This window comes from Diospyros lotus, chromosome 1 (genome assembly GCF_014633365.1).
Source record: "Diospyros lotus cultivar Yz01 chromosome 1, ASM1463336v1, whole genome shotgun sequence".
Taxonomy (NCBI): Eukaryota; Viridiplantae; Streptophyta; class Magnoliopsida; order Ericales; family Ebenaceae; genus Diospyros; species Diospyros lotus.
The window spans coordinates 37744760-37803295 of record NC_068338.1 but is presented as its reverse complement, the minus strand read 5'-3'; the positions used below and the strand labels follow the sequence as shown (position 1 = coordinate 37803295).

Sequence of the window (58536 nt, the reverse complement as noted above, 5' to 3'; positions counted from 1 at the left end):
TAAGGATTGTGCCTACTTTCTTTTGTTATCGATTTTCTATATTGGGATCTTATGGTATAAAACTCCTTGATCCTTGTTCATTAACATCACTAACTAAACTGTCGATTCTAATTATTTTCCTTAGCAACAATAAGTAGAACATATACCTTCCCATATAATATATACCAAAATATGTACTTACATATTCCTTCCCATATAATACATGTATCAAGCATTATCAACCCCATTGTCAGAACAAATGAACAAAAACCACTAATGGCCTTTCTCAATCCCCAACTAGATGACAACACATTCGGAAGGTGTGAGCTTCAATGGGGGAGACGTATGCTTCAGGCAGCATACATAAACTCTCATCCTCCGCCCCAATCCCCTCTCTATGGCCCAAGGGATTTTTCAATCATGCGGCTACTCGCAGTAATAGCCTCTCACTGAAAGTTCTTCTAGACTCACAAGTTGAAGGCCCTTAAAGTAGTGGTACACCATATATACTTACATGTTCTAAAAGTGAGACTGGATATAAACAGAACCTCATCCTTCCAGCAAGTTCTTTCCCATTGCCTTATTTGTTCTATATTAACTTCACCTAAAAATACCCATTATGATAACAAAGAGTTGATAGAGGACATCCAGCCTATGAAAGAAATAACATTCACCAAACTTTCATGCTAAAAAATACAGAAACTGAGTGTCGAAATGACAAAAACTTGCTAGACAGCATAGACAGTTGAACAGGGAAACCTAGTCTCTGAACAAGCCTAGCTTTGTAACCCATGTCAATAGCTGCCTCATGATACCTTTCTTAAAGGGTGTCAAGTTGTTGTTGTGCCTTTGATCACAAAACCATCCAAGGTGATCGATTCATAAAATGACTACAATATAAACAATACAGGAAACAGTATATAGCGATGATATAACTACAGCAATTATAGAGAAATAGTACCATATCAACAGTGGAAAACCATTACGTTCATGGAATAGTCCCATTTCATGTTCCATTGCATGCGATCAGGAAGGAGAAATGAAACAACGCTTGCACTGGCTGAAGGAAAATTGGAGGACATATCATAAAATGATCCTGCAGATGAAAACAGTGACTGAATACACATCTCAGTTCAAATGGATACACCAGAACTTAAGCCAGAAGGAAAGCTCAGAGGGATTAAAGAAGGAAACTATAAATTGTATAGATAGCTTTTCAATTTCAATATAATCTAACATAAAATAAGCCCCTTCCCCCAAAATAAGCATCATTTTCAAGGTTAGGTCACTGTCATATGTACTATCCAGTGTTGAAATGGTAATTGCAATGCAAACAATTAGTCGAGTAATTGCAACGGCGTTCACTCACAATGATACAAGACAGCTTCTCGGACATAAATTTGGTAGGTTTCCTTCTTGACTTGTTAAGGAAATCTCTCCACGCCAGAATAATAGCTTCTGTTCATATTCAATGCGGATCTGCTACACTTTCAAAGAAGCAAGTCGAAACAACACAGGAAGAGAAGGAACAAAATGGAAATAAGATCTGCATCTACCCAAATCTCATGATCTTAAAATGAAAAAGAAACTAATATTAGCACTACTAACGATTGCCATTCTCAGCCAAAAAAACAAAAAAGAAAGAAAGAACAGTAACCACTGCCACCATCAAGGTTCATAACGAGAAATAACGTACACCACCGAAGTTACTTACAGAAGTGGATCAAAACTTTCAGGCCTCCAATATAAGATTTTTATAACACCAAATGTTCAAGCAACAGATTCAAAGGGAGAAATATAACCTAAAAGAGATCAATCTCTCAAACGCAATAACGAAACTTCAGCTGCAAAAGGTTCGGATAAGATAATAACAAACTCACTAAAGATCAACCTCCCAAGCACAATAATGAAACTTGAGCTGGGCAAAAGGTTCAGATGGGAAGAACAGAAGTCACAAAGGTCAATTGCACGATCGAAACGATAATAAGAAATGAGATAGACAAAGACTTCATCAGATGGGGAAATTAATAAAACACCCACACGAAAATGTGAAGCTGATCTGCAGCAAGAGGATTCAGTCGAAAACAAACAGCTTAGAACAAGTTCTCAAGCAAACATTGCATGCGGAAGAATTAAATACAAAAATGAACAAGTAGATGATAACATCAAGAAGCACGAAAGAACAAGAGACAGAAAGAGATGTTTTTCTGTGGAGGACCATCCTATGCTATACATGTAGACTGGTACATCAGGAGCACCACAATAATACAGTTTTTTCCGTTAATTAAGCACAGTAATTAGGGCTACCATCTCGAAGAAAGCCATCAAAAGTCACGCTTGCAGGCTAATAACCCTACCAAATATACTTTTTAAAATACACTACAATCAAATCCAAAGGAATTAGGAGAGAAAAGGAAAGCAAATCCACACTGACTCCTACATGACAGGCACAGCACAAACAAACCCGAAATGAGAGAGAGATGAAAAAAGGAGATATATTTAGAGAGAGAAACTAAGATCACACTTGGGTTTGGATGGATGGACAAAGAAATGGAATTCTGGGCCTGAAAACTGACAGAAAGAGAAGTGAGCACGCAAGAGCAATGGCATAGACTTATACCAATTTGCCCCTGTGTGCTCACTCTCTTCTGTCAATTTTCTCGGCAACCCAGAAAAGGAAAAATGGGAAGAAAATCCAAAGGGCGGTGCTTGTATCTTTTTCCCAGAAACGGAAAAATTAACAAACAAACAAACCCACCAAGAAAAAGTACTACTTACTGCACAGATAGCATCAACAGATCTGAGAACGAACAGTCAGTCACACCCCATTTAAGGAAAACTCACCCACCGGCTTCCAAAAAAGGCCATCGCCGTTTTACCCGTGTCACGAAGATCAGAAAGGAAAACCCAAAGCAACACCAAAATTGATCAAACAGATCAAAAGACCTTTCTTTCCATTCTTTCTTCCATGCAAAGCACAAATAATCTTATATCTAAACAAACAAATCAAACAGTGCCTGCCAGGGCAAGGAGAGAGAGAGAGAGAGAGAGGGGAGAGTGAATGCTATGAGACTTGGGTGATTTGAATGGCTTTTCGGATGCTTATCTGTTGTGGTGGTACTCTTTTTATGTTCGGTGAGAGAGAGAGATGCACGGAACGGCTGTTGTTGCGTGGGGTTAAATCATTGGTGGCGGCAGATTATTGAGGCGACGTGTTGGAACCCTGAGATTGATTCTGGCCGTTGATTTCGACTCTTTTGCATGTTCGTCGGGCCATCTCACTCTTTAATTTGTGTGTTGGACCCTGCTATAAAGTTATGTCAAAAAATAAAAATTAGTATTTAATAATTAAACATCACATCTTAAAATTACTTCTTGAGTGTTAAAACAAATAAATAATTCATATTTTATTAAATAATTATTATCAAAAACAAAAGAAAACAGGGACAGAAAAATCTTTTTTATTTTGTATAAATTTCTTTTTAACAATCAGCAAACAATTGATGATATATAAATATATATATATACACACATATATATGGTGATGGCGATGGTGGGGCTGGGGCACAGTAGGGCTCAAAGCAGCAGATGTATTTGCCTGGGAATTTGCGCTTTAAGATGGTTATATATTTATGAGAGTGTGCGTCAAATGGGGAGACAGGTTTAATGTGCGTTTTGGCTCCTTTCATTGTCATTTGTCAACTAGCGTTAGTGTGTGTGTGTGTGTGTGATTCAATTTCAAACCCTTTTTATTATTCTTCTCAATAAGTGTTTTCTTTTCTTTCTTCCTTTATCAATAATTATAATTATAATTATAATTTCCTGTGAATCTACACTCCACAACCGATGTGGGGAAGCCCTTAAGTCAACTTAAAACCCCACAAAACAAGTAGTTATTTACTTATTATTAGGGAACATTACAAAGGCTTCTAGCTACCTAAGCACCATAAAGGGATTAAATGAGAATAAGAGCATATATGTTAGGGTAGAAACACGCCTTCTTAAGATTTGTGGATGAGCTACGAAAGATTTTTTTAAAAAAAAAAATTATAATTGAGTTCAAGTATATATTATCTACTGAAATTAATTTTTTGTTATGTTTGGGAGAAATGTGAGGTACCGAATGAATGAAATAGTACATAATGAAACAGAAAGCAAGAATAGTAAATAACATAAAGTTTTGTTACCCTTTTATTATTTGGGTAGAATAAAATATAAATTAGTGTAATATAATTTTATTTTATTTGAATGGAAAAGGGACAGGGATAAAATAGTAAAAGAAAAAAGAAATGAAATTACAATTGTACATCTTTAATTTCAAAATAAATAAACAAGTGAAAAAATTATAAGAGTAAGATAGTAAAACAATAATTATATTTATTTATAAAATATAAACAAAATAAAAGGTAAGAAAGGGGACGGGAGGGTACCATGTTCCCTTTGTTTCGTCCTTTTTGATTATAAAATCCTCGTCCAAACAAAGGAAAGGGTCTCCCTTTCTGTCCTATTTCATCACTTCCCCCCTTCATACACCCATCCAAACATATATAGCACAAGGAGACAAGGAAACATATGCAAAACAAATTAAAATAAGATACAAAATTGCTAAGGAATTCAAGTACCTTTTGAAGGCGGGGCAAAAGATCAAGATTGCTAAGATAAAAGTGAGATAGAAACATTAAAATCTCCAAGGGGCTTTGATGAAATCCAGAAAATACACCACATTTGCCTAGATATTGATCCAAAGCGTTGTGGTAGTCAGAATAAATGAAGCTTCTTTTGAACCTACAAAACAAAAGGTTAGGGTTGCCCGAGGCCATCCTTAAAAAAATTAAAAGCTCCAAATCTCAAGTTAATATCAATAAAAGGGTAAACAAGGGGCAACCATGAAAAGAAATAGAAGAAGATGTGTAAAAATGAAGAAATCATGGAAGGCAGAGATGAGGAAAAGAAGGGAATAGAATAGAGAAGTTAGGGTTCAAGCTGTAAGCCTTTGGGGTATTTATAGGCTCAATTTAGGCTCCGCCTAAATGAGCTAGATATAAGTCTTGACTTGGGCGCTCTCGACTAGACCTCACTTGGGTTCTAGCCCTTTATATATTATCACTGTATTATGGAACATTGGGCTCTAACCTTGTGTATATATATTATCAACACATTAGGTACAGTATAATGAAATTTTCAAAAAAATAACATTAGAAGACCTAGAATAGAATGCCCAATGGACCAAATTTTTTCCTATGTCCATGTGTGAATCCTCAAGGGAGAAAATCCATGGGTGTCTTAGGAATGTTGTAGTTTGTTATCGTGATTTTCCAATAAGCTCTAGATCCAATGACTAGAGTTGTTAGGTTTAGGGTTTTATGATGAGAGGGGTTAAAAAATTCAAAATAGGGTAAGCGATCCTAGCTAAAAGAAATATCAATTCTTCACCAAAATGATTGGCAAAAAAAATCAACCCTTAAAGTTGTTAAAATGAGAGTTGATGGAAGAAGAGGGAAGAGATTAATTATTAGGGGAAGGGACAAAGGTGAGATTCCACGTTATGTATGGTTAAAAGGGAAAAAGGCATGGCAATGAAATCCCGGGTGCATCAATATCATCAGTAAAAAGAAATCTTAGAAAGAAAATTATTTTTCTATAAAATGGTTATTTTTCTGTGGTTTGTCAAGCATGAATGTGCCCATAAAAATAGGTTTAGGTTGTATAAACGGCAACTATAACGTTATAACTATAAAAAAAATCAGAATTTAATGACAATTTTAAAAATCGCTGCACTGTTGTTTTCGGCACGCGGGCCTCGCTGCCCTCGCGTCACGTGGCTGCATGTTCGCTCGCCATGTGACAATTAATGCTAGAATTTTATTTCACCTGGTGCCTTCCCCAATTTCGCATGTGCGTGCAAAGCCAGTCAATCTGCAAAGCTCACTTATTATATACTTGGGCATATTAATTATATACTAATCCAACGACTATTTTTTAGAATTATATTTTATATTTTTAAAAGAATAATGGAATAAATTAATTGATTAAAAATAAAAAGAAGATTAACATATTTTTTTTATTTTTTTATAAATTATCAAAATTTTAAATATTTTTAATATGAATATTAGATTATTTTCTAAAATTTTGCTTTATTTTATTTTATTTTTTAATTATTAAATTATTTTCTAAATTTTGCGATAATTTTTCAAAAAAGCCACAAAATTTATTAAATTAATGCATTTTGCGTCGATTCTTCAAAATTGCCTCAAATATTAATTTTATTTTATTTCTTAATTATTAAATTATTTTCTAAATTTAACTGACTTATTTAATTTTAAGATTTAAAATTATTAAATTTTGTCACAATTTTTTAAAATCATCACAAAATGTTGAAGAAACTCCGCAAAAAACGTATTTTACGATGGTTTATAAATTGCCTCAAATACCATATTTTGCCGCGATTTTTAAAATATCACAAAATATTCGATTTTTTTATAGTGTATATGAACCAAAAATAAATTTGTACTGAAATTTTTAGTGAAGTGATTTACTCATTTATAATAATCTATATGTATCATCAACTAGAGAAATTGCTCATCTAATTAGGTTTTTTTTTTTTTTGGCTAAGTAAAAATTTCATTCAACAAGAAGAGATCAAGATAAGCAAGAAGCCCAGGTACAGGGTAGCCAAACAGGATACAATTCAAGAATACAATCTAAGGATAACAAAACGGCTACAATAAGATAGAAAACAAACAAGATTGCCCAAGATTGCCATAAAATACATGAATTGCTACTACATGAGAAGCTTCATTGAAACGCACAACTAGAGTAAGCAATAAAAGGAGAAAAAATCAAGACTCCATGCTTAATTAAGGACTAAATGAATTAGTTTTAGATTCCCTTGAAAGGAAGAAAGAATGATACAATAAGACTGCAATAACCGAAAAGCAAACTAAAACCACCATAACCACTATTAAGAACCCAAAAAAAAAAGGGGTTCAGAGAGAGTTACTTGGATTGGTACCCAATGACTGCGCCATTTTTATCATGTCCGGCTGGTGAATGGCATCCCATTGAGACTGTGGAAAGCAAGCCAACAATTTCATTTATCAAAAAAAAATAAAAATGCCATCAATACCATGAGAGACTTTAAAGAGGGGATATAAGCAGCTGTCACTGACTCGTTCACTTTTGAGATAGGAATTCTGTTAATTACTTAATAGTTTGATCTTTTTCTTCTTGAGATATACAGCACATGACTAAATAATTAATTTGTATCTAAATTGGTTCCATTGGGTTGCTGGCATATATAGATTAGTACTGTAAATTTGAACAAACTGATGATCTCCTATTTGCTTCCTGCATATAAGTTGGTAAGATATGGATGTTGGCTGCAGCTCTTTCCCAACCCTAGTTTGTACCGTATATATATTATTACCTCGTTTGAATGGTAGTTCTGGAGCTTTGATTATTTCACTTGTTTTGTTTCTCCTTATTTTATTCTTTATGGGAGATTGTTTTGATTTGTGATCTCAAAACTCTTTTGATTATAACGTTGATGACTTGGATGCCTTAATTATTTCAAGGGCTTTTACTTAAAAATTAAATAAAATTAAATAAAATCAGTCTTCAATCTCTATAATGTTCATATCGCTTGACTTAATGCCTGCCCCCCACTTCAGCACTTCCCCATCTATAAAACTCTCAGCCACCAAAAGGGATACTGAGCTTGAGCCATGAATTCTACGAACATTTTTTAATTTTCTTCTGTGATAATTAAGTCAGTCCAACTACATTCCAAAATAATTTAATTTCTGTCGAATAATTTGCCTCTTCAAATTTTCTTTCCAATAACTATCGAGCAATTAGTATCTGGATCTGTAAAAATAAAAACTAGCAAGTAAGCAAGCAAAACATTTTTAACATATATATATATATATATAGTGGTAAAGCTCGATCTCACATTCAATCTTAAAAATTACAACAGAATTAATGATTGATAAACTCTTTAAAAGTTTAATCTATTCTCCTTGAACAGTTGGAGAAAAACCCGTTAATTGGAGTAATTAAATTAGCTAGAAGTGGAATGAGTAACCACCCATCCTTCACGACTATCTAGCCAGCAACGAATCTTAGGATAAAAGTCGCTATATATAGCTACTACATTAATCATAGAAATTAGTACGGGACCTCGATGGGCAGATTCATTAATTTAAAATACAAATTAATTATTAATGAAATGCCTATTTATTCGCCCAATCCCAATGCCTATAGAAATTACATAAAAAATATGTGGCAACAGATTGGAAGAGAAGCACAGCCACGCCTGCCTTTAAAGGGGCCTTGAAGTCCCACGTCTAACTTTCCTGTCTTGATTGCTTCAAAATATTATTTTTTTATTGTATATTTATTTATCTATTTATTTATATTGAAGCTTGCAACTTAGGTAGGGTTGTGGAGAGGCAAGCATGCAAGTAGATCGATAGCTATGGGACCATTCTAACATTAATATGGTGAGGCTGTGGACCATTTGGAACACCAAGAGGCATGACTTCACACCATCCTAAGAACAATTTAATTAAAGACATTTTTGGGTCATATATATTAATTAGTTCGTAATTAATAGTTGTTTTAGAATTAAAAAAAAAAAAAAAGAAGAAGGGTTAATTAAGGGAAATCCTTTTTAAGCGAATGATATGATCCATCTGAAAAAGTAGAATGTGGAGATCTTTACAAAGCAAGATCTTCATCATGGCGTGACTCAACTAATTAATGGACTAAAGAAAGGCATGCAGGTAAAAAAGGCATTTATGTATGTAATTTTGTGTTTATGGGTCCCATTTCATTATATTAACATTTATTTATTTTCATTTAAAGTTTACCTAAAAGAAATTAAGACTAGTTTCTTGCAATGGAATATACAAAAAAAAAAAGAGAGATTTGAAGGACATTTTATCATAATTATTAAAATCCGATCGGGTTTGATCATTCAATTAATTATGAGTTTAGTTAATTAAGTTTGAAAAAATATCAGATATATATATATATAAAGCGATCAAAATGAATTAATTTGACTTCAAGTGTTTGCAAAAAAAAAAAAAAGCCTGGTCAGATTAGTTAAATTCATAAATAAATAAATTTCAACAATGTGCATTGAATACATTGATAGGCAACTCAAAGTGGGCAACTAATTAAGATTGGAGCATTTCATAAATAAATTAAACCAATAAGTATTAGACCTAAAATTAAGCCGGTTTTAAACAAGGGATTGGATTTATAGACTTGGAGGTGGAGGAAGTATATTTCGAATTAAAGTCATTTCAGTTAGAGTCCATAAAATTGAATTCAAGACCAAAATTGAACTGAAAACAATACTCTTACCTAAGCAGCATTCATTTCCCCTTCAAGAAGGGGCCAATCCAACAGCATTCATTTCCCCTTCTCCAATTAATATAGATGTCCTCCATCCAGAAGCCTCCAAGAGAGTGATAGTACAAAAGCTGAATATCCTTTGAGCACAATTGGAACCCTATTTAAAGTACATTTTGAAAATGAAGCCTTCTCGTCCAACAGCCCTTAAAACTTTAAGGGGTTGCTGCATTAAGTGTAAAATATTGAAGATAAAAGAAGGCCAGAATAATTCTTCCATAATCTTATTGCTTGCCTTAAGGACGAATATATATGAGTACATACCACAAAATTAAGCTATATATGGCTGGTGAATCTTTGCTAATATTAAGAGAACTCAGGTCGGGTTCTAGAGAAAACAAAACTCCAAGGACAAAACCAAACAAAACTAAACCAAAAATAGATCCTCAAGTGACCAAACAAAACAAGAAAATTCAAAACCCTTTGCTCGATCTTCCTTCGAGAAGCACTGTCATCGTCTCCTTTCAACTATAACTACCATATCCCCCCAAGCCAGTGGTGCCAAGCAATACACCAAATGACCAAATCATAAGTCTATTGCCATCACAAAGTTGGGGTTTATTAAGAAGAAGAAGAAGAAGATCAATTAGCACTTTTTTAGATCCCATGGCTTATTGCAATGTAGAACCCATCAATTGCAACAAGACAAGAGCACGGATGGGCTCTATTTCAAAAAGATACCACCAAGGACCCAAAACAGGGAACAAGGTAAGTAAGATTTCAACCAAAAAAAATAAAAAAAATAAAAAAACAGAAAGAGCAAAGCTAGAGTTTGGGAGTGAATGGAGTTGATGATTGGAAATGGCGAGTGCAAAAGGCTATGAATTCTAGGGCTGCATAAAAGTTGAAGAAGAGAGAAAATATATAGAAGATCTAAAAACGATTAAGGGTCAATGAGAGTCACATTAATAAGCAAATTAATAGGAAAAAGAGAGAAAAAAAAAAAGAGTAGAGGAGTTTAAAATAAACATGGTGGTCGCCAATTGATTTAATAAAAAAAAAAAAACCTTCTAGTTAACCTTAAAGAGATAAAAAAAAAAAAAAAAAAAAAAACTCTAAATACTCACTACGTGACCTATCCCAAGAAAAATAAATATTCAATGCTAGGGTATGGTATGAGAAGTCACTCACTTGTTACCATTTACCCATATATTGAATTACTTGTTTGTAAGTAAAGTTTTTAAATTTTGAAAGTAAAATCGGAGTTGATATTCATCTATATACATGCATGACAACCTATAAATGGCTGGGACACCACATTAACATGGTAAATTTATGTAAGATTAACAACAAATATAATAAAAATTTAATATTATAACAAATCTTAAGTCTATTTATTCGTTTGCAAAAGCTTTAACAGTTCCGTGAACCCAACTAATTTGTATAGCTCAACTATTAACCACTGTTATACATTTAAATTATAAACTGCGACTCCATTCGTCATAAATTCAATAGTTCTAGCAGAGCCTTCACTTGAAGGTTCAGGCATGTTTGAGTCAAATTAATTAAAACCCAACTTACAAAGGTATCAAAAACACTTCCCCAGTTCACTATGATGCCTCATAATTTCACTTCACTCCAGAAAATCAACTATGCAGGATGAACACTTCATAATGAGAGAGAGAGAGAGAGAGAGAGAGAGATTATGGGTGTGGGGCTAGAAGACGTCAGTACTCTTGAAATTGCCAAGCACCAGCCAGCCAGCCAGCCCCTCGTCAGAATTATAACTCAAGCGATTCAAATCCTGATTTAATTTGAGCTCTGCAATAATTAATATTATACACAAATAATAAAAAGTCCAAAGCTTTCTGACTTGAGCCAGAGGCCCCGGGCAACAAAAAGCTGCTATAATATTAATGTCACGCCCATCCAACCATATATTCCATTGTTCTCTCTCTCTTTTTCTTTCCAATATAATACATGTATATATATGTATGTATAGCTAACATTCTGGGAGCTTGTTAATCATGCAAAATTCTGATGATCTCGGCGATTTATAATAATAATGGAAAAGGCAATTAGAACACATCTATACATATATATAGATAGATATATATCATAAGTCTTTGCAATTATCTAGCCTGAGATCAAGAAAATCAAATATACATGAATCAACTACATATGGCATAAAAGATAATCTAAATAACATTCCAGTAGACAAGTTACAATATACAATTGAATGGGAAAAAAAGGGTTCTTGAACCCACATAAATAGAACACAAAGTAGTTGAATGAGTATCAGCTTAATTCTAATAAGGTCTAAAATTTACAGCTAACCCACCCTTTATATATATGAAGAGTAATATATGTATATTGCAAAGGCGGTCATTCCAAAAATATAATATATATATATATATATATAGTATTTGCCCAAAAGGAAAGATCGAAAAAAAATAGCAAAAATTCTTTGTAAGATCAAATTCTTTTGAAGCACTAATTAAATTCTGAATATCTTGCCTGAAATTCAGTGATAAAATAAAGGCTATTATTTCTTAAAATTTTCTTCGAAAATTGACCTAATTAAATGTTGGTCCAACTCCAAGCAAGCAAGCACATCCACCAAGTTACTAATTCAATTTGCAAATTGTTTTCATATATAAAAGTTGTTACAAATTAAACACCAAATCAATAACATTAGAAAAGGCTTTTGCTATTAGTATTCTTAAAAGATAGATATTTTCTAACAAAAATGGAAGTTGTACTAAAAAAACAAGAAGAGAGTTTATTATTATTATTATTATTATTATTCATTCCAAACTAGAAAATCAAATAATAATTAGAAGAAAGTGAAAACACCGAGGCCTTGCCTTTTCCTAGATGGAATTAATTAATGGTTCAACTTAATTTCATCAAATTTCATTAAAATGGATATTTCAGCTTACAATGTATCTAGCAAGCTGCAACGTGAAGGTCACCCCGGATAAGGCCAAAGGTCACAGCATATGCCCATTTTCAAGTTGCTTTGGACATTCGAACAAGTGAAATTTTTTTATTTAAACAAAAAGAAAGAAAGAGAAAGAAAGTGAGATTAAAGTTGTGACTGATAATTTAAAAAAAAATAAAAAGCATCAAAAGTTTGATTAAAAAAAAAAAGCAGCAAGCTGAGCATAGCATTCCACTTGTGCCCCAATTTATGACCACATAACGAAAGTACTCTCCCAAATCTAAAGTACCCTTTCTTTCTTGCCTTTTCTTTCTATATATAAATAAATAAATAAAATCATCTAAAGGAAGTTGGGATGATGCTGAGTTTCAGGTTCAAGTGTCAACAACCATCCCCCACCAACACCCAACCCCAAAAAAAAAAAAACCATCTTCTTTGGAACTCAATTTACTCTCTCTCTCTCTCTAATTATATATATATATATATAGCTAGTCTATGTGTTCGGCCATCAATCACCACCTCCACTAAAAAGATCCCAATAAAAAAAATATTAAAAAGAATTGCCACAGTTAGTTTCGATTCATCTCTTCGAGTAATTATGAACAATCGAGACAGCGATAGATTTTTGTTTTCTTTTTGTTGTAAAGATGAAGAAAAAATATTATATTTCATCTTTTATGTATTATTTAATACCTAATCTCAATATTTAATATGTATTATTTAATAATTTCATTTTTCAATTATTCAACTTACAAGAGATCTTTTCTTAACATCAAGCGTATTGCTCCCCTTTTGCGCGGTATCATAGAGCAATAGGGATATTTTTATTCTTTGTCTACTCTTTCCAATTCTAGTATTTTCCAAAAAAATGTACAAATACTTTATTTATCACCAAGTAAAGATAAATATTATATGATAGCGGCAAGAAATTCTTTGGCATTGAATTAAGGTATTTAGAAAGAACAACTTGTTCCAACTCGATACCGTCAAGAAACAAACGATATCGAGTCAAGTGCACCTCCATTCCTAAGTTTCAGTATGAATAACGATAAAAAATATTTGAGGAAATTAGTTATAGACACATTTTCATACTTTGTATCTAGAGTACTTAATCAGATTTTTCTTTTGCATTTCGTAACCCTGAAATGCCAACTGAACTTGAAGGCACCTCATATATATATATATATATATATATATTGTATTAAGAATAAAAGTTCAACCAAAATTTTATAGAGCCTCTGGGCATCAAAGAATGGTCTCGCAGAAACTTTGGGCCCTTGTGCGGACAGTGAAGCGTCCATGTAAATATAGGTCACTAAAGTAGACATTTTATTGTTCAACAAATACAAATACAAAAACAAAAACAGCATCACATTACTTTTAATTATATTTTTTATATGAAAATTGGCCTATAAAACCATCCTCAGTTTAACCATATTAATATCTTCCTGAAACGAATAGAAGTAGTACAGATTGACCACACATTTCTACTTGCTGACAGTAGAGCATGTGGAGGAAGATAAATTAATTGGACCTTCGGAGATACTTTGGAAGTAATGATACGTGCTTAATATATCAAAAATAAAGCAATAATTCATCATTTATGTTAAAAATAGAACATCCTTAAATACCCTAATGGAGTTGTTATCCATTTTCCTTATCCTCATTTTATAACAATTTATGATTTTTATTTTTTAAAAATTGTAAAGTGCATGATGAAATATTTTAAATACAAAAAGTTCAGTTCCAATTGAACTATTGAAACATAACATATGCTGTGAAGGGAGGTTTTTATCCTTCCATAATATATGCTTTAAACAAGATTTAAAAATGAATTTGAGAGAACACATTTTTCAAATTTCTAAATTTGTAAAAATATTTTAAGAAGCTCCAACAAGACCAGTTTAAATTTTTTTTTTTTTTTTAAAAAAATCTCCATTTTCTATTCAACTCTTTTTTTTTTTTTTGGCATTTGACAAGCTTTCTAATGCTACTTTCCACAAATGAACGCCACCCAAAGGGTAACTGTACATTTAAGGACGGAGTCGGGCGGATGGCATTGTACTGTACCAAGGAGACGAGGCCGGCACAAGGTAGGGCAGAGAGCCAGAGCCACAGACCTAGAACTAGAAGCCAAACCAGAGCATGGTAGCGACCTGACCCGACCCTAGAAGGTAGATAATAATAATAATACCATAGCACAACCAAATTATCCAACACCAACACTCATCACTCCACTTGTTATCGATCCTTACACCCAGAGAGCAGAAGCCGCCTTTGCTTAGGACAAGTTTTAACCAAAACCTATATTCAAGCATTATTACTACCATGCATAAAACTTGAGATCCAAGTTTGCTTAAAGATCCCAATATTTGTATAATGGGGCCGAAGAAAGGAGCGAGGCAGCCAAGCTCAACAAGAACAGGTTGTTTTCTCTGATCAACTGCTCCACCAAGCCCATGAGTCATATAGCAACACAAGCATGGACATGGATGCATGCATCACAAGCAAATATAAACCAGATTACAAGTCATTCTATCGCATTACTATCACACACATATATATAGGAGAACCTTTTTTAGCAAAAGCTAATCTGCAAGACTTTCTACCGTACTCCAAAATTAATGCAAATTCCTACTAATAAGTTTAATTTTAATTTTAACCTACCGCTACCAAATGCTTACTAACCACCAAACCAATTGATCCCAAAATTATGTTAAAAGATTACCGCAATTACTATCTCCATTGGCTGGCTGCAAACCTCAAGGAAGTTGCAATATAACATGTTGAGGGATGTATGCAGCTGCTTATGGAGACAATAAAAGCAGCCCCACAAGGCCAAGTACTTAGCTCTTCGCCTCTCTCCTACGCTTCTTTCCACTCTTCACGCCGCTCTCTTGCCCCTTCCATGCATCTGCTAATTTGCCCTTACCAGTTTCTGGTATCTCCATTTTCTCAGGTGACTTCTCTCTCCCGGTTTCCTTCCTCACTGAACCCCGCTTCATCTTGCCAGAACCATTAGAAGATTTGCTCCCACTTTTGGAGGTTTTACCCTTGGACTTTGAGGCTATCTTTGGAGACTTAGGGGTGGCATTTTCTGAAGATTCTTTAGCGCTAGTTTTTTGGGTACCTTTCATGAATGCTTTTAGAGTATCCTGCCTGGACTTTGTGCCGGTCTTTGGTGTGTCACCTTCAACATTTTCGGATCTACCAGCTACTTTGGAGGCACGACCAGATTTACCACTACTCTTTCGAGAACGGCTTTTTGATTTGCCACCACTATCATCCTCAGATATACCACCAGACTTGGAAGCCCTGTCCTTAGATTTTCCCTCCATCTTATTATCATCCTGAGACTTCCGACCAGATTTCTTATCTGATCCCGTCAGTTTGCCAGACACGGCTTCACCTCTAGCAACCATTAGTAAATTGAATGTAAATATATTATTATTCTCAACAATTGACAGAGATGGTTGAAGAAAAGTTACATACCGTGAATGTTTCCTCATTGCTTGCTGGGCCGATGGTTCAGAAATTGCTTTCGCCTTTTTCTTTTTGTGCCTAGGGACAGAAAATCACACCATAAGTCCAACAAGTCCAAGGGTATATACATGTATATCAACAAAAACTCCGAAAACTAAATTTCGTTGCAACCCAAAAGTATAGTTAAAATAGAAAAAGAAAGACAATTTAAAAATCAGATGGAGATTTGAAGTAATATTAATATCCCAAGGGTACGAAAAACCAGTACCATTGAAAAGAAAAAACACTAACCAGACAGTTGTACAACAAAAAAGCATACATGGAAAAGGAAATATTTCCACTCTAAATAAATTATTTCTTGAAACTCATAATAAATGAAAGCAAAATCAAATCGGAAGCAACAAAATCAAATGCCATCAATACTAAGGTTAATACCCAGACAAACTTAGATGTAACAGATATCTAGCCAGTCAAAAAGCTCTAGGAGATAATGTCCTATACCCCGCACTTATGAGCACAATCAATTTCCCTCATGAAGCTGACAACTGAAATTTACCACGTGCCACACGAAGTTCAATACTGGATGGTACACTAACCACTACATGTCTAATCCAAGAACTTATACCTTCAATGCCATATCTTTTCCACACTAACCACGTAAACTATATCAACTATATCTTTTAGAGAACTTGATTTTCAAGTCTTGCCAGCAAAATTAGTTACGTAGCACGGATGTCAACCAACATCAAGAAGATATCAAGTACATACCTTGACCACAATAACATGCTACTCCAAAAATATATAGATACAAGGAAGAATATATAGATATATAAATAGAAGAAAAGAATAAGCACTTCTTAGCCTTTTTAAATTAAAAATACATACTGCAAAATTCTATTCCACAAAGATCATAACTTATGGGCTACAAAGTTGTTAAAAGTTAAAAAGCCATTAAGGAACTACACAAAATGCTACTCCAAATTGTTACATTTTAAATTGGATTTCAAACATAATCTTCTAAATTACTAACAAAACAATGACATATCCAGCCTTTATCCCACTATGTGGGGTCGGCTACATGAATTCTAGACTTCCATGTATTTATGTCTTTTGTCATATCTTCATTTAGGTCCATACACTTCATATCAAACTTTAATGTGTCTCCCAAAATCTTCTTGGATCTGTCTCTATCTCTTTTTTTGACTAATTATTCAATTTCATCAACTCTCCTTACAGGAGTGAAACACACATTTCCTTATTATGGAGACTAGTGTCCCCAAAGTAACATAAATATCTTCTTGTAGAAAAAATTACAAAGAACAAGACACATTAAAGGAAGCACATAAACATGTCCAAACAAGGCTCAGACATGTATGTGGAGCCTTCCATATGCCAATGTCAGACAGCTTCTTACATGACCAAACACCATCCTAAAAGTGAACATCCTTCGTAATATAGCACAAACAGTCATAGAACTATTGATGCACCTAACATCCAATCAGTCTTACACATCAGTAAACAAATTTAATTTCAATTTCTTCCCATTTCCTTTTTTGTTTATAGGGGGGAAGGTTTAAAACTCACCCATTGTTAAAAGCAGCAAGTGAATAAAAGCTGCTAATGTAATGCATTATATGCTATTGAATAGCCAACCGAATAGCTTCAGACAACAAGGGACAGAATAGCTGCCTCACAATTCAAAAGGCTTACGTAAGAGGTCATCTGAAACACCCTTAAAATTACAGAGATCCACCTACAGATAAGGTCAAAGTTCAAAAACCTGAGGCACGATGTGTTTACATCTAGGACTGATTCCAAGTAATGGAGTCAATAAATGTTAAAATCAAAATTTCCCGCCACAAAAGAAGTGAGAGAGAAAGAGGAGGGAGATTTTAAAAATCAGGTGCAAGTCCTTAGACATAGTTGAAGAGTACACAAGCCAGTCTTCAATAGATATCTGAAGTCCAATGCTGGGTGGATTGGATCACTCCTCCCACAATTAATAGGACAGGAAATGACCTCTAGCATGTAAAATCAACTTTCTATGTCCTAGAGCACCTGATGCTTATCAACTTTCCCCAGCGCCGCGACCCCCCCCCCCCCCCCCCGCCCCAGCCTCATTCAATCTCTAAGACACATCTATCAAGCATTTCCTTCTCCACATTGAAAAGACAAGTCATATCTTCACTCTCATATTGCTCGAGCTCCAAAACAGTTTCAATAAGCTACTACAAGAGAAAAGAAGTCCAATTCTATAGCTTCACTATATCATTATTAGGCACTGTTGATGTAAAGATAATCATCATCGTTTTAAGATTGGTCTCACATCACTATATCACCTCCAATATTTGCTTGAGGAATATATCAACATGAAAGAATTATTAGGCAACTTCTGAGAAGAAGGAAAAAAAAAAGAAAAAACTCCAACAAGCAACACATACATTTCAGATGAACTGTCAGGACTTCGGCATTCAATTGCTTGTTCCTGCCAAACAAAACAAGACAACTTTAATACTAGACTTGGGGAAAAGGGCAGGACAAAAAAGAAATAAGACAACTACTCACCCTATCCGACATGGAGTCACCTTCAAAGGATTCAATAAACTCCCACCTTTCCTTTTTAAGATATAAGATTTCTTCATCACCATCTGTATACGAAACCTGTTAAACAATGCCATTCAAACAAATCAGAAAAATCAGCCTCACAAGCATAATACTAACATATGAGACGTGGTACAATGTAAACCTAACCACAACATTGTACCCAAGCATAAACCAATATGCAAATATACAAACCTTATGTCTCTTTTTTACTGAATCAAAAGAATCAATAATGCCTTCATAAAACCTGCGAATGAAAAATAAACTATAGTTACAAAAAAAGCATGTGTATCTTTAAACTTCAAACTGATACCTTGAATACTGAACCTACAAGAAATTAATAAAACCAATAGCGAAATTACTGTGGTCCAAAACCCAGAATTATTTGTTTCCTATAGTAAAAGCAGGATCAAATTATTCTCAAATATTATCCTCATCAACCCAAAAACAAATATAATAATAACTTGGAAAAAATTAAATATAGAAAGTGCAGTCTAACACTGGAACAGTCATGCATGACAAGCATACAGCATAATGTTCATATCCTGTACTGATGAAGGGGGCCATGTGGACAATGAAAACTTTGAACTAATGCTGGGTTTACAAGACTGTACAAGTGTAAACTAAGAAATAGCATTTTTGTACAGAAGTATGCTTTACGACAATTATAGATGTAAATATATCCATCTTTCTACAGAACTGCATGTTTAAAGGATAATAAAGATAAAGATTATATGAAACACCTCTTACACAAGTCATAAACTGTGCTGGGAAAAATCAACATATCATAAGCTCAATCTGAGTTATCAAACAAAAATATAAAGAATTGCATAAGACATTGTAAGAAGTCCTTAAAAAAGGATTTTCCAAAACGTAGTCAAGTCTACACAATTAGTAAAAAAAGATGGCCACTAACAGCCAAATGATTATTGCAACAGAAAAATGGGTATACTAATAAAGGAAATTAGGAGCATGAAAAAATAAAGGCCAGCCAACATTCATTTATTAAAGTTACAGATAGCTTCCTTCAGCTAATACTTAATTGTGGGGCAACATAAAATAAACTAATCTGATTTGGCTACATGAATCCTCATTGAGACCACTCTTCCAACATCATAGTGCAATGTGATTGCAAAGCAATATATTTCCACATCATCTCAAACCCCATTAATTTTGCGGGAACAATATAATTTGAACAAAACCTATATTTAAGTACTTACGCCCGATCTTTCGGCCACCAAACCTTAACCTTGGAACCAACCAAGTTATCTCCATACTCCATAGTACCAGATGCCTGCCACAAAACAATAATCAATTGTGATTATCATTGGTCCAAAAAGTACACATACTATATAAATTGAGTTAACAAATACGAAGGAAGCGAATGCCATCAGTGAAACAAGAACATAACGTCAAGATAACGCCACAACTAAAACCCAGCTATATTGTTAGCCACTTCATTTTAAATGAACAAACTCACATCCAAACTAGCTAAGCAATTGCTGGATTCAATCTCACTTTACAAATTTGAAATAGGGCTCAGCCCTCCCATGCAATCTGGAGCTTTATCCAGTTCAATCAGTTTCAAGTGTCTCAAACTTCATGTCACATCAATCCTCACCCTGCATCCCCTTTATTATTATATTACTCGTTGCAGGCATCACTGTTACCAATACTCACCATTCATATGAGCTACAAGCAAGTATAGTGCAACATATAGACGCCAACATAAACAAGTAGAAAGCACCAAAGCTATATAACATGCATCAGTCAGCACCTAAAGTGAGTTCCATCCTTTCTCATCTTCTAAAGACTTCCCAGTTTCAGCACAACACTATATGCTACTTCAATGAAAAAACTAATTGCCATCAATGTAAGCGGCACCTCATCTCAAAAGACTACCCTGTCTAGGTCTGCCACCCTCAACACTGAGAACCCTTCCATGAGATATGGGAAGAGCTTAGTGTTCAAACAAGTCCCTCTACTCCATAGGTGAGGGAGCAATACCTATCAAAATCATAAAATGCCCAGACAGGATTTGTGACAAATGATAGTGCCTTGCATTGGCAATGCAATGAGGTAATTGATGCTTTCAAAAATGACAGTTCCACTACTGGCAAGAGGGAAAGGCTGGAGCACAATAAAGTAAACTAGGTAGAGCAAGGGTGTCAGAGGGGTTCCCACACCCATACCCAACCAGATGCCATCTCTAATTATAGAGATCAGTGAAATAAAGAACTGAATCCAAGATATCCTAACAAAAGGAAACAAAAGTTATGAATCCTTACTTTCTCTTGCCCTAGCCTGCGCTTTCTCTTGGAAGTTGCCTTGGAGGTTTCCTCAACGTGCATTTCATCTTCAGCTAATTTGGGGGGAGACTTTGGTGAAGAAACCACTTCTTCCTAGAAATACAAATGATATTGGTTTTAACATAATAGGCCCAAAATAATGACTCAGGCATACCCAAACTGAAAAAAGAACAAGTTTCATCCAAACTGTAAAAACTTACTTTATCATCTTCCACAGTGGACTTTGTCACATCCTTCTTTGAAGTAACTTTTCCACCCTCATGCTTTTTACCATCTTCCTTCTTGGAAGATGACTTGTCCACAATGTTTTTTTTCAGATGTAGCTTCTGGACTAGCTTTTTCAATGGTTTTGTCGCGGAATCACTAGTAGCCCCACCTTCACTTTTGGAAGTTTCTTCCAGAGCAGAAGCCTTCTCCTCAGCAGCAGTTCCAGGAGTAGTCTTTTTCCTCGCCTGCCTCTGTGGCTTCTCTTCCAAATTTCTTGTCTCATCAGATATCTTCTCAGATATAGCATCACTAGTCGGTATGACCGCCTGACTCAATGTATCATTTTTCTTTGGACATTCACCTATTTTAGGAGAACCCTCATCTGAGGCGTTTCCACTTCGAGATGACGAAGAAACATTCGCTGGTTTACTCTCCAATGCTTTTGGCAAGGACTTCATTTCAGCCTCTTTTTCATCTTCTAATGATAAAGCCTCTTCAACCAACTGATCTTCAGAACGTGAACCATGAACTTCTTTGTTATCAGTTTTGAGATGGTCTGCTGCCTCTTCAACTTTCTTATCGATATTAAGTTGGGTGGAGTCAGAAGGTTCTGTTGAAGTGAGAATGGACTTTGGCTTCCTTCCCCTCTTCTTGGATGTTGGCTCCACCTTAGATTCTGATTTTGCTACTCCCCCATCAGGTTCAGCATTGCTTGCTATATTGGCTTCAACTGACCGATCAGCTTGGTGAGCATGCTCTAGCTTCTTGGAGGAGTCTGACTCCAATCTATCTTCATTCCCGGACTCCAAATCGCCATTACTTATGGACTTGGAAGATTCCTCCATAGCAGGATGATTGCCTACAGAACAAGGCACCTCTACAATTTCTTTACTTGCCTCCTCCTAGAAAAATAACCGGGACAATATTAGTTTGGGGAAAGGATGTCCCACAAAACTGCAAAAACCACAAGGCAGAGAAACAAAAAAAGTACACTGAATAATAGAAACCATCACACATGCCTCATTACTACATATAAAAACCTAAAATTCATTCAAAAATATATATAAACAATAGCCACATGCCTGCGCAGTCTCAGCAGGAGATGCCACAGCTAACTTGTTCTCTACAGCCTGATAAAAATAGCCCGAGAAATGACATTCACATATAAAACCAGAAAAGGGGGGGAAGGGGGGGGGGGTGTTGGGGGGGGGGGGGGGGGGGGGGGGGGACTGCAACCAGTAGTTAAACAAATTGTGGTCATAACAACAAATTGCAGAAAAAACGACATGCCTGAGAAACGTTCTCAAACGATCCACCAGCCAATTTGCTCTCCTCACCCTGAGGAAAGTCACAACGTATCCAATAAACACTAAATACAATTACAAATGACAAGAAGAGTTCTTTCATCAAAGCTATTTACTTTACTATTTTGGTTAGCATTATGTCAATTTCAACAAACAAATATAAGCATCAAATAACAACATTTACATAAGACAACATTATTTAGTAGACAATTATCTCAATAAAATAAATCTTTGTTGCAACCAAAGTTAAGCAAAGAGATCAACATGTAACTACTAGCATATGGAGACCAATAAATTTCCTACCAAAGAACAGCCAGCAAAGAATAACAAAAACAACCAAAGTTAACCATGAATTCTCAGCAATCAAATCAAAGCAAACCAGTTAAGCAACTGAAGCAAAGGGAAGTCCTGTTTCACAGGAACGCAAAAACTACATTTCAAAACAGATGTCAGCTGTGGGCTTTGTGGACAACTTAGTTACACAGAAGCAACAATAGAACCCATGTAAAAGTGGCTTTACTGCTCAGGCAAAATAAGAAAAGCAGACTGGCAAGAGTTTGGCAGCAGCCTATTGGAGGCAACAGTACTAACCATAGATAATTTTACTTTCAAAAAGGCAGTCATAAAAAGCATCAAAAAATGGATTTCAAGTTTTAGTGGGAAAAAAGGTTGAAAATTATAGTAGCAATAACCAGTTATCATAAAAATTGAATTCAGAAGAGAAATAGTGAAAATAAGCATTCCCAGCAGGGCATCAGTAGCTTATTACTCTCAAGGACCACATGAAAGGCAGGTTATTCAAAGAACATAGGACTCTCTCTCACTCTCCTATTCCAACCTTCTCACACTGATATCTAGTATCAACCACACATACAAGATCACCATGCACACCTACCATTCGTTCTGCAGAAGCATCAGTGGGTTCTTCACATATAGAAGCAACAACTTCACTGTAATCATCCAATGAGAGCCTCAACGATTTTTTTTCTTCCAAGAGGTATGGCTTGAGTTTTGTTGCACATTTTTCAAAGACTTTCTCCGCCAATTTCCTGGCAATTGGTAAAACTTCCTGATAAAAGAAAGACTACAGTTAATTCATAAAAATAAAAGATATTAAAAGACAGTAATTCATCTCTCAATAATAGTTACCTGTCTGTCTCTTCTTAAGGCAGACAGAAGTGTTGAGATCAGCTCCGGGGAAATATCTTCACTTTCTTCCAATACAAGTGCCATAATTGTTTCCATGGAAGAAAACACATTATCCGAGTGGTGGTTGCTGAAGTTCAACAAAAATATATTACCAGATTTCAAACAGGGAAACATCAGGAATTTGATTGCACTAGAATGTTTCAAATATAATTTTCACTTAGACAAGTAACTTTGTCAACCTAAGAACAAAGAACACCAAAATCAATCAGAAACTTCGTGCATTCATTCTACACATTATTTTCCTTAAATTCCTGCTAGGAGAAATTACACATTGTTTAAAGTATTTATTAAATTATTCATGCAGGTTTTGAACAAGATTTTGAAAGAATTTATTATTTCATGTTCATCATTCCTAGTAGATTTCGGATTTGATTCTTATCATTTGCATGCTTACCTATTCTTTCCCCCATCATTGTCGAATTTCAATTGCTATATTTGCATCCGTGACATAAGTGGCATTACACCATTAACTATTTTTGTATATGGAAAATAGCAAATTCAGAAAGAGTAGCCAAAATAAAAAAGAAAAACACAAAACACTTCTACATTAAATAATCCACCTGTTAACTAACAAAAAAAAATCCAGGATTACAATTAATAAATTAAAGAAAGGATGCTTAAAGAGAAGTTTAGCATGTGGAATAAATAAGAGGTACCCAAGGTCTACTCCACTCTTTGCCAAACATTATATCAGATTCTTTGAAAACACACAGCTTTCTTCTTTTTTAGCAAAGTAAAATATTGAGAAAATGCAGCCTGGCCAACGGCAGTATGAAACAGGGATCCATAGGGACTGCAAACCAAAAGATACAATTAGAGTACACAAAACAAAGACAAGGACAAACCACAAACCATAGAAACACAAGAAACAACAAATAGAGCAAAACTAGCCAGAACACATCTGCCATCAAAACAACCAGCATTACAGAACAATCCTCCCACTACATAATATATGTGACCGAGCATCCAAGAGGAGGGAAAAGCTGTCTCAACAAGAAAAATTCCACTCTTCCATTCACTAGCCCCGGTGGCCATGGACAAAACAGTCCGAACAACTTGAATCTAAATCCATGAGGATGTTATTCCATATAGCATTAAGGGCCGGCCAATGCTATGTAGGTAGCAGTGTAGGTCCTTTTAGCCAAAGGAAAGGCGCAAGAGGAGGGAAAAGCTGTCTCAACAAGAAAAATCCAACTCTTCCATTCACTAGCCCTGGTGGCTACGCACAAAACAGTCCAAACAACTTGAATCCAAGTCCATGAGAAGACGTTATTCCATATAGCTTTAAGAGCTGGCCAATGCCATGTAGGTAGCAGTGTAGGTTCTTTGGCCAAAGGAAAGGCACAAGGGGGAAAGATATGAATGTTACCTGCTAGAGTAGAATACCTGACAGGGACATTTGATTCACCCATTGAAGCACTGGATCAGGTGGATACACATCTGAAACACTGAATAACTGGTCCAAGATGAGAGGAATGCCAGGAATAAAGGCTGATCCCAAGATCCCATGGCTGATTGAGAGCAGCTACACAATGGTGATTGACAACTAAAACCAAACCATCGGAAGCCAAAACTAAAGCCCAAACAGAGATCTGGAAACAAAACCTTAACAGAAAAGAGACATTCGGAAAACAAAACCAAGCAAAAAAAGCAATTGTGATAACTTTCAATGGCGCCATAAATAGCATAGGGGCTGTGATGAGTGCGAGAGACAGGTCACACTAGGTTTAAGGAGCTTGGTGAGGCGAAGGCAATGGCAGAAAACACAAAAGAGGGCACCTCTAAAAAAGGAGAAGGGGGGGGGGGGGAAGAGCGGGATGAGCTACAGTGGAAAATCAAAGGGTTTGGTTGAGGAAGAAAATGGCTAAAAGAGGGTATTCAATGCAATGTGAAAGTTGGGAAAAGGGTTTGGATATTGAATGCACACAAACAGATGAGATTCGTATAAGATCAGGGTTAGAGGATCAGCAATTTGTGGTTTGGATGAGGAAGAAAATGGCTGAAAGAGGATAATAAGATCTGGGTTATGGGCAATGCTATGGTCATCTGGGTGATCTAGAGACAGGTAACCCGACGGTTTTTTGCGTGGGCAAGTCGAAGGTTGGAGGGAAGGTAACAGAGGCAACTCAAACCCTAAGGATACAGAGGGAAGACAGCTCCACAAGGGGGAGCAGGACTGAGGCTCCAGCTGAGTGGCAAGGCAAAAGCTCTAGGGTTTGCAAGGAAGAAGACCATCTCCTCTACTCACTCCAGGGCAGCCCATATATCAGGTTGCCATTAAATATACAGCTTTCATTGTAAGAAAGTTACCTTCATTGTTTCCTTACCCATTTTGCTTCACACCACATGACCAAAAGTTAACAATGGTAAAGACCACCATGCAAAGAATAAATGATTTTTCAGTCCATTGTAAAAATAGCAATGCATCCAATGCCAATAGAATGAAAAGTAAATTAGAAGCTGCAACCTTTGAGGATGATCTTACGAATGGCAAGAAGTATTAACAAATAGAAATCTGTAACCTTTCACAAATTTGGATTAATGACAACCAATTTCGGCTTCATAGGTACAAATATTACCATGATCCAGAGATATTTATTCCAGTGTAAACTGTCAGATAGAAAGCATTCAACAACTTAAAAGCGCACCAAATCAACAGGGAAAACTTTAAGGAGCAGAAAATCATACTACCTACTGCAATGAGAGACTATGACAAGCAGAACAGCAGTTAGATCCACAGTATTTAAGAAAAGTAAAGAACAGCATGAAAGAATTGCATCAACAAAGTTTCAGTACAGACCAAAAAAAATACTAGCAAACATGAATCTTGCACGGTCAAAGAAGAAAAATGGCAAGGACTACAATATACTGAGCCTTTATCCCACTACATCAACAAACAAAAAAAAAAGTGCACATGCTACGGCTGTAAATTATCAACTACAACCAAAAAAAAATTATAACAGATGAAGCTACATGCGATATGAAAGAAAACATGAAGCAAAAGAAAACACTAATTTGGTTAGGCAATAATTCCCCAAAATAAAATAAAAATTAAATTCGACAGAGTAACTTGGATTTCAAGACAGAAAATTCCCTTCAGTCATCTTTTTCCAAACATGGCATAAAGGTAAAACAATATCTCATACCTTATGGCTTTCAGAAAGTGCTGGAACATCTCAACAATCAAGCCATCACATTCCAGATCCAACATGATCACACAAGACCTGACCTTTGCCACAGTTTCGAGAATCAAAGTCCTCTTGTTGTATGTTCTACTCGAGTTGTCAGATAAATCTTCAAATGACGATACAATCAATTGGAAGACATCCTGTAACCCACATCATGAAGACTTATGAGGATAAAGAATGATTGAATAAATTCAAAGACAGAAACTACCAAATCCAGTACCTTCATCTTATCATCATCATACGGAGCATCAGGTGCAGTAATTCTGGTTATCTCGCTGATGCAGGTGGCAACTGCAACTTTGACATCGATGTCTGGATGCCTTAGGAGATCATCTGCCACTAATGCCTTCAAAGATGGAGAAAGTGCAGTTTGCATTGCCTTAGAAGGGGACTGGTCCACCCTCGAGAGAATATCCTCAACTTGCTGAAAAGCAAAATAGAAGAAGAAGAAGGTTAATCAAAACCATTAATAAAGAATTAAGAATATATATCAATCATTCTCATATTTTCAACAGATAATTGAAAAAATAACAAATTTATATACTGAGCATGACACCAAAAATACTGATACCTTGAAGTCTCATAATTCAACATCTAAAACTGATAAATGGTGCTGTTAAGAAAAAGATACATGCACACCCATGTCATTTATATATAAATTACAAATGATGTGGTCCAAAAGAAAGGAACTAGCTTCACATGAAGAGCCAGCAGGCTGCTAACACATGTATATGTCAGTTGTTCTTTTGTGCATGCAATCAGTCTTGGCCAGACTTTTCAATAATTGGTTGATGTATAGAATCTGTAGCTAAAAATGTTTGCTTTTTCTATCTCTTTCTATAGAAGCCAGAGGGTTATTTTGATTAAAGTTCTTGATTTCCAGCCTGCCTCTATAGGATAATAGGTTTAAAAAAAAAAAAAAAATGACTTGGCCTGTTATTTCAGATTGTTGCTGAAAAGCATGTACAACAGAATTTCTTTGTTTTTCATTTCAATTTGCCACACTTCACAAATACAGCGATAGTCTAAACTCTTTTACTCAAACGTTAAAACATATATCAGAGTGAATAGAATATGTTTCCACCGTTTCGTCAAATAATGAATTTCAATTATTCAATGGCAATAAATTCTAAATATATACATGCACCTATCCGGTTACCAATGCAGTAAACGACAAATATATTTATTTGGTAACCGCCAGAATTATTGTTACTAGTAGATGATAAAACATTTGGAGTTTTTGGGTCCATCATAGATAAGATTATTATTTATACTAAGAAGCACAGACACTTTCTAAGGGCTGTCATGCCAGTGTTGCCAGCACGCCAGACACTCTGACATACCACCAGTATGGGTCAAGCACGTGTACACGGCGTGTCCGACACTTTTTAATTTTTTTTAAAAGGACACATATAGGGCAGACATGTCCCCTCAGCAGGAACTACAAAGGCATTAAAAATAAGGGTTTTTTAATGACACTTAATTTTTTCAACGTTTTCATCACATGATTCTTCAGTTTTCATACTCCTCGTGCATGTATTCTCAATCTTTGAACATCTCACTGGATTTTGACACACTTCTATTCTCTTCAGTTTGCATTTATTTTTTTCCTAACTCTAGTCCTTATTTTCGTTGAATCTTAAATACATATTTTGTACCTTTTGGTGTTTGAATTTGAGATGAATAATGACTTGTGGGATGTTGCTAATTAGATTACAGTTATTCATTTTGAATTATGAATTGTAAATGCATATTTAAGAGTTCGAAATATAGTTTTGATACTTTATGACGCCATTAGAAATATAAAATTTAAACTTGGCAAAAAAAAATTAGCAAAAGAAACATAAAATTTTATTTGATTAATTAAAATATCCCAACCATTTCATGTCCTACTTTTTGAAAAATGTTTGTGTCCTTATGTCTTGTATCCTATGTCCGTGTCCGTGATTCATAGATTCATACAAAATTCAGGTAGCACATAACTGCACCATTCTATGTTTTAATATGAAAATGCATAGCCAATCAAAACAAGGGTCCATGGACTAAAGAAAGAAATAGCAACCTTCAAGAAGCCCACGAGACAACCATAATCTTTAGTAGTAAGCAATACAACAATAACAATCACAAGCCTTAATCCCACTAGGTAAGGTTAGCTACATGATTTCTAACTCAACAAACATTTATATTCATAACCATATCTTCTATGAGGCCATTACATCCCATTTCTTGTCTAAAAGTTTCCCAGCAAATTTTATTTGACCTTCCTTTACCTCTTTTTCTGCAAATTTCTTCCATTTTATTCATATGACATGGCTTGAAGTGCAATTATTGGCCATCTTCTCACATGCTAAATCATCTTGACCACACCTCGCACATCTTATCTGCAATAAGTATAATTCCAACCTTATTACGTATAATCCTGTTTCTTATTCTCTTTTCTTGCAAGTGTTAGAAACAAATAGGACTGCCATTTAGGATGGATTTTAAGCCACTCATTTCAAAACTTACTTATTAATACAAATACAAGAGACAGTTAGTTAAGAAAACATTCAATTGAATCGCCAAAACATCATGAAAGTAAAACCAAAATCCTTCCAGGTTTGTCCACAGTTATGATGATCATAAAAATTTGGACCTTGGACCACAAAGCCTATATGAAACACGCACTCCATATTCCCACATTCATAGCAATGTCCAAAAAATAATTTCAACACTTTGATTCTCTAATTTCAAGTTGAAAAAATGAGGCGTGCATTCGATATTTAAGGAAATTTTCAATACTGACATAAATAGGAAATATAGATCTTATTTTTTGGCTAAACATCATTTAATTTAAGTACATTTCTAAACAATAATATCAAATCTTAGAATATTGCATGAACCACCTTGTAATCGACTACTTAACAATATGTCTGCAAACCAATATCCAACTTCTACGTACACAACTTAGTACCCAAATATTACCAATCAAAGGACCACTATGTGGAAACATGCCTTCCCTTAAGTCCCATATCCAAGTCCATAGAAAACAGTTACAGCTCAAGTTGTTGCTAAAAATAGAGGTACACTAGAAAAGAAAATCCAAAGGTGCGGAAAATGCAAACAAATATTTATCTAGCCTAACAGTTCAAAGTTTTCATCATAAAATTTCCAAATATAATCGGATGGCCATAGCAACCAGAGTGGAAACATGACCAAAAAATACAAGCAAAAATCTTTTCCCACGACAATATAAACTAGAAAACCCATCAAAGCTAATATAACTTACCAATACAAGAGTGGTTTTATAATATTAGGGCCTCTCTCTCTCTCTCGAACAACATAGCAAACCTTCATAGGCATGGCAAAGGGAAGGGTATGAGTAGGGAACCCCTCTACCTGTCCCCATGCCCACAATCTCCATTCTCTTACCACCGCACCCGTACCAGTACCCTCAGGGAATTTTGATTAATCACCCCATCCCTACACCCACAGGGTAGTAGGTACACAACAAGTACCCATATAACCAATACATATCATTTTAACATATTCATATTTATAATTTAAATAACGTCACAATAATTTTATAACAAAGGTACCTAACATTACTGCAAAGAAAAAGCAAAAGGCAACAACTGCAATATTTTAAATTGTTCAAATACATTAAGTAATAAAAGAGATACCATCTTAGTTTGCTGATGGCAAGGGTGAGAAGCAAGAGAGATCATAACTAGGTTAGGCTTCAAGTTTGACAGAATATATTTGATTTGGGCCTTTTTTTAATATAATGAATTATAATACATAATTAGATAAAAGTTATTTATATAGAATTATATCACAATAGGGTTTGGGCATGAGACCTTATCCCCGCCACCCTACTCGTACTCAATGGGCACTTTAAATGCCTTACCCATACCCTCCCGATGGGTATTTTTTGATACCCAAACCCTCCCCCGTCAGGATGGGGTTTTGGCAGATACCCACAAGGTAAGGTACCCATTGCCATCCCTAAACCTTTATGCCACTAAGTGTGGGGTCCGCTCAATAAATTATAACTCTCCAATCATTTCCATCTATGGCCATAATTCTAAAAGGCCATTCTCCCTCCCACTCTCTAAGCAAAACACATTGAAAGCTATGATCTCAATAGAGGTTACCGCAATACAATACTGACTAGGAAATATCATAGTATATTAAAAAGAACTTGATATAAAAATAAGCATACTTTTATTGGTATATACTAACTCAATAATCATCTATGCATGTTCAAATCTTTTGAATTGTATAGGCTTGCATTATGCATTTACAATTTTTTTTCCTCGATTTGTTACTTTAAAAATAAGATGTATAGGACAAGAATTCATAAAAGGTGTAGCGCACTCATACAAATTTAGCGCACTCATACCTTTTATTCTTGAAAACATAAAACTTTCACCATTATATGTAAAAATAACTCCAAACATTGTAAAAGAAATTCTTATTCCTTAAGAAAAATTTATTAATAGTAGGTCAACAAATAACAAGAAGGATCTAACAATAAAATAAGAGATTTCATGTCATTTCATAATATTGTTAAATTATCCTAAAATAATTCAAATCAAAACTAAACCTAGTGCACAAGGCTCCCACATTGCAAGCTTTAGGGAAAGTCCTTCAATTATGTGAATGGTTTCCAGGCGGTAGATGACTTTGAAGGGGAAACACCTGGCAATTCTAAGGTGGGGAGATTCTCAGAATCAACAAATATCATTAACTAGGAGCCTGATGCTAATAATCCAACTCCAAATCATACACTAAGCTGCATACCCAAAACTTCATATTGTTCACAATATCTCAATGTATCCAAAGACCATATGGAAATGCATCATCAATTTGTGACATATTATAATAGCACACCAATAATATCCACCCTATGCTGTTTGGCTGCCACTCAAGCAGCTTTAGAAGGTAGAGGCTCATGGCCAACCCCTTAGTTGAAAAAGCCAACTTAGCTTTATCAGCGAGAATCACCTTGGCATTTTAGGTGACATTCGATACCGTGCCCAGACATCAATTTACTGCATTATAGCCACAAGTTCGAGTTCCAATCAATTTGGAATATTTATACCAGCAGGAGCCCTCTACACTGCACCTTCCACGTATCCAGCACTCAAATGACAAATTATGCATTTATTTAAGTATATTGGTTCCACAAAATTTGGCCACATGCTGAAACAAACCTGTCCCATGAAGGCCAGTTTACAGATCCAAAGCCCAATTTCACACCAGAGACAGAAAAGCCAAATATTTGGTGCATCTAGGGAATAACATTCAGTGCCTGGAAGTTATCAAAATATTTAACATAATGGAGAAACCGCCTTGCACGGTCTTAAAAAGTATCCAACCTTCGCATTTCTGTGTGCATGAGAGTATGCTACAATCCAACCAAAAAAAAAATTGAAGCATTACCTTCTTAATTCTACATAGCGCGCTAGTCTGCTATTTTCCAACCCTGATAGTTAGTTATTAAACCGACCATAGTCATCATCCTGGAATTAACTATGATGAATTTGTTGGAAAAAGGCAGTAAGTAACAAACGAAAAAAGTAAAAAGAAAGGCATACATTTTAGGGGAAAGAATTGCAAAAGAAGCACCAAATGTCACAAAGACCGTGAAGTAAATCAAATGCAAGGAAATTCACCAAAGAAGCTCCAAACTATGTAAACGTTGTACAAGTTACATATACAACTCGTTGAATTACGAATAACAAAGAATGCAGTGAAAATAAACCGGAAACCCTAGAAATCAACGGGCACAAGTTACTCAACAGATCAGAACCCAGAGAAATTAGGGCTTACATCAAGCAGGGAAAGGAGTTCATCAACCGAATCCGGGGGTTGAAGAAGCTTATTTCCAGCTTCCACTAGCTGCTCCTCGAGCTCCTTGCCCGCAGACTCCATTCTCTTGTCGCCGTCCGCTGTATCTCCCGAAAAGCCCCCAATTTCAACTCGAAAACTCAGACCATTAAAACCCTAGAAACCTGCAATCAAACCAAAACAGATAAATCAATCGAGCTAGCAAAACCCTAGAAAACCAGAGTAAGGAACAGAGAGTGCAGAAAGATCCAGATAAAGTACTTCTTTGTGCCAGAAGAAATTACAGAAACCTAACCCACAGAGAAGATTTCCGGTGAACCTATTTTCGCTTTCGCCCCCAATATTCCCTTTGTCTATTTTTCGACCGCTATCTCTCTCGCGCACACACAGTCCGCTGTACGCTATTTAGTGCTTGCCTCGGAATCCGCCCAGTTTTGGATTTGAATTCACTTTGGGTTTTGGAGTCCGCCAATGGATACCCAATTGCTGGCCCGTTCGGGCTCCACGTGCCTCGCTCATGACATCCAATTTCTACCTTTACCCTTGCTCTCCACCTGTAATTACCCCTAGCGGCAAGCTCCTCAGTGCTGCCGGGTCAACTTCGGTTTGACCAGCTTCCACGTAAACGAAGACGAAAACGAAAACGAAAACGTTTTCGATGAAAAATGAGAAAATGGTATTTAAAAAATAAATAAAAATATTAAATAAATTATAAATTTATAAAATATATAATTTTTTACAAATATAATTTTTAATATATAAAATTATAAAAAATAGTTCAAACATAATAATACAAATAAATATAAACGATAAATATAAGTTTCCTCGTGTATTTAAACAAATATAAACATAAAGTTTATAATGCAATCAAACAACTATCAACAATATATATAAAGTTTTATCATTTTTATATGATTTAATAATTAAAAATAAATAATAAAATTAAACATAATACAATTTATAAAAATTCATTCAAATACCATTCTATATCTATAAACTAATTTAATATTTTCACCAAATAGTAGAGTCCAACTCTATTTTATGTGGAGAGAGATTAACAAGCTCGAGAACACTCGTATCTTCCATATTCTTAAATCTATCTCCACTTATATCCCATATTTTTGTCTTCTCATCATAATATTGGGAGGTACTCATTGTTAAAAGACGAAAATTATTATGAACAAATACCAAATCCTATGTATGTTTTTTAGTTCATTTATTCATTCTAGGGTAGCGTTTATTAAAATAAGCAAGATAAGGAAGTATCAAGATAAATCCGGAATAATTTTTGGACCAAGATATAGAATGATCAAGATAAAGTTGGGAAGCATTTCAAGATTTTTATCAGACTATTTGTTAAATTCTTGTAATACATTCGATGACACATAAGTTATTTTTTTTCTTATATGTATGGACCAAAATATGCTTATCTTAAGGGGATGAGAGATATGCATATTTTGAAATATCAAGATAAGAGGTCATTAATGATTTTTCCAATAATGCTAAGATAAACTTAACAAACATGTTGGAAATGATAGAAATTTGAGATGTATCACATATCTTGACTTTTCCAACTCATATTTTGATTAACAAACGCCCTCTAAGTGAATAAATGAAAGAATAAGTACTTCGATCACAACAAGAGGAATAAGTAGGTTCTCAAAAGACTTTAAAAGCTAACTTTTGAAGCAAAAAACATATGAACCATAGTATGCCCACCACTTCCTAGATTATGCGTCATACTTGCTTTGGATATAATTTGAATCTCCAAATAGCCCACTTTTGAGAGAAAAATCAGCAAACTCATATTGATATTGTGCCCATTAATCACTATATGCACTTCAGTGATCCAATGATACTTATAATATATCTTTTTATTACTTTCTAAATTTATAGTTGCACATATATTCTTCAAAATAAGATTTGAGTATATGGACAACATAAGGAATCCAATAAATACGTGGAAACAAATCTTCATTGATTTCCCTAGCCCCTTTGCAATTAACAGCATTATCAGTAATGATTTGTACAACTTTTTGGTCACCAGCTTCATTTATTACATTTTTTATCAAATTAGCAATAAATTGTTTATCCTTTACTTCACCTGAATAATTTACAAATTTAATAAACATTTGATCAATTTTAGAAATAACCATAAAATTAATTTAGGGCCTTCTCTATGAATCACTCCAACCATCACTGACAATGTTAACACTTTTTTTTTCAACCAAGTACTTTTAATAGGTTCCGACAAATGTTCAACATTTTCCTTTTCTTGCTGAAGTAATGCGGTTCTTAACTTATTATAATCCAGAGACACATAACCACTCAATTGATGATTAGCAACAAATGAATAAGAACTCAAATAATATAAGTTTGTAGCAAGATTAAAAAGCAAATCCCAATATAGAACATTATAGCAATCTTAATATTTAATTGTGCTTTAGTTTGCATATCAAATGCTCTAACAATAGGTGAATCGATAACTTTTCTTTTCTTTAACTATTATAAAACTTTTGATTCATGTATAGACAGAGAATGTCCCAAAAAAAAACACTGCTAGTCAATAATGACACTTGTTTAGTTTTTTAATTTGACAGTCTTTCTGCAACTTCTCCTTCAACTTTTTTAATCTCAACTAAATTTCAGGACTTACCTTTTTACAACAAGCAATCCATTTCTCATTGATATTTAATAGATAAACCCTAACTCTCGTGTATGTTTCAAATTATTGTAAACCACAAAAGTTACAACTCCATTTCCAACTACCCCCTTATTCTCCCATTTTATCAATTCTAGTCACACATTTTCACAATGGACTATTTTCTTTATCACTGTTTTTTGATGCAACAATGTTACTAGATCATGAACTTAAAGTTGAATGAGCCATATAATCTATGAATTAAAATAATAAATTAATATATAATCAAATATAGAGTTGATAATATTTGACATCATGGCATTCATCAGGAGCACAATAAATAAATAAAACAAAAACATAAGATCATCATGATTGAGAATTCAAACTCTGGTCTTTATAAGCAGAAAAAAAGAAATTAAGCAGGAACAATATTCATGGCATTATAAATGCAACAGTCCACAATTTAGAAACTAGAATTTCTTAATGACAGTTATGCTACAAAACAAGGAACCAGCTTTACTCTTATTTGAATCAACATTTGATTGTGACAGTGGAAATTACTAAAACAAAAATAAATAAAAATCCTGGGAGAAGTCAGTGTCAGAAACTAAAAGATAATCCAAGGCCAATCCTTATTATCTGGAAAACATAGTACTTGAGAGTATATGGCACCCTGCCTGTGTAACATGAGTCCAAAGCTCTCTTTCTCCACTGCTTAACAAGTTAACACACGTGTGCAACAATACCATAGATTTCATGCTTCAAAATTTATGCCAAAATCTAGCATTGCTTTTCTTGTTGAGAATGTTCAGTTCAAAAAATGATTATATGATTCTCCAAGTCTAAAGGATCTAATTGATGTGATGTACCAGCTAGTTCATGTCATAGAGTTTCCCAAAGGTTGCACCATGTCTTGGTGCCAGAAGTTATTAGAGTCCAATTAACTTTAACTGGCCGCCTAGATAAAAGTAATTATACCTGATTATTGATTGATGCGCAACAAAAATAAAAAATGAAATTGAAACTAGCTGCGTATGATCCTTGTAAACCAAACAAGTGAACCCTGATTTGGTGGACTATGGTAACTTAGACGAAAAGCCAAACAAAAATTTCGCAAAATATTGGAATAGATACCAGAGCTTTGGGATTACTGCAGTGCAGAATAAAACTGTGTAAAGCATTTTTTCTTTTGGTATGTATATTCAACTATTTTAAATCAATATAGAAGGAAACCCAAGAACAGTGGTGGAGTGGAAAGAACTTTGAGTTGATCCACGGTTCAAATCACGGAAGCACCAAGTGAAGGCTATTTATTAGGGCCACCACTGCCACCCTTTGTGTGGAGTCTTACCCTATCTATGTGTTGGGGCAGGGGGATTAGTCAGGTGAAGTCTGGAACCACTGTGTTACCCAAAATACATACATATATATGTCTATGTTATAGAAGAAGAAGAATGAAGAAGAGGAAAAAAAAAAAAAAGGAGGTCAATCGACGGAATTCATGCATGAGAAGATAGGTTATTACCGGAAATGCGTTTTTGACAAATTTATAGATTTTGCAACTCGACTCGAAACTTTTTACTTATTACAAAACAGTCCCAAAAATGTTTTGGACTGTTGTTTACATTTTCAAAATAGGAACAATTTGAAAACTCCAAATTGTTTTCGTGCTTCATAGCTCAAATCCACATCTTATCCATAATGTGTAATTTAATATTTGTTTTTATAATCATTATTATTGGGTTTGAATTATGAATTCAAATCTCTCAAACTATCTTATTAATTGAGCGTTTAAATGAATGATAATTATAAAATCATTACCGAAGTACTTTCATAAATAAGCATAACTAATAATAACATGATTTTGCTCCCTATGATTACTTGTCTTATTTATTATTTGAATTATATATCTTTCTCCCCTTTTATTCCACCATTTTTCCCAAACAAAACATTCATTCTTGGCCGCCAAGTTTTCACTATTAATGAGTTTGATTTGTTTGCTTGACTGAACGTTTTGAGTGTCAATTCATTGGTGGGCTGCTCCAGCCTCTGCTCTATGGGTATAGACCCATCCACGTGGCCCGGCCCATATGTTTTCACCAACGTTTCTGCATATTTAAGAAATAAGAAAGGTACTATGTGCTAATTTTAATAAATTATTGGGTACCTAATGTAATTTAAAACTCAATTTGAGGTTATGTGGACTGCCCTTAACATTTTCTAAATCATTCTTGTGGTGCCTCTCTCATTTGGTATATTTATAAAAGACGAACTTTATACAAACTTAGTATGCAAATTGAATATTTTCTCAAAAAATCATGCACCATGTTTTCAAAATTATAGAAATTTTCTACCTTATCCTTATAAATTCTCAAAAAATCCCTTTTCATTCTCTTTATCCATATCTTTCTCACTCTATAACTCACTATATTATCCTAAAAAAATTAAAAGACAAAAAGAGTGAGATAATATAATAAGAGCAATAGCATAAAAAAAGAGACTCGTTACATTTGTCGCATTGTAGAGAATGAAAAATAAAAAAAAAGTAAATATGTTTAATGACTTAACTAATCATAATCGTTACCACCTATCATTATATTAAATTATGTTAACTTAAAAATCTTGTAACTTGACTCGACTTGACTTGCTACAATGGATAGAAGCAACAACCCAAAACCACCACTCCATTTGTTGCACAAAAATGCTGCATAATGCATATAAAAAATTAAAATAAATTAAAAAATGTTATATGCCTATCGATGTTATAATATGCTGCATATGTGCAGCTGTGCACAACACGTAAAAAGGTTAGAAGAAAATTAAAAAGGAAGGAAAGGCCTTGGGTTGGGCCGCCTAGTCTCGGGATAATGGGCCGTGTTGGACCAATCTCCACGGAAGGTTGGCCCGGTCCATTTAACATTTATAGGTGAAAGAATTGTGATTTGTGAGAGCGTTTTAGATAAAAATTATCTAGCCGCGGGGTTGACAAGCAATGTGCTATAATTTTTGTGAAGGAAGAAGTCAGTATATTTTTAAATATATAAGAGATATTATATGTAATTAAGCCAAACTTCAGGTGTGCCAAAAGTAATTTATCCTAATTTTTATTAAATATACATGTATTATAACTAAAATGGGTGAAATTACTCCAGAAATGCGTTCAGAATTCAGAGCTATGTTTCTTTATTATTATTATTCTTATTATTATTTTGAAAATTGTTCGAAAACCAGCATGCATGCTCATAGATCAATCTTCCAAGTGCTTTTAACTTAAAAACATTATTTTCCTGTTCACATTAGAAATTCTTAATTTTGATTGAAGTAATTAAGCTTGCAAGTCAACCATTTCAAGTTCCCGTGTGCCCCAACCTATAGTAATCAGGCTCCCTACCACGAGTCACTCTCACATCCAACTAATTTGCTAGGTTTTGAACTTCGAATAGTTTATTTTTTCATGATTATTATATATGTGATTTACATATATTGTTGTCACTGAGACAAGTATGACCTTGTCACATGCAATAATTTATTTAATTAAATAAGCATACAAAAATTATGTGTTAACCTTCTCCTGAGAGAAATTTTGAACCCTGCAATTTAGACATCATCCATTTCCATTGCCCCACATTATAGACACCAATCACTGATGAATAGGAAAAAGAGAAGTTATATTAATCTATGCCAGCCAATATGGGTCTCCCCCTAGAAAAAGAGTGTGGTGCTGGAGGCTGCCAACGGCCTCAGTTTCCTGGTTAGTAGTACTCTTTGAAGATCTAAAAAGGAAAACCTGACCCACTAATCCAAGCAACTCTGTCTTCACATGGTCTTGGAATTGAAAGCTGCCTCCTGTACGATGGCAGATACAAGGGTGTCAAAAATATAGGTCCAGAGATACATACATCTTTACATAATTGAAGGCAACTGGACTCACCAACCATTTTACATCATGGGTTTGCTCCTTTGTATATCTTCTACTGTCAAAGGTTAGACACCAAGAGGGTTTAAAGAGTACAGCCACAAACACATCTTTACATAACTGAAGGCAACTGAATTCACCAACCACTTTGCCACAGCACTAACCTGTTGCTGCTGAGTAAGAATGACTTAGCAGTCAACTAATACCAAATGTAGGGTTCAGATTTCACCATATAACCAACGTTGACAGCATCGATTGTAATTGTCCTGCCTTGACAATGTTAAGTAGTTTGTCAACCCTTATTGTGTTTTATAAGGTATATCGGCCAGTAGGGTTTAAATTTTCACAGTTCCTCCACAACATAGCCCCCCACCCCGGATTTACAGTTTCATTTTCACATCTGGATGAAGTCAGAGTTCCCTGTTCAACTTCTCTGCCTATGGACTCAAAAGGTGTAGTTAAAGAACTCACAGACTTGTTTGGCATAGAAGCCACCCCCACCAATTAATGGGTGAGCTGTTCCCAACAACTCATAAATCATCAGTTCTATTTTTCTTTTTTCTTTTTTTACTTTTCTGATAAAAAAGTTATATAGTATTATGCTAAGAAATAGGAGTTGTCTAGGTAAGCCTGGTGATTTAAGTAATAACACGGATAACAAGGGCGATCAATGGAAATAAAAGGGGTCCCACAAAGAAAATGAAAAGCAACCAAAGTGGCAAAGAGAGTTCACATGACTCAACATTGTGTCCGTGTCAAGGAAAGATGGAATGGGAACACAAATCTTTAATGATTAAGGGTCATGATGCCTAAGGCCCACAGCTCACACAACCTGAAGTTGACCCCTTGGACATAAATCCTAATTGACAACTCGACACTCTAAATTTCAGAGGGGTGCAACTCAATAATATGCTGTGCTACAGAAGTTAGGTGTATATGGTAAAATATGATATTGATTTTGACCATACTAAGTTGCAGTCTTTATTAGAAACCAGTGCATGAACCACATCCTTGATTTGTATCTCTAGCTTGTAACAATTCTCTCTTGGAAGCCTAGCTGGTTTGTCTTGGCTTTTATGGACACGGTTAACTCCAAAGTGTGTGGGGTGCACCCTAAGTAACCCATCACAAAGTGAGCAGAGGGATAAAGTCATAAGCAAAATGAACTGAATATGTAATTACATATTCTCTTGGTCAAACCGTCTGAATTATATACTATGAAAACTTTTATGCAAAAAATCTTTAGAAAAAAAAAAAGGGCGCAACGAACTTTAAATGAAAAAGAATAAATAAAGGGCAATCACGTGTAATCAGCAACAAGGAAGAGGAATAGCATTGAGAGAAAGCACAGCCAAAAAGGGGAAAAACCATGCCCAAGCTTATAATATTAGGGTTTGGGTAAGACCGAGTTATTTGCTTCAATGCCTACTGTCTCGAGTATTGAGTTTTGAGTTTAATTCGGCTTAATGATTCAACAACCCTTTATGATGAACTATATTGTGGTAAAACTGTAAAATCAATTGATAAAAAAATTGTAAATGTTCAACTTTCTCGTGGAGATAAGAGTCTATTGCCCAAAAACATAAAAACAAAAAAATAAAAACAAAATCTTAAAAAAACATAACTGATAAAAAAAAAGAAGAGGGGCAACCAATTATTGCTCAAATATGGAATCTCAAATTTTGATAAATTTGATGCAACATTTTCTCTCAATTTTTTAATTTGAAGATGGAGCATGGCAGCAAAAGAATGTATAGTGTATAAAATATTGCTAGGGACTAAAATTAATATTTACCAGAAATATTTATATTTCACATCATAACACACCCATTCTGGCAACTAAAAATCTCATTAGGCCGAAACAACTCCTCGTGATGAACATTATACCAAATGATATGCAAAGCATTATCACAAAGAGATAAAGATTATTCCCCTTCCTATCCAAGTCATGTCACTAATCTGGTCTCATGCATCTTTTTTCGTCTGTAGTTAGACAACCAAAAACAAAACTGTTAAGCAGACAAGGTCAAAGACTCCAAATTTTAGACAAAGGTTATACAACTGCTGCTAAACAAATCAACAATCGCAGAATTTACATTTTGATGACCCATGTTCTCATCATGTATGACAAGTTCAAACTTGTAAATATAAAGATTTTCCTAAAACCGGAAATGAAAGCTAAAATTCCCATACCAGTTCTTTAAAAACTGAAACAAGAAAAGAAAATAATTGCTTGAAAAAAATGAGAAGGAAATAAATTTTCTTCCTTTCTAGTTCAGGATAAAAAAGAGAAAATCTCATCAGCAGCAACATATCAAGCTTTAATCCCACAATGTGGGTTAGCTATATGAATTCAATCTCGCCAATTATTTCTGTCTATGGCCTCATCTTCCTTAAGACCCTTATAACCCATAGAAGATAATATCTCAAATAAAAGAAAATTAATGTTTTGAAAAACCAAACATACTAGAAGTATTACTTCTCCCTACACATGGTTTTCTTTAATTTTTTTTGGAATATGAATTCCTCTTTCTATTACTTGCAGCAACACCCCCCCCCCCCCCCCCCCCCCTCTCTCCCCACACACAATCTCAAGAATATATTATTGCAGCAAGTAAAATACAGGGTAGACAAAAATGTACCTAAAGGTTGAAAGTGACCACCCTAATTAAAGGGATCACCTATTCTCTGATGAAAGCAGCCAGGTTTTCACCAAATATGCATATTGCATCATTGAATCAAAAGCATCCTCGTAGAAAGTTCTGGGGACTGGATGGGTTCTGGCACTTGCTGATGCAGTGAGCTGTACTAACTGTACATTGAATGTGCTTAATAGAAAGGATGTGACAAGAAAACATAATGAAGCACTCAACATTTGCAACCAAAAGGGATCACGTTAAGACGGCAGGATTTACAAATATTTGAACAACAGCAGATGGATCTCATAACTTTTCACAAATACTAACCATATTGGTTCTACAATAAACCCACAGCGACACAAGCATTAGGTGATGCAGAGGAGATTAATTTCTGAATATGTTCAATCTTCTCAAAATGGCAAGCTCTTTGAAGTTGAACTGGATGTGAGGGACTTCAAATGATTGGATGGAACAAACTCCGGTGGCAAGTTGGCCCTCTTCACAATCCTTTTCATGTTGTTCTGCAAGCTCTGTTGGACTAATTGCTTGACTGCTTTTCTCTCTTCGCCCATCGTGCTTTCTTCCTCCTCTAAACAATCATTAGACTGAAGATTTGGGTCTGCAGATGATGAAGAAGTCCCACATATAGGAGCAGACACAGCAGCACCTAAACCACCCCCAAAGCTTTCCAAAACTTGCTTCCCCTTTTTTACTTGCAAACATTCCAAGATCCTTGAAGCCCTTTTCTGTGCCAATGTGGTGCCCAAAAGTGTTAACTCAAGTAGTGACGAAACTATTCCAGCCTCAATCATCACTTGCCTATCTCCATAGCATTTGTGTGCCATAACCATTAGAATATAAGATGCTTTCTCTTGACAACCTGGTGAATCAGTCCAACTCAACACATCTACAAGAACTGGGAATGCATCAGGCACGATGCTGACCCCTTTTCGACCTTCTGCTGTTGATACAATGTTGCTCAGAATTGAGAGAATTCTTTCACTTACTTCCATGTCTCCCAATGTACTCAAAAGAAATGGTAATAAATCAGTTTCCAATATCAATGGTACATTTAATGGTGATATGGAAAGATTATATAGTGCTCGCAGAGAGTCCTGCTTAGTTTGAGCACTACTTGTTATATCCAAATCTTTCAAGGTGTTCACTAGGAATGGGATTGCACCAGAAGAACCAATAATCAGTTTATTAGAGTCCAGAGCACTCAAGCCAAGAAAATTTGCAATGATTGCTTCAGAAACAGCTGAGTTTGAAGACATGTTCAGAGATTCAATGAGCTTTAGCATCTTATGAACAGCTCCTGCTTTGACAATGGCAGCTTTGTTTCTGCAAACGGGTTTACAAGAATTTCAGGGGTTACAAAGGAACAATTGATGATTAAAGATAGTAATTGAAAGGAAATGTCAAGTTATTAACCAGTTAGATGTCAAAAAGGCAACCAATAAATAAGATTTATTTAAAACAGAAGAGTTGCCTACTATTTATTTAAATAAAACAACACCCAGATGTGTAGGAAACGACCTCTCAGCTTCTGTTTAGGTTCCAACTTGATGTTGCATAACAAAACAAATCGAAGGAAAATAATTCTCCACTATTAAGGAATCACATGTCCTGTTTACTTGGCTAGGAAAGGTTGTTAACAAAAACTAAAATAATATTTTAAAGACAGGAACCCTTTGGCCAATTCTTGAAGGCCAGTTTTCCCGAATTAAAATTTCCTCTATTCTTATCTTTTATTTTGCTTATGGTGAACAGCGAAATGGATTCCAGCTGAAATACCGTACCGGATTAATTAAAAAAGAAAAAAAAACTCACGCTTCATTGGCAATTCCAAGGTTGAGAAGCGCATAAAGGGAGGCGATCTGGCAATGCAGATCTTCAGAATCGAGCAATGAGACGAGAGGTGGAATTGCTCCGAGCAATGCAAGTGTGGTTCTGGCCTCCGAGTTCTCCTTTGTCAGCCTCCTCACATCCATGGCGCCGCCCAGAACGTCGTCGCTTTGCAATTTCTCCACCACTCTCTTCAACTCCTGCAACTTGTCCGCCTTCCTCTTCGCCTCCTCCTCTGCCGACTCACCGACGCCGGCGCACGTCGTCCCCGACAGCTTCAATATCTCCGACAACTTCTCGGATCCCCCGTTCTTCTTCTCGACAGACCCCGATCTCTGCTTCTGATCGTTCTCCTTGGCCTTGGCGTCAGCTCGTCCGTCATGCCGGAGGGCCGAGCCGCCGCAGCGCATGGCATCGAAGATCATCCGGCGGAGCGAGGCGCTGCGAAACGGCGCCCACGAACGGGAGTCGCCGGGGCCGGCTGTGCGGTCGAGCACCAAGGAGCAGAAGCCGTGGGGGCGTCCCTTCTCCATCCTCGAATCGAACGTCTTCTCCGGCGAAATCTCCTACATTGCACTCTGTAGCTCTCCCCTCATCTGAGCTTCTCTTGGCCCTTTGTCATGTATATATGCTCATTTATTTATGAACGCTAGTGCGAAGACAGAGCAAAGCGACAGAAAATGCAAATGTTGCTCTAACTAATATATGTTCTGTTTTTATCTTTCTATTATTTTTTTTAAATATATATTTTTTAAGAAATCATAATTTATAAAAAAATAAATCTAGATAAAGAGATAAATAATTTTCAAATTATCACCCCTCAGAACTAAACTTTTACAGCGATTATTGTGTTTCAAGAGAACAGTGAGTTGGACAAGATAAATAAGTAATTTATCTTAAAATTATGACTTGATTAATTGAAAAAAAATTATTATGTAATTTTTAATTTATGATTATTGTTTAATGATGTTTTAGAATGTTTTTTTTTTAATTTTTTTCTAAATCATTATTTAAAAATTATATAATCATCCTTATCATCTTTCTTCTTTTTAACTCATGATAAAGCCATCTGTTTCTGACAATATTTTATGATTATAATAAATTAATAAATTAAAAATTCATTTCAAAATTATAAATGACCTAAAAGTTCAGTATTTTTTTAAGGTAATCTAACATTTATATATTCATAAAATACTTAGATATATATTTAAAATTAAATCTAAAAGTCCACTAATTTTTTAAAAATTATATATTCATAAAATATAATTAAAAAGGCTGTAGCTGTGATGACATCGGCATCGCAGGCCAGGGGCAATGCTCGCAGAAGGGTTTCATCAATTGTTTATTATTTATTATTTCAAGCTTTCAGTCACTAATTTCCGACGCTGACGGTAATGGTGGGCTCTGACTTCTGTTTGGTTTTGTTTTCTATTTTGTGGCTGTTTCCATTGCGTCTGTCTCTTCTATTATTTCGCTTACCTCACTAAACCCATATTCAGTACAGTAAATTTCAGTGTGTGTGTGTGTGTGTGTGTGTGTGTGTGTGAGGTAATATCACAAAACTCAAAAGTTCAACCAAAAATATAATTCATAACTACAACTTTTGTAGGGCAAATCGCCCAACCAACCAAACAAACAAGCAAGCATGAATCGTGATATCAATATCCTCTCATGCTGAATGGGAAACAAAAACAACATAGTAACTAGTTCTACTTCGCATATATGTACAGCTCACGCATGCAGTATCAGTCATTGGCAACCATAGCCTCAATTCCAGAGCTATTCTCCACCTTCTTGAAAAATAATCTACTATGAGGAGGAGGATCCTTAGCCGATGGGGATACATCCGCATCAACTATAATAGAGTCCTCTTCTTTGAAGTCTCCTCTTAAGACTCCCATGGCAATTTCATTCTCAACCATTTGTTGTATCACTCTCTTGACAGGTCTTGCTCCAAAGTTCGGATCAAAACCCAGTGTCCCAAGAAGTTCGACAACTTCCTTTGTGTACAAAAGATCAATGTTCTTCTGTTTGAGCCTCTCTTTCACCCGATTCAACTGCAAATCAAAATAATAGCACTTTCACAAACTGATTTCCTTCTTAAATCTAAGACAACAATAGGAGACGGTAAATATTGTTGGCTAGAATGTGCAAACTACAACACTCGATTCAATCTATAAAGGAAAAGGCAGATGAGATGTCTGATGCTCAAAACAATGATAGGCGTGTGCATCAGACTAGGTAACACAAACACGAACACGTGTAACACATCCAACAGCTAAGGAACGCTTAGCTAAAACTCCCTAGTGTGATATGAGCATATATACAATTTAAGCTACAAGGAAATCAGTAGTTATCTATTACCAATCAGAGAATAGACATAGGTTTTCTAACCTAAATATTAAACTCCATCTGGTATTCACCTATGGTTGTGTATGCAAAGGTACATGCAATCACAAATAATTCAAGCATTTTCTGGATCCATGCGCCGGGGGAGGGGGCGCCTTAATGGTTAATGCACTCAAAATTGTAGTGGAACCCTGCTCCATCACATTAACTAAAATTTTCTACCTAAAGTTCATTAGCTGAAGTTTGCATATAAATAAGAAAAGAATGAAGACATTGAACGATGAATAGACTTCAAGCGGAAAATATGACACATAAAGAATACATGGATGAAAAGTAGCAGTGAAATGAAGGTAAATGCTGTACCCACAAATAACTCTCGCAGACTTATGTGACACACAAATTCATAATAATCCTACCTAAAATTAACAATAAATCTACTCACTACTATGATCTACTGTTAATCTTGGATAAAACTATTATAAATTTGTATGTGTCGTGTCAGTTTGTGAGAATTGTTTGCCAAACTTGTTTGTGCGTTCTAGCATTTTCCTAAAAAGAGTTTTAAGGCTTGAAGATGAAAAAAATGATAGACTATCATGATGAATTTGCAGAGAAAGTTCATTACCTGAATCTCAACAATTTTGCTGATTTCTTTGGAGTCGAGAGGTTGGAAAACAATGTATTCATCAATCCGATTCATGAACTCTGGTCGGAAAGTTTGCCTAGCCAATTCAATAACCTGTTTTTTCATCACATCATAAACAGCTTCCTGGCCTTCATGTGCAGTTCTAAGAGTTTCAAGTATATAGTGGGACCCAATGTTTGATGTCATTATTACAACACAATTTGTGAAGCTAACAGTCCTCCCTTGTGAGTCAGTGATCCTCCCATCATCCAACAACTGCAACAGAATATTGAAAACATCATGATGTGCCTTCTCGATTTCATCAAAGAGTACAACGGAATAAGGCCTTCGGCGGACTACTTCAGTGAGTTGACCACCTTCTTCATAACCAACGTATCCAGGTGGGGCACCAACCAAACGAGAAACTGCATGTTTTTCCATGTACTCACTCATATCAATTCTCACAAGAGCATTTTCAGTGTTGAAAAGGTACCCAGCTAGGGCTTTTGCAAGCTCAGTTTTACCAACACCAGTAGGTCCCATGAACATAAAGCTCGCTATAGGACGGTTTGGATCAGACAGTCCAGCTCTAGAGCGTCGAATTGCGTCAGCAACTGATTTCACTGCCATATCCTGGCCAACCACCCTCTTGTGGAGAACTTGTTCAAGCATGACAAGCTTATCTCTCTCTGACTGCTGGAGGTTAGACAAAGGTATGCCAGTCCACTTGCTTACAATTTCAGCAATATCAAGATCAGTAACCTCTTCCCTTAGCAAAGAACTTCCAGATTTTCGATAGTCAGCAAGGTTTCTTTCAGCTTCTTCTAGTTGGCGTTGGAGAGACATTAGCGTCCCATATTTGAGCTCAGCAGCACGATTTAGGTCATACTCACGTTCAGCAGCTTCCATCTCTAAGTTCACTCTGTCAATCTATTGCCAAAAAATAATGCGAGACATTAGAAAATGTTAAGACATTAAATGTATAATTGCCACAGAGTACAATAAAGTACCTCCTCTTTAATTGACCGTATCTGAGTCATGAGAACTTTCTCACGTTCCCACTGCTCAGTTAACTCTTTTTGTTTCTGTTTAAGCACCTCAAGATCACTCTCCAGCTTTGTTAACCTTTCTTTGGATGCTTTATCAGTATCATTCTTCAGAGACAATTTCTCCATCTCTAGCTTTAGCACAGCCCTATCTATCTCATCCAACTCAGTAGGCTTAGAAGTAATTTCCATTTTTAGCTTTGCAGCAGCTTCATCAACAAGATCAATGGCTGAAATCAAGAAAGGAATATATGAGAATCAATGTCCGGAAAGGATAGCAAGCTCCTCTATAGTAAATAAGAACTTCAAAACAGAAGAAATGCATCCTTAGTCCAATAGAGGAGCAAATGGTTTAATGGGAATGTGCATCCAGACCAAAGGAGATCACACAATTTTAGAAGAAACTGATGGCAATCTGTCTCATTTCTCGTTTCACTTTTTCTTTCCTACTTTCTGGATTTGACAGGGCACAAAAAGATATCCATCTCAGCAGGAAGGTTCATGAGAACTCATGCAGTCTGTAAGAGGCCATTTCCTCCAATTAGCATCCATCTAAGCAACTAAGCATTGTAAATAAGGTTCGGACAATTTTAACTTGGGAAGATCAAAGAGAAGCACTGACATACGGTTGACTATGGACCAGATGTAAACATTTGATAATTTGATTCGTGTACAAGCATTGATAGATAGGAACATGAAGAACACCAGACTTCATGCTCCTGGATAAGGATAGCACAAAGATACTATTACCTTTATCAGGTAAAAAGCGCTCTGTTATGTATCTATCTGCAAGAACTGCTGCTGAAACAAGGGCACTGTCTGATATTTTAACCCCATGATGCAGCTCATACCGTTCACGCAATCCACGAAGAATTGATATTGTGTCTTCCACAGATGGCTGGCCACAGAACACCTGTTGAAATCTGCGTTCCAAAGCTGGATCTTTCTCAATGTACTTTCTATATTCGTTCAAAGTGGTTGCTCCTATACAACGGAGCTCACCTCGGCCAAGCATTGGTTTCAACAAGTTTCCAGCATCCATTGCTCCACTAGTAGCTCCTATGCAATAGACACAATTAAGACCAAGAATTCAGAACATACCATACACAACCAAACAAGAATTCAGAAGAGTATTTATTATTTCCAAGGACTGCTCACCAAACAAATACTTCAAATTCTAGCTGAAATTGCCACATTCAGTTGGGGGGAGATCAGCCCTTATGCATAAAGGTACAATAGTTCTACATTACAATTAACTCAATCATAAATCATGGTATCTGTAAAGTAGCTGAGCCATAAGTTTTCAGACATTGATGATCTTATCAAAATCTTTCAGAAATTTTACAGATTCTGCCAACTAATTGCTCTTAAAGTGGCTTAACAAGCATGTTAACACTACAAGATGGGGCCCTCGTTATGATCACAGTATGAATCCCATCCTCTCACACTATTTCTTTCATTTCATTTTATATGTCTATATTATGCCTATATACCTTGATAACTCTTAAAACCTCCGACATTTGTATGTCTGGGGACCTATTACTTTATTGAATTTGCAAACTGCAGGTTGTCACTCTACTGCTATTATTTTTATGGACAGAAACACGGATAATATTGACCTAGCAAAAAAAAAAAAGAAACACATATGATATTGGGAGGAAAGCCTTGAACATCAAACGAACAGAATAGCCTCCAGCATCCTCTACTGTATGGATCCCATCAATAAAGAAATAATATTGGGAAGGAACCCTCCAAACAGATACTCACCAGCTCCCACTACAGTATGGATCTCATCAATAAACAAAATAATTTGTCCGTTTGAAGCTGTAACCTCCTTCAAGACAGCTTTTAATCTTTCCTCAAAGTCTCCTCGGAACTTGGCACCAGCAAGCAGTGAACCCATATCCAAAGAAATTAACTGTACAAAAAAAGAACCTAATTAGTGACTGGAAAAGAAAAAGAAAAGTTAAATTAACTGTTGTAATTTGAGCTCCAAGTGAGAGGTAGAAAGTGTTAGAATTTTTCAATATTTTTCTATAAATGGGCTTCCACTAATTGGAATTTTGGATTGTGAAAAATGAGTTGATAAGACCAATAAAGCCCATTAAAGTGATCCAATAAAGTTTTTGGGCTTAAGTCTATCTCAGCATTTAATTACGTGCGATATGAAAAGATATAGAGAACTTATAAGTTATTAGGCTGCTTAATGAGAGTGCCCATTAAAGAAACCCTAGGATAAGGTCTCCTCTTTCATCCAAGATTCAGTTTTCTATTTAAATAAAAAACTGTGATTGTTTGCCCCATTGATAACATCCATCCAATTATTGAAGAGGGAAAGGGAGCATCTAGTCAGAACATGTGAACTTTTTCATGTTGATTCAATTTCAACATTGCCTGCCAGCAGTCCACCTAAAGAGAAGATTCAGATGGCTGTGAAATCCAGTATTTCTATAGCCCTCTTTTAATTATTTGTTATGTTTTTGATATTTAATAACAGATTAATCCAACAGAAAGTGCCTAAATTTGAATAGCTATTGAATGATTCAAATTTGAAAACAAATCCATCACATCCCTGAGATGTTGTTTACCATGATCCATACACTCAAACCTCACATTTGATTTGAATCCATGAAGTTACCGTACATATGTGTTTTCAGTAATTCTCGTATATATTGGATTTTAAGGCAAATGTTGAATTTTAAATAAGTTTGACTTTGACTGTGTTCAAGCCTTAAGCAGCTCAACAAAACATCCATGTATCAATACATTCAGAGTCATTTAGTTGCTTTTTTCCCCAAATGTCATCATGATATAAACCAAGGGCAGAAGTTTAGCCCATCCAATAAAAGGTCATAAGGTAAATTCTTGAAGAAAGGTAGAGCCTAAAACCGCTGTAAATACCTACAAAATAATAATGTATGGGAGATCTAAACCATTGCAAACAAATTTCTCCTTCAATACTTTCCCCCCTCTAATAAGTTAAGCACTCTAATTTAAAGGACAAAAGAAAGGAAATAGCTAGCGAAAAAAGAAAGGAAGAATGGAAGAGAATTTTCACCCTCCGATTCAATAAAGGTTCAGGAACATCTCCGCGGACAATTCTTTGAGCTAATCTGCAAGACATGTGAATTATAGATGTAACCAAATATGTACCAGCACATAAGATCTATGGAACTTCCAAGTAATATAGTCAGAACATCATGATTTGCATGTCAAAAATTTTTCCCACATGCCCCAGTTGATAGTCTAGCGGTGACAACAAGAATAAATATGTAAGCAACTTAAAAGAGTTTTCACTCATATCAACATATTATACCTAATAGATATTCTCATTCCTATCACCATGTTGCATACCCTTATTCCCCTTTTCTATAAGCTTCCTGAAAACTGGAAAAGTCGTTATAATAAATATGTATGAGACAGCACAGATGTCATAGATATGCAGGATTAATTTAATGCTTATCATATGGAAATTTCATAAACAACTAGAAATATTTTAATCTCCACTGTCTGATCTCCATCAAGAATATGTATTAGCAGCCACATTTTCATCAGTAAAAGTCGTCAGCATACGGAATGGTAGAATAATAAAAGTCACTGATTATCAATGGAACTAAAGGTTTCTTATGAAATGCACCCCCCAAAAAATCAGTAATAATGTGGGAACCAATATAACAAGTCTAAAAAATTTCTGCTTATCTAGATATCTAATGAACTTCATAAATAACCAACGAAGATTTGCCAGATCTTTTCAACTTAAATTCTAGGAAAAATACAGGGATATAATATAGCCTTACAAAAGTGGATAAAGATGATTTAGTGAGCCCCCTACACCGTAGAATCCATGTAGCCAACTCCACTTAGGTGTATTATGGCTTGGTGGTGGTGGTGTTGCTGCTTGAAATCTAATGCTCGGTGTGAAAGTGAAATTAAGTTTACCATTAACTTAATTACAAGAAAATATCAATAAACAACAACAACGACAACAACATATCAAGCCTTTATCCCACAATGTGGGGTCGGCTACATGAATTCTAGACTTCCATGTATTTCTGTCTTTTGTCATATCTTCATTTAGATCCATACACTTCATATCAAACTTTAATGTCTCTCCCAAAGTCTTCTTAGGTCTGCCTCTACCTCTTTTTTTAACTAATTGTTCCATTTCATCAACTCTCATCACAGGAGCGTCTATTGGTCTCCTTCTCACATGACCAAACCATCTTAGTCTAGTCTCTCTCATCTTCTCCTCGATTGGCACTATTCCTACCTTATTACGAATAACTTCATTTCTAATCTTATCCTTCCTTGTATGGCCACACATCCATCTTAACATCCTCATCTCCGCTACACTCGTCTTTTGCTCATGCTGGTATTTGACTGCCCAACATTCTGAGTCATATAGCAAGACTGGTCTTATAGCTGTCCTATAGAATTTTCCTTTCAGTTTTAATGGGATTTTACTATCACATAACACCCCCGATGTATTTCTTCATGTTCAAAAAGTAATTCTTGAGTACACTCGTCCAAAAGTGAGCTAGCCTTTCATTTTTCTAAGGTGTACTGTTATCAAATTTAGAACTTTCTTAGACAACCATTATTGAAATGACTGTAAATGGATAAATGCTGGAATTAACATAACATGTTCTGCCAATGAAGTCATTTTAAAAAGTTTTTGGTTGTTCAACCAGAAGATGGAATTTGCTAATATCATACAAAAGGAATTAATCTCATGTACCTTTCCCCAGAGAATAATTTATAAACCATTAACACAGGAGTTGCATTCCAAAAAAAAGATGTCAGGTGCAGAGAATATTAAAGAGCGTACATACCCTTCAGCAATGGCAGTTTTCCCCACACCAGGTTCACCAATAATGACAGGATTATTCTTTCTTCTCCTAGATAATATTTGGATACACCGCCGTATTTCATCATCCCGGCCAATAACTGGATCTAGTTTACCTCGCCTAGCTAGCTCTGTCAAGTCATTTCCATATTTCTCAAGTGCTTCATACTTGCCTTCAGGATCTACATCAAATAAATTAGAATGCATAAGCAGAAAAAATCCATTCTCCAGACCAATGAACATTCAAAGAAGCAGAAACTAAACGAGCACAGCGATAATGATTCAAGCATAATCAAAGACAAAGGAAAAAATATATACAAATTAGTTTAGACAATACTTATAATGACATTTTTTTTAATAGAATGGACATGAATGCAAGTGAGGAAAAATGCCAAAATCATTTGAACAAATATGATACTTTGGTTATTAAAAAAAAATCTCTCATGTTCAAAGATATCATTCAATTATTGTAGGTTTCATGTCTTTGTGCAATTCTCTCTTAAATGCCATGCCACATCCATCCTAAACTTGTTGTGAAATGGAAATGCACATAACCATTAAGCTTTAATAGGTTGGGTTGTACTCTGATCAGTAACTCTTTGGCTGCCACGAACAGCTTGAATAGCATCTTTTAAAGCCTTCTCACTGAGTTGCAGGTTCCGGAATAACTGGATCCCAAACCTGTTATCTGAAAAGAATGCCAAGACCAAATGCTCCACAGAAACAAAGGCATCTCCCATTTCTTTCTTATGCTTCCTTGCGTTGTCCAATAGAGAACTGAGATGTGATCCCAATCTTGTACCACTTGTGTCACCTGTCACCTGCCATGGATACATATATTTTTTGGGGTAAGTAAGGCACATCAGCTGCATTTAATTTGCCAGGGAAATTTATAACCATCTATGCAAAGCAATAAATATTCAAAAACAATTGATTTTTATACCTTTGGTTGTTGAGATATAAACTCATCCGTAGCTTGCAGAACGGATGTGTTGTCAAGACCAGCTTTGGTGAAAATTCTTCGAGCCAAACCATCCTTCTGTTCTAAAATGGCTTTCATTAAATGCTCAGATTCAACCACTTGCTGTTTGTTAGTCTGTGCAGCATCCACAGCACCAACAACTCCCTCCCATGCCATCTCAGTGAACTCTGAATTATTAACCTGATTAAAGAATTGATGAGTGCATGGAAAACCATTAATAACAATCAAAAAGAAAAATGCTGCATCTAACTGCTAGAGAAAAATAGAATCCCTAAAGGGTAAAAAAAAAAAAGATCTGGGACCGGCCAATGGAGAATTCTCAGGTAGCACATTCAATGCATTGAGGTTTTGGTAGACTACAAACTAGCAACATGATCAATAAAAGTAGATAATTCATTCATCTCAAGATTGATAGTCCTCTGTCCAACAGTTCATTCTCAAGTATCCCAATCCAAGCTCTCAAACAAGAATTCATATTTTCAATTTTCAAACTATTATGACATAACGTAGTCTGAATTAAATACCCATATATTGTCAAATATATTTTCCCATTTTTGAACCAAAATAACTTCAATATCAAATATTCAAGAAAGAAATGAAGCAATAAACATCGATCTTACAATTCTTTGACAACTGAATAATTGTTTTGGGTTAGCTGAAAACAGAATAATTGTTGAAAGCAGAAATAGAGTTTGAAGCCATTTGTTGAAAACAGAATAATTGCTTTCAAGTAACAGGCTCAGCTATTCCATTAAGTTATTTTCATCTTCCCATACATAAATGCCATCAACAACCATTCCTTCTTTTTCTTAAAATTTTCAAAACTCAAACTCCCACAATATTTAGCAGAAGAACATGGCAGTGCTTTGTACTTAAATCATTCCTCACCAACTATCTACTAGCATAGGTGGCATCAAGCTGCAGTCGTGGGCCAACAAAGAAATTGAGTTTCCAATTACCAACACAGTATCATTCTTATAAACATTAATGCCTTCCTCAGTGCCACCAAGAATAAAATGGGAAACACAGACATTGAAAAAGGAAAACCGGTAGCCAATGGTACATATGGAAGGTAACAATGTATTTGAGATTGCATATAAACAAACTGACTTCCCACGACCATATTTCCAAGAACATGAAATTCAAGCCATAGGGATTTGCTCGTGCGTTGTTAAAACTTACAAGCTTTCTTTGTGCTGCTCAAGATGCTCCCTGAACTTTGGGGAGCAATGGTTGAATTATCAAATTTCAATCCCCGCCCAACTCTAATTGAATGCCACATCATTTCCTAAACATTCATATAACAACATTTCCAGACATTTCTTTCTGTAAATTACAGAAGTCCACTCATTATCATGACAAAATCACAAACTCTACAAGTAATCTGAATAAAAAACCATAAATTTAAAAAAAAAAAAAGTAGCCAAAATTAAGGCCTCCACAGAACGTGACTAAATTCCAGATTTATGGGCCCACAGGAGCAAACATTTGAAATAAACTGCACTATGCTCTTCAATTTTGCAGTGTATGCTGTTAGAAATTTTATACTTCTCAAAGTTTATACTTTATACCAGTTTGCACATAGACATATACTAAACCATATATATATATACACACACACACACAAAGATGAGACAGAAAAAGTATAGAATGTGAATATTTACTTCCAGTTATGTTGTTCTTTACTTCATGCTTGAGTGTCTTGGTTGCTTACCTACCTTAGAACTCTGGCACATACATTTAGCTCTTGCTCTCTCACTAACCAATATGGAAGAGATGTCTTGCAAATTAAAAAATATGAAAATTCGTAATTGAGCAATGTAGGCATAAGGACTACTTGAACATTTATTAAAAAAAATACGTGAATAAGGTTAATTGAGGACCCATTTACATCCCTGAATGAAGACCTAGCTGACATATGACTGTACAAGTTCATGCTTAATTCTGTAGATAGGACGATTTATCACTATTTTAATTACATATTTTTTTTAAAAAAAGAGTTGACATTCTTGCACGTTCCAACCACTGTTCCCAAGTATATCTGCATTTCGTTTGAAACAACTAATTTAATTTTCAATTAGTTAATTCAGCATTTCTTTTTAATCTCTCAGTTTTTGTATTGAATAAACACCTGTTTCCCCAGAAATGGCTAAACTCGAACTTCCATAAGTGAATAAAATTTACCACATATGCGAGTAACTCTATTTAACCATGCAAATAGACCATCAAATAGGCAAAAAACGAACCAATTCAAAACCGATCAAATTTACCATTCTACCTGAGAAGATCTGGCAGCTGTGGAGTACGAGCGATACGAGGAGTGCAACCGACGACCAAATACTACGCCAAATACAGCGTCGTTGAAGGACGCCGGTTTCGCAATCCCAGCATTCTGTAACATTCGAGGCGCCGCCGGGTGCTTCACCTCCCGAGCAGGGCCGGCAGAGGGGACAATATCGGTGGCTCGAGAGAGCGGGCGGCGAGACTTGAGAGCGGCGAGACCCAACCTTGTGAGCCGTGAAGTGGAGGAGGCTCTGGTGATCGCCATGATAATGCGAACTACAGCAAAAACTAGGGTTTTTCCGTTGCGTGTTATAACCTTAACTTTTCGATTCAGTGGAAGTTGAAGCAGGCTTGGCTTGGGATGGGAAGCCTGGGAAAGGAGCAAGAACAAAGAAGAAGAAGAAGAAGCTTTTAGAAGCTTTCAGGAGCTTCTGGTCTCCGCTCCGTTTTCTAGTGGTTATGAGGATTTGGAATTTCTACTTTATGCCCTAATTTTAGGTACAATTACACCAACTCCCATGGAAACTTTTGGAAAAGGGAAATAAAAGTTTAACATCACCCTTTAAATTTGTAAGATATATTAATATCTGCCAAATGCCAGTGGGTTGATTTTGGGTTTCAATAGCAACATCTTAATAATTAAATTTATTAAATAAAATATTATTAAAAAATTATTTTTAAAATTTCAAAGAGAACGTGTTTTCTAATTTTCTGTTTTGAGAAATAATTTTTTAAAATAACAAAAAGAACACGTTTTCAATTTTCTAAAAATAGACTAGTAAAATAAAAAATTGAAAATAAATTCAAAACTCAAAACTAAAAATTATAAAACAAAGAGAACCCTAATAATTATTTTTTATTAGGGTTACTAGTTAGCATCATTGGCCACAACACCTTATTATTTTTTATATTTATGTCTTTATAACTAATTAGTCATGAAGATAAATAATTCATAATGAAAAAAGTTAGACCAAAGACTATAACTAATTGATAAGAAACATAATATAAATATTAAATAAAAATAATAAGAAATGAGAAAGAAAAATAAAAAAGATAAACAAAATTAAAATGATCTTTTTATTAATTTTTTTTATTGTAGGAGCATATTTTTAATAATGTATATTAGGATTTTTTTCAAATTTTAAGAGTGTCAAATATAATTTAATCATAAAAAGTATAACCACAATTATACACTCCACATGCATAATAAATGTGCACAAAATAATTGAATTTTATCACCATGTAATTTAGTAATGTTTAGAAATTTGAATTGAGATATCAAATAGAAAATGTGAGAGATTTAATAGTTTAGCAGTTTGATCGTGTCGAATCAAAATATATTTATATGACATAAATAAATATATATTAATTAAAATTATAATATAAAATAAAAATTAAAAATTCTTATAATTTTTAATAAATTTAAAAATATATTAAATAATATTGTCCTATAATTATAAAAAAAATGTGCCAACAATATTAACATAACTTTATAACAAAAATAGAACAAAATCAAGAATGAATATTTAAATTATAAATCAAAGATAGTAGAAATTTATTTATATATTAATAAAATGATAAATAGTAATTCAAATAATAATAGCGATCAACCTTTCTTAAATATCTAAAGTTTTTAAACATTTTTTAACATATAAAAATAAAAAAAGAAATAAACACTTGATTTATTGGTTCAATCACATCCTCCAAAAGATTAATTAATTTTTTACCAATCAACTTTTGCAACTAATCCGTTTCTACTATTAAATAAGCAAGTTTTATTATTAATTACATTATTCTATTATTTAAGCAAACAAGATTTAGTGTATACACTACAAGTTCAACCTAAGATTTTTAAATCATAAAAAAATATATATATTATCATTAAATCAAAGTTTATAATATTCATTTAAGATTTATTAAAACCAAAAATTAAATTACCTCATTGAGCACTCTCTCTTTCTCCCAATTGTCCAATCTTGTTGGGGTCAAGATTGCGTTGGCTGTTTTGGCTTGTTCAAAAGCTCAAGAGAGTTAAACTTGGTCTAAAATCTCTTAATAGTCTCAATGGTTATGTCACCTTTAGGGTAGTGCACTTTCATGATCAACTTTAGAGGATAATATAGTTGACTCACTCACAAAAGTTATGGCTCAATCATAATTAGATCAGCATCTTGAGAATATGTGTATCTGAACCTATGGTAGAGCATTAGATATACATGTGATATAAATTAATATTAGTGTAAATGGGAGATTGTTAGTATTGTGTGTCTTTATCCTAGATTTGAATGACATTCAGCGGACTTGTTTTGGTCTAGTTATCAGGTTGCGATAATGTGTTGATCTTTAGACTTGAACCGATACTCTTATTTTGTGTATTGATGTGAGAAATTTGCTAATGAGTCGAATTATTCAATTAGGAGGTGAAAACGTTCATCTACGTGGTTTTGTATTGCTGGTATATGGAGATAGGTGTTGAGAATAAAATTTGTCGCCTTTCTCAGTATTTCATAAGATGAACATCATATGTGATTGACTATTAATGTGATCGAATAGTTTATGACTAGGGCAGATTGATAGTCAGGAAATGTGTTTCATGAGATGTCATCTAATCACATTAATGAGATTTGACACATAGTTACTGAATTTGTGAGTTTGTCACTTCATGACTTTCGCTCAATCGGGACATTAGGTGATGGAAAAATTATAGCACACGATAATCGTCAACAGTAATAGGTTTACTTGAAGTGAGCTTCATTATCGCTTATACTGTCATGAATTGCTGTTATGCGCTATTTATAAACTCTCAAAATGTCGTCAGGATTTAGAGAAGTTATGGTAATGGGTCAAGGGATTGACCGATATTGAAAAGAGTTTTGGTGTTGTCTGATTGTTAGTAGGTAATTGTAACACCCCGCATTGTCAGACGTCACTATAAGGGAATTCTC

The 58536-nt window shown here is 35.0% G+C and overlaps 3 protein-coding genes and 1 long non-coding RNA gene across 9 annotated transcripts in view; all 4 read right to left on the bottom strand.

The window, feature by feature from the left end:
* The window catches only part of LOC127798244 (uncharacterized), a 12405-nt gene extending 9385 nt beyond the window's left edge, over positions 1-3020 (bottom strand). The window contains exons 1-2 of the long non-coding RNA XR_008022358.1: positions 1349-3020; positions 941-1075 (exon numbers count right to left, since the gene is read on the bottom strand). This is a non-coding gene — a long non-coding RNA (uncharacterized LOC127798244). The remainder of the gene's footprint in view (positions 1-940; positions 1076-1348) is intronic.
* An 11774-nt stretch (positions 3021-14794) lies between these two features.
* LOC127800842 (sister chromatid cohesion protein PDS5 homolog C) lies at positions 14795-32872 on the bottom strand. Of its 5 annotated transcripts, none has more exons than XM_052335675.1 (16): positions 32712-32872; positions 32399-32580; positions 26802-27005; positions 26540-26721; positions 23334-23460; positions 23080-23253; positions 22171-22218; positions 21963-22010; positions 20874-21782; positions 20653-20766; positions 19585-19658; positions 18560-18611; positions 18329-18424; positions 18205-18248; positions 15773-15841; positions 14795-15691 (listed from the first exon to the last, which is right to left on the bottom strand). In XM_052335675.1, the coding sequence occupies exons 2-16, from the start codon at positions 32498-32500 to the stop codon at positions 15127-15129; spliced, it is 2808 nt and encodes a 935-aa protein (XP_052191635.1). In that variant the 5' UTR covers positions 32501-32580; positions 32712-32872; the 3' UTR covers positions 14795-15126. The 5 variants fall into 5 exon arrangements, with proteins under 5 accessions (XP_052191635.1, XP_052191634.1, XP_052191637.1 ...); XM_052335674.1 differs by having other exon boundaries at positions 32678-32844; XM_052335677.1 differs by lacking the exon at positions 32712-32872 and adding an exon at positions 28852-28962 and having other exon boundaries at positions 32399-32539.
* An 8853-nt stretch (positions 32873-41725) lies between these two features.
* LOC127796180 (U-box domain-containing protein 13-like) lies at positions 41726-44119 on the bottom strand. Its single transcript, XM_052328196.1, has 2 exons — positions 43446-44119; positions 41726-42956 (listed from the first exon to the last, which is right to left on the bottom strand). The coding sequence occupies exons 1-2, from the start codon at positions 43991-43993 to the stop codon at positions 42023-42025; spliced, it is 1482 nt and encodes a 493-aa protein (XP_052184156.1). The 5' UTR covers positions 43994-44119; the 3' UTR covers positions 41726-42022.
* A 911-nt stretch (positions 44120-45030) lies between these two features.
* Positions 45031-56018, bottom strand: LOC127805732 (chaperone protein ClpB4, mitochondrial). Of its 2 annotated transcripts, none has more exons than XM_052342489.1 (10): positions 55587-56018; positions 53270-53488; positions 52910-53147; positions 52313-52508; positions 50539-50593; positions 49248-49398; positions 48231-48539; positions 47445-47710; positions 46435-47364; positions 45031-45517 (listed from the first exon to the last, which is right to left on the bottom strand). In XM_052342489.1, exons 1-10 carry the CDS (start codon positions 55854-55856, stop codon positions 45206-45208), a joined length of 2946 nt encoding a protein of 981 aa, XP_052198449.1. In that variant the 5' UTR covers positions 55857-56018; the 3' UTR covers positions 45031-45205. The 2 variants fall into 2 exon arrangements, with proteins under 2 accessions (XP_052198449.1, XP_052198458.1); XM_052342498.1 differs by lacking the exon at positions 55587-56018 and adding an exon at positions 54491-54511.
* Between the last annotated feature and the right edge of the window lie 2518 nt (positions 56019-58536).

Bases quoted from the DNA above. Each gene is read 5' to 3' on its own strand.
- LOC127805732 (XM_052342489.1), bottom strand. From the start codon at position 55,856: ATGGCGATCACCAGAGCCTCCTCCACTTCACGGCTCACAAGGTTGGGT. The intron at 53,148-53,269 runs GTATAAAAATCA...TATCCATGGCAG, and splicing joins TTATATCTCAACAACCAAAG to GTGACAGGTGACACAAGTGG. The intron at 49,399-50,538 runs GTGAAAATTCTC...TTTTTTGTACAG, and splicing joins AACCTTTATTGAATCGGAGG to TTAATTTCTTTGGATATGGG.
- LOC127796180 (XM_052328196.1), bottom strand. From the start codon at position 43,993: ATGGAGAAGGGACGCCCCCACGGCTTCTGCTCCTTGGTGCTCGACCGC. The intron at 42,957-43,445 runs GTGAGTTTTTTT...ACCCGTTTGCAG, and splicing joins CTTGGAATTGCCAATGAAGC to AAACAAAGCTGCCATTGTCA.
- LOC127800842 (XM_052335675.1), bottom strand. From the start codon at position 32,500: ATGGAGTCTGCGGGCAAGGAGCTCGAGGAGCAGCTAGTGGAAGCTGGA. The intron at 23,254-23,333 runs GTAACTATTATT...TTCTTTTATCAG, and splicing joins CCTTAAGAAGAGACAGACAG to GAAGTTTTACCAATTGCCAG. The intron at 18,612-19,584 runs GTAAGTACTTAA...TTTCATTCGCAG, and splicing joins TGGTGGCCGAAAGATCGGGC to GTTTTATGAAGGCATTATTG.